This window comes from Sorex araneus, chromosome 1, assembly GCF_027595985.1.
Source record: "Sorex araneus isolate mSorAra2 chromosome 1, mSorAra2.pri, whole genome shotgun sequence".
Lineage (NCBI taxonomy): Eukaryota > Metazoa > Chordata > Mammalia > Eulipotyphla > Soricidae > Sorex > Sorex araneus.
The window spans coordinates 299,789,616-299,859,905 of NC_073302.1; the positions used below are offsets into that span (position 1 = coordinate 299,789,616).

Here is a 70,290-nt window from a genome sequence, read left to right on the forward strand (position 1 = left end):
TCACCTGCCCCAACCCGCTCCGGACCCAGAGGAGTGGAAGGAGGAGTGTCTTCATGTCTATCCAGAACCTCCCGAAACAATCATGCACAGGGTAGGGCATGTCCCCAGTGGGGGAATTTGTTGTGCAACGCCGAGGCCTCTGCCTGCTTCTCTCTGCGGGTAAACATGCAGAAAACTCGGCCACAGCACAGCATGAGGCTGGATGGGAGCTGGGAGGACTCAGATACGTGGTCTAACTGTCAAAATATGTGTGACTGTCCATCTGTGTCAGAAAACAGGGCCAGCCCCACTGGAAGGACGAGCGTAACCTGGGGGACAGCACTGACCAAATACCAGTGACCAACAAATCACGAAAAAGTGGTTACTAAGAAATATCTCACATCTTTCCAGTTGGATTGGTTCCAGCTTCCAATCTGGCCACACTCAGGCCAGTGTTCTGTTCCCCTTGGTCCTTGTGACTCATGACCGATTCATCTCCACACAGACCTGGCAGTGGAAACTCGAAGCTCCTGGGTCTAGTTTTTTGGTAGGGCCTAAATAGCCCTCTGTCACAGGTGGAGAGAGAGAAAGCCCCGGCCACCTCTGTCATGGAACGAGGGGAATGTGAAGGGCAAAGAGCAGCAGGACACACAGGCAAGCAGAGGCCTCACACCTTCAGGAAACCAAGGAATGGCCTCACAGTGAGCCCAGAAAGGGCGGCCTTGGGGGAAGGGAACCCTTATGTGCACAGTCCACATTACCCGGACAGAGGGAGCCCCTGTGTGCACTGTCCACAGTGAGAACGGTCTGCTCTACAATAAAACTCGGCCCCCAGAGAGAACTCACACGGCACAGGGAGGCCCATGCTGTCACCCTCCCAGAGCCAGAGAGGTCAGGAGAGTGTCCCCCCAGCGTTCTCCTATTGTTCCCTGGGGGGCAGCCCCAGAAGGGGACACCCCGAGGGCTCTCATCTGCCAGGCTGAGAGGCAGGTCCCTTGTAGGGCCTGTGGGCACAGTGAGAGATGAAGCCCAGCCTGCAGCAAGTGTCAGGAAACCTGGGACAGTAAACAGAGTGTGGCCAGAACAAGGGAGTGAGACAGGTAGGGAGGGGCCCCAAAAGGGGGTAAGACTGATAGGGAGGGATCACAGGTAGGGATGGGCCAAGGAAGTAGCCTCAGGGGTCAGCATTCAGCTCTTCCAGAACTTTCCAGCCACTAGACCTCTGGCCAACACTTTCACTGCATCTCAGATGCATGATCGGGACCAGATCATTTCACTGACAAGAGTGAACTACTGTGCTTCACACACTTTCCACTGGGAACACTTTTATCTTTATCATGTTTAGCGAACTATTCGTAACAAGCAGTAGATTCTCAGCCTGTTCTTCAGGTGGGCTAGGATGGTGGTTGTTCAATTTGAAGTAATGGTGGTGGGAAGGGGTCATGGTGGTGGGACTGGTATTGGAATATTGAATGAAGTAAATTCTGAACAACTTCAAAATGTTAAATTAAAAAAAAATTTAAAGTGTATGACTGAAAAATGGAAGGACCTGACTCTCCAAGGACACCCTTGGGCCAGGGACACAACACCAGGGCATCCTAGTTGGACACGAAGAGGGAACTGAGAGATTCTCTCCAGCACTGGTCATGTCGAGTGTCCAGAGAGGAGGTGGTGGGGTAGGGTCAAAGGGAGGGGTCTCCTCCCCCTGGTTCCTGCATCCAGCAGAATCAGGACCGGGTAAGGCCGAGGTTTCAGGAGAAGATTCTTGATCTCCTGACCAGGACAAGTTGGGGTCTCACTCAGCTCTGCATGCAGTGGGCCCTGGAGAGGAATGTCAGGATGAGGAGGGGGTGGGGTTGGGAGTTGTTTCAGAGAAAGGCACTGAGCCCTATAGACCCTCCCCAGCCAGGCCTGTGTCACACCTGACAGGATCCCAATTTCCCTCCCTCAGCTCTGCTCTGTCTGAGTCCCACCCAACACCCACTACACACTCACACAGAGCAACTCAAGGACCTTAACAGTAGACACCAGGCCCAAGGCCAGCAAATCGCCTCTGTGGTTCCAGGATTATGGGAGTGGCTGGAGTAAGCCAGAGAATTGGCCCCTGACATGGAGGCTGAGAGGCAAATAGTGTGCCGGGTGCTGGGCAATAACTGGGCTCTACTGCTCTACGACTCCAGACATCTCTTGTTCCATGGGCATCCCTTATGCGTCCCCAGGGAGTGGGCAGTAAGAGTTCTAAAACTGAAATTCAGGTACAAGAGAAGGAATACACTGTTCAGAAATTGACAGTTATTCTCAAACCTGCCTGGCACCCTAAATGCAAAATAAAGCACAATGAGAAGGGAAACGGTAGTGCAGGCAATGACACCCGTGGCACAGCTGTCCCCACCAGCCCCGGAGAGCATGTCACACGGCATCACAGAGACACATCTGAATTCATTGTGAACACCTGATCAGACCAGACATTGATTTAAGCAACACTGTAAGGATTCAGAGACCCCCTGGAATGTCCTGGGAGAGACTCTGAGAGGGGCATGTGACTACGGCAGTTGGAATCTCCAGCTCGTCTGACCCAGCAGCTCGTCCCCATTGTTTACCTACTGGAAGCTGAGCCAGAGGGAAGCAACAGGCAAAGGCAAGAAGCAAGTACATCCCACTGGGCCTGGAGGGAGGGAGGGAGGAACCTCCAGCACTGAGTCAGCATCCAGGAGGCAGAGAGGGAGGATCCACACGCAGACTGGTCAGTTGAGGGGATGATCCAAGTCAAATATTCAGGCCACACGTCTCGGTCCGTGAAGTGAATCGACTGAAGTGTTCCCAGGCCCCATTGCCAGGATCGGGCACTGCTGTGACTGGAGGGAACCTCGGCCTCCAGAAGTCGGAATTGGCTTCTCACAAGAGTTTTCACTGACTGTGATCACTCTTGGCCTCTTGGCCCTGCCCCGTAAGAGGGCTTGCACCTGCTTCAGGGCTCTCCTGTGCTCACATATCTGTGAAGGGACCCTGAGTACCGAGGCTCAGCCGTGGGCTCAAATCTAGTCACCCCGGCTCAGTTACTCCAATACCAAATAAATGACAATTTGCATACCGACAAATCGGCCACAGCCAATGTGCATTTGCGTTCTGAGGATCTGTCTTGCATTTCCTACGAATTAGCCCCCAGGAACTATTCGTCACTAAGAAACCAGCCCGTCTTTAGCAAACACTATGTCCCCTCAGCTGCACCTGCTCCTTTCCTCCAGCCAAATCCTTTAGGCCACGTGAGGTCCCACTCCATGACTCCTCTTGTCCTTGGAAGGTAGGTGACCTCCTGACCCATGTCCAGATGTGCCCCTGTCCTCCACAAACTCGAATGGGCAGGCCAGTACAGACCCGAACACCAGAACCGATTACCTTTCCTTGTCCAACCCAAAATTCAGAAAGTCTCACACCCTATCCACAGGAGTCACCGACCCAATGCACCTCCAGGAGTTGGCAAGGGCCCTCTCTCATGTGGGCACAGCAGCCTCCTTGGGGCTACTGGGGCCTTTTGCACCTTCACACCAGCTCCTGGACATCGGGCTCTGCATTGCACCTGCCCACACGTACACAGGGCCCCTCACTCTGCTGGGGGCGACCACAAGTGAGTTTACAGTGACATTGGATTGAACAACCACCCCAAGCCTGCCCGAAGAACAGGCCCTATATTTTTTTATTTTCTATTGCTTATTATGAATGATTCGCTAAATATGACCATAAAAGGGTTCCCGGAGACAGTGTGTGAAGAACAGTAGTTCACTCTTGTGAGTGAAATGAGCTGGGTCTGGCAGTGCAGCTGAGAGGCAGAGAAAGTGTCTGCCAGGGGTTTAGTGGCCAGAAAGTTTTGGAAGAGCTGCGTGTTGACCCCTGAGGCTAATTCCTTGGGCCGTACCTACCTGTGGCACCTCTCTACCTGTCTCACCCCAATGAGTGGCCTCTCCCTACCTGTCTCGCTTCTGACCTGTAGCCACTCCATGTTTACTGTCCAAGGTCACCTGACACCTCCTGCAGGTGGCCCTCACCTCTCACTGGGCACAAAGGCCCTAGCAGGGACCTGCCCTCTCAGACCTGCAGGCTCAGGCCCTTGGGGCATCGCCTCTCATGGGGCTTTTCCTGCTGCTGCCCCACTGGGCAGAGCAAAAGGACTTTGGAGGATCACTCTCCTTACCCGCCCAGGCTCTGGGAGGGTAATGCCACAAGCTTCCCTGGGTGGTGGTGAGTTTTCTCTGGGGGCCGGGTTCAGCCATAGAGCTGACTGTTCTCACTGTGGTCGGGAAACGTGGACAGTGCACTCAGGGGCTCCCCTCCCCACGGAGATGTCCTTTCTGGGCTCGCTGACCGAGGAAAGCTCTTCCATCAGAGGTCACGCCAAGGTTTCCAAGCGGGGTGAGGCTTCTGCTTGCCCCTGTGTACTGTTGCTCTTTGCCCTTCACATTCCCATTGTCCCACGACAGAGCAAACTCTGGGTTCTCTCTCTCCGCCTGCGGGCAGAGGGGGCTTGAGGCCTATGAGAAGACTAGACCCAGGAGCTTTGAGTTTCCACTGCGAGACCTGGATGGAGACGAATCGGCCGTGACTCACAAAGGACCGAGGAGACGAGAGTGCTGGCCTTTGAGTGTAGCCAAAATGGAATCTGGCACCACCCCACCTGAAATGATGCAAGTCTTTTCTAGTGACAACTTTTTTTGTGACTTGTTGGTCCCTGGTATTTGGTCTCTGCTATCCTCAGAGCACCCTCATTCTTCCAATGGGGCTGGCCCTGTTTCTTGTGCTGACTGAGATGGACACGTATTGCGATGCCAACACCACCCACCACCGCTCTGAATCCTCCCAGCCGCTGTCCATGCTGATGCTGTGCTGAACCCGATTTTTGCGTGTTTCCCTGCAGAGAGAAGCAGGCAGAGGCCTCGGGACTGCAGAAAACTCCCCGCACTCTGGACATGGCCCCGCCCCTGTTCGGGATCATTCCAGGATGTTCCGAGAGACACGGAGAGACTCGGTCCTTCCTCTCCTCAGGTTTGGGTTGCCCTTGGGGCAGGTAGCTCTGTGGATTCATCGGGACATTCTCCTGAAAACTCTTGTTCGCTTGAATCTGCGGAAATGTAGAGCTCATCCCAGCTCTGGCATCCCCTGGGAGGCCTCTGAAGTAGATCTCCTGAGGAGGCCAGAGCCAGGACATGCTCCCAGGGCCCTGACCCACAGGCACAGTGATCTCTAGAAGCCTGGAGCCCACGTAGCTTGGGACCGCGTAGGCCATGGCTTTCCGTGGTATCTGACTCTCAGGGGCAGAGGCCGATTTTCGTCACACGAGGTAGGAGGCCGTGCGTGATTCGGGGCTGAGGGTGTGACTGTCCTCGGTCAGAACAGGAAGCAGTGACCTATTTCTCTCCACCCAAACCTGGCAGTGGAAATTCGAAGCTCCTGGGTCTAGGTTTCTGATAGGGCTTAAAGCCCCCTCTGTCCACAGGTGGAGAGAGAGAAAGCCGCGACCGGCTCTGTTGTGAGACAATGGGACTGGAAAGGGCAAAGAGCAGCAGGACACAGGGGCAAGAGAGGCCTCACACTGCTGGGAAATCTTGGCATGGCCTCAGATGGAAGAGCTACCCGTGGTCAGCAAGCCAGAGGGACATCTCTGGGAGAGGGGAGACGCTATGTGCACCGTGCAAGTTGTCTCAAACAGAGGGAGCCACGGGCGCCATCAAAGGGAGAATGGCCAGCTCTACAGCTGAACCCAGCATCCAACAAGAACTCACATGGTAAAGGGAAGCCTGCGGTGTCACCCTCCCAGAGACCAGGATGGTCAGGAAAGTTCACCCTGACCTCTTGCCGATCTCCTCTGAGGTAGAAGCCAGAAAACCCTCCTGGAAGTGGATGCCCTGAGGGCCTGAGCCTGCAAGCCTGAGAGGGCAGGTCTCTGGCTAGGGCCTGTGAGCACAGTGAGAGGTCAGGGCCATCCGGCAGCAGGTGTCAGGGGACCCTGGACGGTAAACAGAAAGTGGCCACAGGAAGAGAGCGAGTCAGGGAGGGAGGGGCCACAGGAAGGGGGGGAGACAGGTAGGGAGGGGCCGCAGACAGGGAGGGGCCGAAGGTAGGAAGGAAGGGGCCAAGTAGGTAGCCTCAAGTGTCAGCATTCAGCACTTCCAGAACATTCCGGCCACTAAACCTCCGGCAGACACTTTCTCTGCCTCAGCTGCACTATCAGGCCCAGATCATTTCACCGTAAGGGTGAACTACTGTTCTTCACACACTTTCTGCTGGGAACCCTTTTTTTAAAATCAAGTTTAGAGAATTATTTGTCACAAGGAGTACACCAAAAAATTCTTTAGGGACTGTTATTCAGGCAGGCTCCGGTGGTGGTGGGTGTTCAATTTGAAGTCATGTTGGTGGAAAGGGGTAATGCCGGTGGGTTGGTGTTGGAATGTTAAAGGTAATAAATTATTTTGAGCAACTTCATGAAAATAAAATTATAAAGAAAAGTTTTAGAATGATTGACAAATGGAAGGACTGAAATCCCCACGAAGCCCTCTGGACCCAGGACACAGCACCGGGGCATCCTACCCGAAAACGGACAGGGAGCCGAGAGATTCTCTCCAGCACTGGCCGAGTCAAGTGTCCAGAGACCAGGAGTTTGGGGCCACCTGCAAAGTTTGGGTCTCCCCCACCAGCACTTGATGGACACGGCGGGCCCCACCCACTCGGTCCTGGAGCCTATCTAAAGGGGAACTTCCAGGAAGTGGATCCTTTCCGGCCTTCACCTGCCACGGGGATGCAGCATCTCTGAGCCTTGTCCACACTCCCCGATTTAGCAACGTCGAAGGCCACAGCAGAGGACCGCCACAGAGTTCAGGTGAGTGGACTCTCCATCCACTCTCAGACAGGATGTAGGTCCGGGGGCTCTTGGAAACAGGAGGTTTGGCTGGGGTCTAGATTAGGGAGAGGAGGATGTGCCAAGGCAGGGTAGGAGGGGGCATTCCTGGGTGCGTGTGCATGGCGTGTGGGATTCCTTATAAAGTGCACGGCAGGGCTCTGTGGGATAATGTGTGCATGTGTGTGTTTTCCTGTGTGCGCGCGCGTGTCTGTGTGCATGTGTGTTTATGTGTACGTGTGTGTGTCTCTGTGGGCATGTGTGTGAATGTCCTTCTGCGTGTGTGTGAATGTGTATGTGGGTGTCTGTGCGTACACGGGCGTATGTATGTGCGCATGCATGTGTGTGTGTGTCTTTGGGCATGTATGTTTGCCTGTGTGTGAGTTGCAGTGAGTGGCCGTGTGTAACTCTGTGAGTGAATCAAGCTTGTTTCTCCTTTCTTTAGGAGGCCGACTGTGCCGCCAATACCCAGAGATGAGTTCTGTGTGGGGACGACCCGCTCGGCCCAGAGGCCCTGCAGCCCAGAGAGCCCAGGCCTGGAAGGTGTCCCCGGGAGGAGCCCCGGAGCACGAGGACCCCAAGGTAAGTGTTGGGCTGGTGCAGGGAGGAAGTGGGAGGGTGGACAGGCCCAGAGTCAGGCCGGGAGGGGAAATGAGCGTGCCCACCTCTGCCCTGTCCCGTCTCTCGGAGCTGGTCTTGGAGCTCATCACGGGTCAAGTGGGCAGGCCTTTCCATCGGGCATCCGTGGGCCATGGGCAGGGCCCCCTGTGCTCTGGCCTCAGACCCTGCCAGGCCCCAGCTGCCCTTTGCCGCTAGTGCCAGGGGGTGTTGGCCCGTGTGGGATGGGCTGCCCATGCCGAGACGAGTCCTCCAGGCCCCACGGGTCCCAGCCCTCTGGGGCCACAGGGGCTCTGGGCTGGAATCTCCCAGGGGACCCCTGGGGGGATGGGGTCCTCGTCCTCCTGGCTCCAACTGGCCAGTCCCTCTCTGACCCTGCACCGGCTGGCAGAGCCCCTGCCTCACTCTGGCCCTTCTCTCCGCAGGTCAAGTGCAAGGACTGCGGCGCCTTTGGGCACCGGGCACGGAACCTCAGGTGCCCCATCAGACGCTGGCAGGGGGCCCTGGTTCTCCAGCCCCTGGGACGCCCAAAGGAAAAGGAGAACGTGCCGCCCCGTTGTGCACCAGCGCCCTCCAGGGGCGTCCCTAAGGCCTGCGGATCCAGGTGAGTACTGGCACGTTGCCGGCAGCTCGGGGCTCCGTCCCAGATTTGGTGTCTCCCAACTCCCATAGGATGATTGGCCGGGCATCCCAGAGAGTAGGGGAAGGAGGGAGCCCACCTCCTCCCTCCCAGAGAGCGCCTCTCTCCTGGGGCCCCAAATGCCAGGGTCGAGGCACCCAGAGAGAGGCCCTGGGGGGGTGGAGGACGGAAGGCAGTGGGACGGGCCAGCAGAGAGGACGCTGGTGCAGAGGCCCCGCAGCTCTCCCTCCTCTCTCCCACAGGGCTGGGCGACGGGTCAGGGATGAACGATCGAGGATGGGCTGGGCTGACTGACTCTCTGATGTGCTGTTTGCAGGCTCATTCCCGGGAGGGGATCTCTGCCGAAGGGATGCCCCGCGACACAGGACCAGAAGCCCCAGGCCTTAGCGAAGGACGGCAAGGAGTCCTGGGACTCCGTGAGGGTAAGTACGGAGGGGCCAAGCTCGCCCATTCCTTCATGATCCTGGGCGCTCCCCCCCCACCCCCCGCCACCGTGTCTCCTCTCTGGTGTCCCTCTCACTGTTCAGGGTCCCCTGACCTGTCCCTCCTCTGTCCACCCCAGTGTTCTAATGTTTGTGGTACCTTCGTCAGGGTCCCTGGTTTGGGTGTGAGCCGGGGACGCAAATGTCACTGTGTCTAATTGGTGCTTTTCTCTGTCTTTCCTTGCAGCGGCCATGCACAACCCGGCCTGCGCAGGTCCTTGAAGTACCCGTCCAGTCTGAGGAGGTGCCTCGCGGACAACCCCAGAGCAGTCCTGAGTTGAGCCCCGTTGCCGGGAAAACACCGGGCCTTTCGCCGAGCTGTGTGCCCGCTTCTAGGAGCCCCGCATGGGCAGCTGCCCGTACACCTGTCCTGGCTCCCAGCCGCAAGCCCCGGGCACTCATCCAGTTGGGATGCCACAGTGGCAGCGATGGAGCAGCAGGCGAGAGAGCAGCAGGCAAGAGAGCGGCCAGCGCACTCACAGACGCCACCCACAGTTCCCCGAAGAAACGGAGGCTCGGTCCCTCCCCCTCCCCCCAGGGAAGCAGCCCGGGCACAAGATTGGGCAGCGGCCACCGACAGGACACTCTGGTCCCTGGAAATGAATGCCCTGTCCACACCCCAGTTCCTGCCCAAGCCCACGAGAGTGGCCAACGTGATGAACAGGGGCTTGAAAGAGGCTCCCAGCCCCAGGCTCCTAGTAGCCACGGACAGGAGGTTGCGGCCTGCCCTGGGAGCCCTTTGCCTCACCTGGGGAACCCTGTGGGGGTCCGGCCTCTCACCATGGTGTTCCGGAGGCTGCAGGGGGACCGCTGGAGCTGTGGGTTCCTGCCTGTCAGCTCAGACTCCTCTGTAGCGGCCCCTGAGCCCCCTGCTTGCAGCCCACCCGCCGTAGGCCCGACCCCGCGCCCCTTCAGTGTGCTCTATGAGGACCTCCTGGTGTCCTCGTCCTCCTCCGACGAGAGCGAGCCCCCTGCTTGCAGCCCACCAGCCGCAGGCCCGACCCCGATCTCCTTCAGTGTGCTCTATGAGGACCTCCTGGTGTCCTCCTCCTGCGACGAGAGTGAGCCCCCTGCTTGCAGCCGACCTGCCGCAGGCCCGACCCTGCGCCCCTTCAGTGTGCTCTATGAGGACCTCCTGGTGTCCTCGTCCTCCGACGAGAGTGAGCCCCCTGCTTGCAGCCCACCCGCCGCAGGCCCGACCCTGCGCCCCTTCAGTGTGCTCTATGAGGACCTCCTGGTGTCCTCGTCCTCCGACGAGAGCGAGCAAGACTGAGGCCAATGCCCACCAGCCTGTGCCCCCGGCTGCATGTGACCCGGACTCTCCTGTTACTGTGGAGGATACCTACGGGCCCAGACTGTCTCTGGGGGACCCCTAGTACCTAGCCCAGAGCAAGGGGGACTGTTGGCAGTTGGGGGCCAAGATGGGACTCGCACTCAGGTGCCCGAGAAGCATTGTTCCAAGTTAGGACTCTCAGGAGAATTCCAGATCCTGCGTCTGAGGCTGTTTGAATTCTGTCCCCACAGACTTTGCAGAAGAAGACGGTGGGATGAACAGCAGCAGAATCCTGGCCTTTCGTTCTGCTGTGGCCGGGGCTAGGACCATAGCAGGTACCATGTCGTGTGCGCACGCCAGCGGTGCCTTGACTTGCTGGGGTCTTGGGTCGTTAGGTGGGCTCTGCATGTGCCCATGTCCCATGTAGGGGCAGAGCAGGATGGGCGTGTTATTGGGACTGTGCCCTGGGATGTCATCGGGACTCCCCATGTCAGTGACTTTCCTCCAATAAAGTGTCTGAATTGCACCTATGTCTGGTCTCTCCCTGGGAGGCATCGCCCGTCACGCACATCCGGGTCCCCTCCCCCTGCTTTCTCATCCAGCAGAACCAGGATGGTCAGAGCCAAGAGCTCGGGAGAGGTGTCTTGTCCTCCTGACTGGGCCGGGTGGAGGTATCTCTCAGCTCAGTCTCAAGTTGGCCCTCGACATGAATTTGGGATTTGGAAGGGGTACGTGTGGGATTCAGTGCCAGAGAAAGGCACCAAGCCTTCCAGGCCCCTCCTCATCTGGGTCTGGGTCCCATCCATCAGGATCCCCTTTTCCCTCCCTCAGCTTTGCTTGGTCTGTTTCTCACCCATCACCCGCTACACGCTCACACAGAGCAACTCAAGGACGGGTCGGGCACATTAATGTCACTAGGGCGCCCCAGCGCTAGAAGACTCCCGTGAGAGGGTTAGGGGGTCACAGCCATGAATCCCAGGTAAATTCTCATTCCATGCAGAAGAAAAACTATGCATCAAGTAGGCACTCGTTACCAAGCATTCCACTGGTCACTCCTTTTTAAGAAATTATTGGCGATCTTTTCTCTGTCTATCCGTTCTTGATTTTGATGGTGGGACAGTCATTGAGTAAACGTATATATGTTTCTCCGGGGCTTAAGGAGTCCCTTAGGACACGGGGCACTAGGGTTAAGAAAAAAGACCTGCAGGAATTCCTGACCCTTACTTACATTGGTGAGGTGTAAGGTCTCCCTGGTTTCCCCAGGAAGGTACTATTGAAGAAGAACGTTGGGGGAGAGTAGGAGATTGCTTAAAAGATTACTATGAAACCTTTGGGCCTGAGAAAGTTCCAGTCCAAGCCCTTTCCTATTGGAAACTCATTCATGATATTCTTAAAATTGATCATCACTCCCCTGAAGTAAGGAAGATTGTCCAACATGGGAGAGATTTCTTAAGAACATTGTCATTGCCCCCCTCAACCTGCTCTTGGGTTGTGATTCCTGTGCCCAACAGTGACAGCCCTCCCGCTGATAAGACACAATCCAGAGATTCCCATCAGACCAAGGCCCTTTATACACCCCTCCCTAAAGAGTCCTCCTGATAAATTATCCCCCACTGATGTTCCAACCCTGGAGAATGAGACCGCCCATTATCATGATAATGAGTCTCTTCCCCCTCTTGGAGCCTTTCCTACCTTACCCCCACCCTATCCTAACTTGAGCCTATTTCGGCCTCTACACTCCCTTGCGTGCCTAAAGACCCTCCTCTTGGTGCTCTGGTTCTCGATTGGATTTCGTTTCCAGTGCCCTGGATAGGGCCCAAAACCACTGCTGGCTGGCCCCTAATGACTGATATCTTTTATCAATCCTGCCTGGCACCCTAAATGCAAAACAAAGCACAGTGTGAAGGGAAACTGCTGTGCGGGAATGACACCCGTGCCACAGCTGTCCCCGCCCAGCCCCGGAGAGCACGTCCACACAGCGTCTCAGGCACGCCACTGGATTCGCAGCCAGCGCTCCGTCAGGTCAGACGTTTCTTTCAGGGAACCCAAGAGGAGCAGAGACCCGCGGGAACTTCCCGAGAGAGACCCTACAAGCATGTGTGGCTTCGGCAGGCGGAATCTCCAGCTCGACTGCCCCAGCAGCTCGTGCCCATTGTTAACCTGCTGGACGCTGAGCCACAAGGAAGCAACAGGCAAAGGCACGAAGCAGCTTCATCCCGCTGGGCCCCGAGGGAGGCGGGACTCTCCAGCACAGAGTCAGCATCCAGGAGGCAGAGAGGGGAGGATCCACACGCAGACTGCCCAGGTGAGGGGCTGAGCCAACTCCAATACGCCCGGGTCTCACTCCTCGGTCTGTGCAGTGAATCGACTGAAGCGTTCCCAGGACCCATTGCCAGGATCAGGCACTGCTGTGACTGGAGGGAAACTCGGCCAGTGAAATCCGGGATTGGCTTCTCGCCAGACTCTGCACTGTGCTCACTCTTGGCCTCTTGACCCTGCCCCGTATGAGCACCTCCATCCCCTGAGCACTGGGGCTTAATGGCTCACTCGTGGGCTCCAACCCAGCTGCCCCCGGCTCAGCTACTCGGATACCACATTGCTTTCAGCCCCTGCCATCAAGCACTTCTGCTCTGAGGATCTGTCCTGCATTTCCCACGAATTAGCCCCCGGGAAGTATTCGTCACTCAGAACCCAGCCTGTCACTAGCAACCACTCTGAGCTCCGCCTGCTCCCCTCCTCCTGCCACATCCTTTAGGTCTCTCAAGGTCCCACTCCTTGACTCCTCTCGTCCTTGTAAGGGACGTGGCCTTGTGCCTCATCTCCAGACATTCCCCTGTCCTCGACAACCTTGCACGAGCAGTCCGGTACTGCCCTGAGCCCCTGAGCCCCTGCCCTTTCCTTGTCCAACCCCCAAATTCAGAAACTCTCACACCCTGTCCACAGGAGTCACCGACCCAATGCACCTCCAGGAGGTGGCAAGAGCCCCTCTCTCGTGTGGGCACAGCAGCCTCCTGGGGGCTACTCGGGGCCTTTTGCACCTTCACACCAGCTCCTGGACTGCGGTGTCTGCATCGTACCCGCCCCCAAGTCCCACAGGGCCCCTCACTCTGCTGGGGGTGAGCAGAAGTGAGGCGACTTCACGATGACATTAGATTGAACAACCACCCCCAAGCCTGCCCGAAGAACAGGCCCTAGTTTTTTTTTTTTTTCTATTGCTTCTAACGAATGATTCGCTAAATATGAGCATAAGAGTGTTCCCAGAAGACAGTGTGTGAAGGACAGTAGTTCACTCTTGAAGGCGACATGAGCTGGGCGTGGTAGTGCAGCAGAGAGGTAGAGAAAAGTGTCTGCCAGGGGTTTAGTGTCCAGAAAGTTCTGGAAGAGCTACGTGTTGACCCCTGAGGCTAATTCCTTGGGCCGTACCTACCTGTGGCCCCTCTCTACCTGTCTCACCCCAATGAGTGGCCTCTCCCTACCTGTCTCGCTTCTGACCTGTAGCCACTCCATGTTTACTGTCCAAGGTCACCTGACACCTCCTGCAGGTGGCCCTCACCTCTCACTGGGCACAAAGGCCCTAGCAGGGACCTGCCCTCTCAGACCTGCGGGCTCAGGCCCTTGGGGCATCGCCTCTCGTGGGGCTTTTCCTGCTGCTGCCCCACTGGGCAGAGCAAAAGGACTTTGGAGGATCACTCTCCTTACCGGCCCACGCTCTGGGAGGTTAATGCCACACAAGCTTCCCTGGGTGGTGGTGAGTTTTCTCTGGGGGCCGGGTCCAGCCGTAGAGCTGACTGTTCTCACTGTGGTCGGGAAACGTGGACAGTGCTCCACTCAGGGGCTCCCCTCCCCTCGGAGATGTCCTTTCTGGGCTCGCTGACCGAGGAAAGCTCTTCCATCGGACGTCATGCCAAGGTTTCCCAGCGGGGTGAGGCTTCTGCTTGCCCCTGTGTACTGTTGCTCTTTGCCCTTCACATTCCCATTGTCCCACGACAGAGCAAACTCTGGGCTCTCTCTCTCTCCGCCTGCGGGCAGAGGGGGCTTGAGGCCTATGAGAAGACTAGACCCAGGAGCTTTGAGTTTCCACTGCGAGACCTGGATGGAGACGAATCGGCCGTGACTCACAAAGGACCGAGGAGACGAGAGTGCTGGCCTTTGAGTGTAGCCAAAATGGAATCTGGCACCACCCCACCTGAAATGATGCAAGACTTTTCTAGTGACAACTTTTTTTGTGACTTGTTGGTCCCTGGTATTTGGTCTCTGCTATCCTCAGTGCACCCTCATTCTCCCAATGGGGCTGGCCCTGTTTCTTGTGCTGACTGAGATGGACACGTATTGCGATGCCAACACCACCCACCACCGCTCTGAATCCTCCCAGCCGCTGTCCGTGCTGATGCTGTGCTGAACCCGAGTTTTTGCGTGTTTCCCTGCAGAGAGAAGCAGGCAGAGGCCTCGGGACTGCAGAAAACTCCCCGCACTCTGGACATGGCCCTGTCCCTGTTCGGGATCATTCCAGGATGTTCCGAGAGACACGGAGAGACTCGGTCCTTCCTCTCCTCAGGTTTGGGTTGCCCTTGGGGCAGGTAGCTCTGTGGATTCATCGGGACATTCTCCTGAAAACTCTTGTTCGCTTGAATCTGCGGAAATGTAGAGCTCATCCCAGCTCTGGCATCCCCTGGGAGGCCTCTGAAGTAGATATCCTGAGGAGGCCAGAGCCAGGACATGCTCCCAGGGCCCTGACCCACAGGCACAGTGATCTCTAGAAGCCTGAAGCCCACGTAGCTTGGGACCGCGTAGGCCATGGCTTTCCGTGGTATCTGACTCTCTTGGGGCAGAGGCCGATTTTCGTCACACGAGGTAGGAGGCCGTGAGTGATTCGGGGCTGAGGGTGTGACTGTCCTCGGTCAGAACAGGAAGCAGTGACCTATTTCTCTCCACCCAAACCTGGCAGTGGAAATTCGAAGCTCCTGGGTCTAGGTTTCTGATAGGGCTTAAAGCCCCCTCTGTCCACAGGTGGAGAGAGAGAAAGCCGCGACCGGCTCTGTTGTGAGACAATGGGACTGGAAAGGGCAAAGAGCAGCAGGACACAGGGGCAAGAGAGGCCTCACACTGCTGGGAAATCTTGGCATGGCCTCAGATGGAAGAGCTACCCGTGGTCAGCAAGCCAGAGGGACATCTCTGGGAGAGGGGAGACGCTACGTGCACCGTGCAAGTTGTCTGAAACAGAGGGAGCCACTGGCGCCATCAAAGGGAGAATGGCCAGCTCTACAGCTGAACCCAGCATCCAACAAGAACTCACATGGTAAAGGGAAGCCTGCGGTGTCACCCTCCCAGAGACCAGGATGGTCAGGAAAGTTCACCCTGACCTCTTCCCGATCTCCTCTGAGGTAGAAGCCAGAAAACCCTCCTGGAAGTGGATGCCCTGAGGGCCTGAGCCTGCAAGCCTGAGAGGGCAGGTCTCTGGCTAGGGCCTGTGAGCACAGTGAGAGGTCAGGGCCATCCGGCAGCAGGTGTCAGGGGACCCTGGACGGTAAACAGAAAGTGGCCACAGGAAGAGAGCGAGACAGGGAGGGAGGGGCCACAGGAAGGGGGGGAGACAGGTAGGGAGGGGCCGCAGACAGGGAGGGGCCGAAGGTAGGAAGGAAGGGGTCAAGTAGGTAGCCTCAAGGGTCAGCATTCAGCACTTCCAGAACATTCCGGCCACTAAACCTCCGGCAGACACTTTCTCTGCCTCAGCTGCACTATCAGGCCCAGATCATTTCACCGTAAGGGTGAACTACTGTTCTTCACACACTTTCTGCTGGGAACCCTTTTTTTAAAATCAAGTTTAGAGAATTATTTGTCACAAGGAGTACACCAAAAAATTCTTTAGGGACTGTTATTCAGGCAGGCTCCGGTGGTGGTGGGTGTTCAATTTGAAGTCATGTTGGTGGAAAGGGGTAATGCCGGTGGGTTGGTGTTGGAATGTTAAAGGTAATAAATTATTTTGAGCAACTTCATGAAAATAAAATTATAAAGGAAAGTTTTAGAATGATTGACAAATGGAAGGACTGAAATCCCCACGAAGCCCTCTGGACCCAGGACACAGCACCGGGGCATCCTACCCGAAAACGGACAGGGAGCCGAGAGATTCTCTCCAGCACTGGCCGAGTCAAGTGTCCAGAGACCAGGAGTTTGGGGCCACCTGCAAAGTTTGGGTCTCCCCCACCAGCACTTGATGGACACGGCGGGCCCCACCCACTCGGTCCTGGAGCCTATCTAAAGGGGAACTTCCAGGAAGTGGATCCTTTCCGGCCTTCACCTGCCACGGGGATGCAGCATCTCTGAGCCTTGTCCACACTCCCCGATTTAGCAACGTCGAAGGCCACAGCAGAGGACCGCCACAGAGTTCAGGTGAGTGGACTCTCCATCCACTCTCAGACAGGATGTAGGTCCGGGGGCTCTTGGAAACAGGAGGTTTGGCTGGGGTCTAGATTAGGGAGAGGAGGATGTGCCAAGGCAGGGTAGGAGGGGGCATTCCTGGGTGCGTGTGCATGGCGTGTGGGATTCCTTATAAAGTGCACGGCAGGGCTCTGTGGGATAATGTGTGCATGTGTGTGTTTTCCTGTGTGCGCGCGCGTGTCTGTGTGCATGTGTGTTTATGTGTACGTGTGTGTGTCTCTGTGGGCATGTGTGTGAATGTACTTCTGCGTGTGTGTGAATGTGTATGTGGGTGTCTGTGTGTACACGGGCGTATGTATGTGCGCATGCATGTGTGTGTGTGTCTTTGGGCATGTATGTTTGCATGTGTGTGAGTTGCAGTGAGTGGCCGTGTGTAACTCTGTGAGGGAATCAAGCTTGTTTCTCCTTTCTTTAGGAGGCCGACTGTGCCGCCAATACCCAGAGATGAGTTCTGTGTGGGGACGACCCGCTCGGCCCAGAGGCCCTGCAGCCCAGAGAGCCCAGGCCTGGAAGGTGTCCCCGGGAGGAGCCCCGGAGCACGAGGACCCCAAGGTAAGTGTTGGGCTGGTGCAGGGAGGAAGTGGGAGGGTGGACAGGCCCAGAGTCAGGCCGGGAGGGGAAATGAGCGTGCCCACCTCTGCCCTGTCCCGTCTCTCGGAGCTGGTCTTGGAGCTCATCACGGGTCAGGTGGGCAGGCCTTTCCATCGGGCATCCGTGGGCCATGGGCAGGGCCCCCTGTGCTCTGGCCTCAGACCCTGCCAGGCCCCAGCTGCCCTTTGCCGCTAGTGCCAGGGGGTGTTGGCCCGTGTGGAACCAACGGCTGCCCATGCCGAGACGAGTCCTCCAGGCCCCACGTGTCCCAGCCCTCTGGGGCCACAGGGGCTCTGGGCTGGAATCTCCCAGGGGACCCCTGGGGGGATGGGGTCCTCGTCCTCCTGGCTCCAACTGGCCAGTCCCTCTCTGACCCTGCACAGGCTCGCAGAGCCCCTGCCTCACTCTGGCCCTTCTCTCCGCAGGTCAAGTGCAAGGACTGCGGCGCCTTTGGGCACCGGGCACGGAACCTCAGGTGCCCCATCAGACGCTGGCAGGGGGCCCTGGTTCTCCAGCCCCTGGGACGCCCAAAGGAAAAGGAGAACGTGCCGCCCCGTTGTGCACCAGCGCCCTCCAGGGGCGTCCCTAAGACCTGCGGATCCAGGTGAGTACTGGCACGTTTCCGGCAGCTCGGGGCTCCGTCCCAGATTTGGTGTCTCCCAACTCCCACAGGATGATTGGCCGGGCATCCCAGAGAGTAGGAGAAGGAGGGAGCCCACCTCCTCCCTCCCAGAGAGAGCCTCTCTCCTGGGGCCCCAAATGCCAGGGTCGAGGCACCCAGAGAGAGGCCCTGGGGGGGTGGAGGACGGAAGGCAGTGGGACGGGCCGGCAGAGAGGACGCTGGTGCAGAGGCCCCGCAGCTCTCCCTCCTCTCTCCCACAGGGCTGGGCGACGGGTCAGGGATGAACGATCGAGGATGGGCTGGGCTGACTGACTCTCTGATGTGCTGTTTGCAGGCTCATTCCCGGGAGGGGATCTCTGCCGAAGGGATGCCCCGCGACACAGGACCAGAAGCCCCAGGCCTTAGCGAAGGACGGCAAGGAGTCCTGGGACTCCGTGAGGGTAAGTACAGAGGGGCCAAGCTCGCCCATTCCTTCATGATCCTGGGCGCTCCCCGCCCCACCCCCCGCCACCGTGTCTCCTCTCTGGTGTCCCTCTCACTGTTCAGGGTCCCCTGACCTGTCCCTCCTCTGTCCACCCCAGTGTTCTAATGTTTGTGGTACCTTCGTCAGGGTCCCTGGTTTGGGTGTGAGCCGGGGACGCAAATGTCACTGTGTCTAATTGGTGCTTTTCTCTGTCTTTCCTTGCAGCGGCCATGCACAACCCGGCCTGCGCAGGTCCTTGAAGTACCCGTCCAGTCTGAGGAGGTGCCTCGCGGACAACCCCAGAGCAGTCCTGAGTTGAGCCCCGTTGCCGGGAAAACACCGGGCCTTTCGCCGAGCTGTGTGCCCGCTTCTAGGAGCCCCGCATGGGCAGCTGCCCGTACACCTGTCCTGGCTCCCAGCCGCAAGCCCCGGGCACTCATCCAGTTGGGATGCCACAGTGGCAGCGATGGAGCAGCAGGCGAGAGAGCAGCAGGCAAGAGAGCGGCCAGCGCACTCACAGACGCCACCCACAGTTCCCCGAAGAAACGGAGGCTCGGTCCCTCCCCCTCCCCCCAGGGAAGCAGCCCGGGCACAAGATTGGGCAGCGGCCACCGACAGGACACTCTGGTCCCTGGAAATGAATGCCCTGTCCACACCCCAGTTCCTGCCCAAGCCCACGAGAGTGGCCAACGTGATGAACAGGGGCTTGAAAGAGGCTCCCAGCCCCAGGCTCCTAGTAGCCACGGACAGGAGGTTGCGGCCTGCCCTGGGAGCCCTTTGCCTCACCTGGGGAACCCTGTGGGGGTCCGGCCTCTCACCATGGTGTTCCGGAGGCTGCAGGGGGACAGCTGGAGCTGTGGGTTCCTGCCTGTCAGCTCAGACTCCTCTGTAGCGGCCCCTGAGCCCCCTGCTTGCAGCCCACCCGCCGTAGGCCCGACCCCGCGCCCCTTCAGTGTGCTCTATGAGGACCTCCTGGTGTCCTCGTCCTCCTCCGACGAGAGCGAGCCCCCTGCTTGCAGCCCACCAGCCGCAGGCCCGACCCCAAGCTCCTTCAGTGTGCTCTATGAGGACCTCCTGGTGTCCTCCTCCTGCGACGAGAGTGAGCCCTCTGCTTGCAGCCGACCTGCCGCAGGCCCGACCCCGATCTCCTTCAGTGTGCTCTATGAGGACCTCCTGGTGTCCTCGTCCTCCGACGAGAGTGAGCCGCCTGCTTGCAGCCGACCTGCCGCAGGCCCGACCCTGCGCCCCTTCAGTGTGCTCTATGAGGACCTCCTGGTGTCCTCGTCCTCCGACGAGAGCGAGCAAGACTGAGGCCAATGCCCACCAGCCTGTGCCCCCGGCTGCATGTGACCCGGACTCTCCTGTTACTGTGGAGGATACCTACGGGCCCAGACTGTCTCTGGGGGACCCCTAGTACCTAGCCCAGAGCAAGGGGGACTGTTGGCAGTTGGGGGCCAAGATGGGACTCGCACTCAGGTGCCCGAGAAGCATTGTTCCAAGTTAGGACTCTCAGGAGAATTCCAGATCCTGCGTCTGAGGCTGTTTGAATTCTGTCCCCACAGACTTTGCAGAAGAAGACGGTGGGATGAACAGCAGCAGAATCCTGGCCTTTCGTTCTGCTGTGGCCGGGGCTAGGACCATAGCAGGTACCATGTCGTGTGCGCACGCCAGCGGTGCCTTGACTTGCTGGGGTCTTGGGTCATTAGGTGGGCTCTGCATGTGCCCATGTCCCATGTATGGGCAGAGCAGGATGGGCGTGTTATTGGGACTGTGCCCTGGGATGTCATCGGGACTCCCCATGTCAGTGACTTTCCTCCAATAAAGTGTCTGAATTGCACCTATGTCTGGTCTCTCCCTGGGAGGCATCGCCCGTCATGCACATCCGGGTCCCCTCCCCCTGGTTTCTCATCCAGCAGAACCAGGAAGGTCAGAGCCAAGAGCTCGGGAGAGGTGTCTTGTCCTCCTGACTGGGCCGGGTGGAGGTATCTCTCAGCTCAGTCTCAAGTTGGCCCTCGACATGAATTTGGGATTTGGAAGGGGTACGTGTGGGATTCAGTGCCAGAGAAAGGCACCAAGCCTTCCAGGCCCCTCCTCATCTGGGTCTGGGTCCCATCCATCAGGATCCCCTTTACCCTCCCTCAGCTTTGCTTGGTCTGTTTCTCACCCATCACCCGCTACACGCTCACACAGAGCAACTCAAGGACGGGTCGGGCACATTAATGTCACTAGGGCGCCCCAGCGCTAGAAGACTCCCGTGAGAGGGTTAGGGGGTCACAGCCATGAATCCCAGGTAAATTCTCATTCCATGCAGAAGAAAAACTATGCATCAAGTAGGCACTCGTTACCAAGCATTCCACTGGTCACTCCTTTTTAAGAAATTATTGGCGATCTTTTCTCTGTCTATCCGTTCTTGATTTTGATGGTGGGACAGTCATTGAGTAAACGTATATATGTTTCTCCGGGGCTTAAGGAGTCCCTTAGGACACGGGGCACTAGGGTTAAGAAAAAAGACCTGCAGGAATTCCTGACCCTTACTTACATTGGTGAGGTGTAAGGTCTCCCTGGTTTCCCCAGGAAGGTACTATTGAAGAAGAACGTTGGGGGAGAGTAGGAGATTGCTTAAAAGATTACTATGAAACCTTTGGGCCTGAGAAAGTTCCAGTCCAAGCCCTTTCCTATTGGAAACTCATTCATGATATTCTTAAAATTGATCATCACTCCCCTGAAGTAAGGAAGATTGTCCAACATGGGAGAGATTTCTTAAGAACATTGTCATTGCCCCCCTCAACCTGCTCTTGGGTTGTGATTCCTGTGCCCAACAGTGACAGCCCTCCCGCTGATAAGACACAATCCAGAGATTCCCATCAGACCAAGGCCCTTTATAAACCCCTCCCTAAAGAGTCCTCCTGACAAATTATCCCCCACTGATGTTCCAACCCTGGAGAATGAGGCCGCCCATTATCATGATAATGAGTCTCTTCCCCCTCTTGGAGCCTTTCCTACCTTACCCCCACCCTATCCTAACTTGAGCCTATTTCGGCCTCTACACTCCCTTGCATGCCTAAAGACCCTCCTCTTGGTGCTCTGGTTCTCGATTGGATTTCGTTTCCAGTGCCCTGGATAGGGCCCAAAACCACTGCTGGCTGGCCCCTAATGACTGATATCTTTTATCAATCCTGCCTGGCACCCTAAATGCAAAACAAAGCACAGTGTAAAGGGAAACTGCTGTGCGGGAATGACACCCCTGCCACAGCTGTCCCTGCCCAGCCCCGGAGAGCACGTCCACACAGCGTCTCAGGCACGCCACTGGATTCGCAGCCAGCGCTCCGTCAGGTCAGACGTTTCTTTAAGGGAACCCAAGAGGAGCAGAGACCCGCGGGAACTTCCCGAGAGAGACCCTACAAGCATGTGTGGCTTCGGCAGGCGGAATCTCCAGCTCGACTGCCCCAGCAGCTCGTCCCCATTGTTAACGTGCTGAACGCTGAGCCACAAGGAAGCAACAGGCAAAGGCACGAAGCAGCTTCATCCCGCTGGGCCCCGAGGGAGGCGGGACTCTCCAGCACAGAGTCAGCATCCAGGAGGCAGAGAGGGGAGGATCCACACGCAGACTGCCCAGGTGAGGGGCTGAGCCAACTCCAATACTCCCGGGTCTCACTCCTCGGTCTGTGAAGTGAATCGACTGAAGCGTTCCCAGGACCCATTGCCAGGATCAGGCACTGCTGTGACTGGAGGGAAACTCGGCCAGTGAAATCCGGGATTGGCTTCTCGCCAGACTCTGCACTGTGCTCACTCTGGGCCTCTCGACCCTGCCCCGTATGAGCACCTCCATCCCCTGAGCACTGGGGCTTAATGGCTCACTCGTGGGCTCCAACCCAGCTGCCCCCGGCTCAGCTACTCGGGTACCACAATTCTTTCAGCCCCTGCCAACAAGCATTTCTGCTCTGAGGATCTGTCCTGCATTTCCCACGAATTAGCCTCCGGGAAGAATTCGTCACTAAGAACCCAGCCTGTCACTAGCAAACACTCTGAGCTCCGCCTGCTCCCCTCCTCCTGCCACATCCTTTAGGTCTCTCAAGGTCCCACTTGTTCCTCTCGTCCTTGTAAGGGACGTGGCCATGTGCTTCATCTCCAGACATTCCCCTGTCCTCGACAACCTCGCACGAGCAGTCCAGTGCTGCCCTGAGCCCCTGAGCCCCTGAGCCCCTGCCCTTTCCTTGTCCAACCCCCAAATTCAGAAACTCTCACACCCTGTCCACAGGAGTCACCGACCCAATGCACCTCCAGGAGGTGGCAAGAGCCCCTCTCTCGTGTGGTTACAGCAGCCTCCTGGGGGCTGCTGGGGGCCTTCTGCACCTTCACACCAGCTCCTGGACAGCGGTGTCTGCATCGCACCCACCCCCAAGTCCCACAGGGCCCCTCACTCTGCTGGGGGTGTGCAGAAGTGAGGCAACTTCACGATGACATTAGATTGAACAACCACCCCCAAGCCTGCCCGAAGAACAGGCCCTAGTTTTTTATTTTCTATTGCTTCTAACGAATGATTCGCTAAATATGAGCATAAGAGTGTTCCCAGAAGACAGTGTGTGAAGGACAGTAGTTCACTCTTGACGGCGAAATGAGCTGGGCCTGGTAGTGCAGCAGAGAGGTAGAGAAAGTGTCTGCCAAGGGTTTACTGGCCAGAAAGTTCTGGAAGAGCTACGTGTTGACCCCTGAGGCTAATTCCTTGGGTCTTCCCTACCTGTGGCCCCTCTCTACCTGTCTCACCCCAATGAGTGGCCTCTCCCTACCTGTCTCACTTCCTACCTGTAGCCACTCCCTGTTTACTGTCCAAGGTCACCTGACACCTAGTGCACGCGCCCCTCACCTCTCATTGTGCCCACAGGCCAAAGCCAGGTACCTGCCTTCTCAGCCCTGCAGGCTCAGGGGCGTCACCTCCCAGGGTTGTTTTCCTGCTGCTCCCCCTACAGGGCATACTGGGAGGACGCTGGCAGGACACTCTCCTGATCCGCCCAGGCTCTGGGAGGGTGACGCCAACGGGCTTCCCTGTGAGGTGTGAGTTCTCTCTGGGAGCCCGGTTCAGCTGTAGAGCTGACTCTTCTCACTGCACAGGACCGGAAACATGGACGGTGCGCACAGGTTCTCCCCTCCCCCCGGGGAAGTCCTTTCTGAACTCGCTGACCAAGGATGGCCCTTCCATCTGAGGTCATGCCAAGGTTTCCCAGCGGTGTGAGGCCCCTGCTTGCCCCTGTGTCCTGCTGCTCTTTGTCCTTCACATTCCCATTGTCCGACGACAGAGCTGACTCAGGGTTCTCTCTCTCCACCGGCAGACAGAGGGGGCTTAAGGTCTATGAGAAGACTAGACCCAGGAGCTTTGAGTTTCCACTGCCAGGCCTGGATGGAGACGAATCAGTCGTGACTCACAAAGGACCAAGGAGAACAGAAAGCTGGCCTTTGAGTGTGGCCGAAATGGAAGCTGGCACTAATCCACCTGGAAAGATGCAAGATTTTTCTCGTGACAAGTTTTTTGTGATTTTTTGGTCACTGGTATTTGGTCTCTGCTCAGATCACCCTCATCCTCCCCATGGGGTTGGCCCTGTTTCCTGTGCTGACTGAGATGGACAGTCACACATATTGTGATGCCAACACCACCTCTTGGAGTCCTCCCAGCTCCCGTCCAGGCTGAGTTTTCTACATGTATCCCCGAAGAGAGAAGCAGGCAGAGGCCTCAGCAATGCAGGACAACTCCCTCCATTCTGCACGTGGCCCTGACCCTCTTAGGGATTATTCCGGGATGTTCCGGAGAGACATGGAGATACTAGGTCTTTCCTCTCCTCAGGTTCATGTTGCAGTTGGGGCAGGTGGCTCTGTGGATTCACTGGAACATTCTCCTAAAATCTCCTGTTTGCTTGAATCTGTGACAATATAGAGCTCATCCCAGCTCTGGCTTCCCCTGGGAGGCCTCTGAAGTAGGTATCCTGAGGAGGCCATAGGCAGGAGATGCCCAGGGGCCCTGACCCACAGGCACAGCTAATCTGTGGAAGCCTGAAGCCGCGTAGCCTGGGACCACACAGGCCATGGCTTTCTGGGGTCTCTGACTATCAGGGGTACAGGCTGATGTCTGTCACATGAGGTAGGAGGTCATGAAGTGATTAGGAGCTGAGGGTGTGACTGTCCTCCGTCCGCCCAGGAAACAGTGACCTATTTCTCTCCACCCAGACCTGGCAGTGGAAATTCGAAGCTCCTGGGTCTAGTTTTCTGATAGGGCCTAAAGCCCCCTCTGTCCACAGGTGGAGAGAGAGAAAGTCGTGGCCAGCTCTGTCGTGAGACAATGGGATTGTGAAGGGCAAAGAGCAGCAGGACACAGAAGCAAGCAGAGGCCTCACACTGCTGGGAAACCTTGGCATGGCCTTAGATGGAAGAGCTATCAGTGGTCAGAGAGCCAGAAGGACATCCCCGGGAGAGAGGAGCCACTATGTGCACAGCCCAAGTTGTCCCAACAGAGGGAGCCTCTTGGCGCCATCCACAGTGAGAATGGTCAGCTCTACAGCTGAACCCGGCACCCAACAAGAAGTCCCACCATAAAGGGAAGACCGCAGTGTCACCCTCCCAGAGACCAGGATGGTCAGGAGAGTTTACCTCGACCTCTTCCCGCTCTCCAGTGTGGGGCAACAGCAGGAAAACCCTCCTGGAAGGTGACGCCCAGAGGGCCTGAGCCTTCAAGACTGAGAGGGCAGGTCTCTGGCTAGGGACTGTGGGCACAGTGAGAGGTGAGGGCCAGCCTGCAGCAGGTGTCAGGGGGACCTTGGACAATAATCAGAAAGTGGCCACAGGAAGCCCGTGAGACAGGTAGGGAGGGGCTGCAGTTAGGGAGGGGCCAAGGAAGTAGCCTCAGGGGTCAGTATTCAGCTCTCCCAGAACTTTCCAGCCACTAAACCCCTAGTAGACACTTTCTCTGCCTCTCGGCTTCACTATCAGGCCCAGATCATTTCAATGAAAACACTGAACTACTATTCTTCACACACTTTCCTCTGGGAAAACTTTTTTAAAATCAAGTTTAGAGAATTATTTGTAACAAGCAATACACAAAAAAATCTTTAGGGAGTGTTATTCAGGCAGGCAGGGGTGGTGGGTGTTCAATTTGAAGTCATGTTGGTGGAAATGGGTAATTGTGGTGGGATCGGTGTCGGAATATTGAAGGTAATAAATTATTATGAGCAACTTCATGAAAATAAAATTATAGAAAAATATTTTAGAATGATTGACAAATCGAAGCACTGGAATCTCCATCAAGCCCTCTGGGCCCAGGACACAGGTCCGGGGCATCCTACCCGAAACGGACAGGGAGCTGAGAGATTCTCTCCAGCACTGGCCAAGTCGTGTGTCCAGAGACCAGGTGGTGGGGCCACCTGCAAACTTTGGGTCTCCCCACCAGCACTTGATGGACACGGCCCGCCCACCCATTCCCACCTGGAGACTATATAAACAGGAACTTCCAGGAAGTGGATCCTTTCCAGCCTTCACCTGCCACGGGAATGCAGCATCTCCGAGCCTTGTCCAGACTCCCCGATTTAGCAACGTCGAAGGCCACAGCAGAGGACCGCCACAAAGTTCAGGTGAGTGGACTCTCCATCCACTCTCAGACAGGATGTAGGTCCGGGGGCTCTTGGAAACAGGAGATTTGGCTGGGGTCTAGATTAGGGAGAGGAGGATGTGCCAAGGCAGGGCAGGAGGGGGCATTCCTGGGTGCATGTGAATGGCGTGTGGGATTCTCTATAAAGTGCAAGTAGGGCTCTGTGTGTTAATGTGTGTGCGTGTGTGTTTTTGTGTGTGCATGTGTGTCTGTGTGCACATGTGTGTTTATGTGTACATGTGTGTGTTTCTGTGTTCACGTGTGTGTGAATGTGCTTGTGCACATGTGTGAATGTGCGTATGGGTGTCTATACATGTGTGTATGTGTGTATGCTTGCATGTGTGTATGTCTGTGTGCATGTGTGTGTTCGTGTGTGGGGTTGCAGTGTGTGGCCGTGTGTGGTCTGTGAGTCACCCAATCTTCCTTCTCATTTCTTTAGGAGGCCGACTCTGCTGCCAATCCACAGAGATGAGTTCCATGTGGGAACGACACACTCGGCCCGGGTGCCCCAGAGCCCAGAGTCCACACCTGGAAGGCGCCCCTGGGAGGACCCTCGGGGCGTGAGAACCCAAGGTAAGTGGTGGGCTGGTGCGGGGAGGAAGCGGGCGGGTGGGTGGCCCAGGGTCAGGCCTGGAGGGGAAATGAGTGTGCCTGTCTCTGCCTTGTCCTGGCTCTCGGAGCTGGTCTTGGAGCCCATCCCGGGTCAGTTGGGTAGGGCTTTCCTTCGGGCATCAGTGGAACGTGGGCAGGGCTGCCTGTGCTCTGGCCTCAGACCCTGCCAGGTTCCAGCTTCTGTTTGCTGCTAGTGCCAGGGAGAGTTGGCCCATGTGGAATGGGGCTGCCCCTGCCGAGATGAGTCCTCCAGGCCTCCCCTTTCCAGGCCCACTGTGGCCGCAGGGGCTCTGGGCCGCCATCTCTCAGGGGTCACCTGGGGGGACAGGGTCCTTGTCCTCCCTATCTCCCACTTCCCAGCCCCTCTTTGACCCTGCACAGGCTCTCAGAGCCCCTGCCTCACTCTGGCCCTTCTCTCTGCAGGTCAAGTGCAAGGACTGCGGCAGCTTTGGGCACCGGGCACGGAACCTCAGGTGCCCCATCAGGCGCTGGCAGGGAGCCTTGGTTCTCCAGCCCTGGGACGCCCAAAGGAAAAGGAGAACGTTCTGCCCCGCTGTTCGCTAGCACCCTCCAGCGGGCCTGACGTCCTGAAGGCCTGTGGATCCAGGTGAGTACTGGGCCGGTTCCAGCAGCTTGGGTCTGCATCCAGGATTCTGTGTCTCCCAACTCCTGTGGGACGCTTGGCCGGGCATCCCGGAGAGTGGGGGAAGATGGGAGCCCACATCCTCCCTCTCAGAGAGCGCCTCTCTCCCAGGGCCCAGAGGGCAGGGTCATGGCAACCGGAGCGAGGCCCTGGGGGTGGAGGAGGGAGGGCAGTGGGATGGTCCAGCAGAGAGGACGCTGGTGCAGAGACCCCGCAGCTCTCCCTCTGCTCTCCCACTGGGCTGGGGGACGGGTCGGGGGTGGAAGATCGAGGAATGGGCTGGGGTGACTGACTCTCTGATATGCTGCTTTCAGGCTCATTCCCAGGAGGGGGTCTCTGCCGCAGAGATGCCCCACGACACAGGACCAAAAGGCCCAGGCCTTAGCGAAGGACGGGAAGGAGTCCTGGGACTACGTGAGGGTAAGTACAGAGGGGCCAAGCCTCACTCATTCCTCCCTGATTCTGGGCCCTCTCCTCCACCGAGTCCCCTTTCCAGTGTCCCTCTCACTGTCCAGGGTCCCCTGACCTGTCCTTCTCTCTGTACACCCCAGTGTTCTAAGTTTGGAGGACCTTTGTCATGGGCAATGGTTTGGGTCTGAGCTGGGGATGCAAATGTCAGTGTGTCTGATTTGTGCTTTTCTCTTTCTTTCCTTGCAGCAGCCAACCCGGCCTGGGCTCGTCCTTGGAGGACCGGTCCAGGCTGAGGAGGTGCCTCGCGGACCACCCCAGAGCCGTCTTGAGCTGAGCACCTCGGGTGGGAGAGTGCCAGGCTCTTCGCCGACTGCATGTCCGCTTCCAGGATCCCCTCATGGGCAGCCGCCAGCACGCCTGGCCTGGCCCCCAGCTCCAAGCCCCGGGCACTCATCCAGTTTGGAGCCCACAGTTGCAGCGATGGAGCATCGGGCAAGAGAGCAGCCAGCACAACAACACACCACACCCACCGTTCCCCAAAGAAACGGAGGCTCAGCTCCTGCCCCCTGCCACAGGGAAGCAGTCTTGGCACAAGGCTGGGCAGCAGCCACCGACAGGACACTCTGACCCCTGGAACTGACCGCCCTGACCACACCCCAGTTCCTCCCCAAGCCCAGGGGAGTGGCCACCAAGATGAACAGGTCCCTGAAAGAGGCTCCAGGCCCCAGGCCTTCAGTACCCATGGAGAGGCGGATGTGGCCTGCCCTGGGAGCCCCCTACTTCCTCTGGGGACCCCTGTGGGGGGTCCAGCCTCTCACCATGGTGTTCCGGAGGCTGCAGGGGGACCGCTGGAGCTGTGGGTTCTTGGATGCCAGTTTGGTCCCATGCATGGACACACGTGAGCCCCCTGCCTGCAGCCCACCCGCCATAGGCCCGACCCTGCGCCCCTTCAGTGTGCTCTATGAGGACCTCCTGGTGTCCTCGTCCTCTGATGAGAGCGAGCAGGACTGAGCTGACCCACCAATGCTCACCAATCTAGGCCCCCTGCCACGTGTGACCCGGACCATCTTGCTGCTGTGGAGGAGACACCCGTGCCCAGACTGTCTCTGGGGGACCCCTAGTACCTAGCCCAGAGCAGGGGGGACTGTTGGCAGTGGCGGCTGAAATGGGACTCGCACTCAGGGAAGCATCATCTGGAGTTTGGGCTCTCAGTAGAATTCCAGCTCCTGTGTCTCAGGCGGTTTCAATCCTGTGCCCACAGACTCAGTAACAGCGGTCAGTGGGAGGCACAGCTGCAGCAGCAGGATTGTGACCCTTCTTTCTGCCGTGGCCAGGGCCAGGGCCATGGCAGGTACCATGTTATGTGTGCTCACACAGCAGTGCCCTCACTCTACTGGGGTCGTGAGTGCGTTGGGTGGGCTCTGCATGTGCCCATGTCCTGTGTGTGTGCAGAGCATGATGGGGGCGTGTCATTGGGACTGTGCCCCGGGGTGTCACTGGGACTCCCTATGTCAGTGACTTTCCTCCAATAAAGTGTTTAAACTGCACCCGTGTCTGGTCTCTCCCAGGCAGGCATCTCCAATCTCGCACACGCTGTGTCCCCTCCCCCTGGTTTCTGCGTTCAGCAGAATCAGGATAGGGCAAAGCTGAGGGTTCAGGAGAGAATTCTTTTTTTTTTTTAATTTTTTATTGAGTCAACATGTGGAAAGTTACAAAGTTTTCAGGTTTAAATCTCAGTTATACAATGTTCGAATACCCATCCCTTCACCAGTGCTCATATTCCACCACCAAGAATCCCAGTATAGCTCCACCCCGCCCCCCCACACCCCTAACCCCCCCACGCCCCTAGCCCCCCACCCTTAGCCACCCCCCGCCTGTGTAACTAATAAATTTCACTTTACTTTCACTTTGATTGCATACAATATTTCAACAAAACTCACTATTATTGTTTGGAGAGTCTCTACAGGAGAGAATTCTTGACCTCCTGACTGTGCCTTGTTGGGGTCTCTCTCAGCTGAGCCTGCAGTGAGCCTGGACAGGAACTTCAGGTTGAGCAGGGGGTGGGGGTGGGGATGGGAGTCAGTTCCGGAGAAAAGCACTGAGCCCTCCAAGCCCCTTTCCAGCCACAAGTCCCCCAAGCCCCTCCTGGGTCCACCACACAGGATCCCCATTTCCCTCCCTCAGTCCTGCTCAGTCTGGGTCCCGCCCATCACCCTCTACATGCTCACACAGAGCAACTCAAGGACCTTAACGGTGGACACCAGGTCCAGGGCCATGAATCATCTCTGTGGTTCCAGGATTATGGGAGTGGCCAGAATAAGCTAGAGAAGGGGCTCCTGAGGCCTGTCGGGACCCTGCAGAGGACGGTGACCCACTGACCTGCACGTTCCAAATCCCAGATAGCTCCAGGCCTGGAGGGTGCAGGGAAGTATGTTTCCAAGTGGACAAGCAGCCTGACATCAGACACCATTTCTGATCCAGAGATGTCTGACACCCACCCTGGGGTCAAACTCACACACAGGTCGAGACTGTAAGAGGAAACTCCCCTTCACGGCACCCTGAGGGGCCTTCAGAGCTGGGAGCTGGAGGAACCTCAAGAATACTGGGGAGGGTGCCTGGCTCTCCCCAGGATGACGCAGTGTGCTAAGTGGACCAGGTCAGACAGAGAAAAAGTCCTGTGGGATCTCTCTGAGATTGGAATCTAAGAAGATCCACAGTGTAACGAGGCAGAGGAGTATTGCCATCCCCGGGGAACATGGACGTGAGCCCAGGAGGTCAGAGGAAGCCACTGGGGAGGCTCAAGCAGAGGCAGAGGCAGTGACGGAGACGAGATGGCAGGGGAAGCCATCGGATCCTGGGTGGTTCCCGAGCTACACAAGTAGGTTATCTGACGTGGAGGGCGCCAAGTAGCGCTCCAGGAGCAATCATATGACAACACGTAAGTGTATGGAATAATGTGCTGAAGTCCTCCCTCTGACGCACTGTTCTGGGCCCAATACAGTCAGAGACGCTATGAGAACGCTCCAGAGCCTAGAACTGAGGGAATGCAGAGTATTGTGTATCTCCACTCACAACACTGTGGCTGGCACTGTTGCTGCCACTGAACGGATCAATATCAATACAGAACGGGATAGGGACAACTTTTTTGTTCCCATTATGCCCAGAAGGAAGGAAATGGCGACAGGAGACTGGCCTGGCTTAAGGGAACCTCATCTGGCAAGAGAAGAAGTTGAGCTTGCAATTCCCCATGGCAATCTCATCCGCAAGGCACTCCCTTCTGCATTTGCCCCGGCCCAGCCTGCAGTCCTCACACAGAGCAAAATGACCTGTGAGAGACACAGAGACAGAGAGACACAGAGACAGAGAGAGTGAGACAAAGAGAGCTGCTGACACACATTCCTGAGGCTCTGCAAGCAACGGCGCCCAGCCCACAGAAAGGGTGGGTTTGTATCTAACGTTACAAAGGTTTGTATCTAAGAGACCAATAGATAGAAACTGTGAAAGACCAATAGCACAGCGAGTAGGGCGCTGGCCTTACACGTGGCCAACCCGGATTCGATTTCTCTGCCCCTCTCAGAGAGCCCGGCAAGCTACCGAGAGTATCTCACTCGCACGGCAGAGCTTGGCAAGCTACCGGTGACATATTCAATATGCCAAAAACAGTATCAACAAGTCTCACAATGGAGACGTTACTGGTGCCCGCTCGAGCAAATAAATGAGCAACAGGATGGCAATGACAGTGACACTGACAGTTGTACCTAAGAGTCAAAGTGTTTGTATCTAAGAGTCAAAGGGGTTTGTATCAAATATTATAAAGGATTTGTATCTAATAGACTAAAGGGTTTCTATCTAAGAGTCTAAAGAGTTTTCAGGAACTCGCCCAGGGCTTTATAGACGTCTGCATTTCAGAATTCAGTGGGTGTCTCCATTCTTAGGCAGCACGTAGGCACAAACCCTGTAACAGTGTTTATAACCTTGTGAGGACGCAAGTAAGGAGAGGACACCACAAACCATGAGCCACCAGGAAGACCCCAATTGAGCTGCGGACTCTGCCCTGCAGGAGGGAGCACCGTGGGGTTCTTCTAGACTGAGAGTCGAGTCCCAGCAGGAGGACTGCTCATGTCAGCCTGGTGAGGCAGCTGGGCTCAGGTAAAGGCCGAGCTGTGCTCTCCGTCTGTCAACTGACATTCCAGATTCCTTCATGATTTTTTGAAACTTTTGCTGATGCTGCCCCTCAATGGCAAGAGAACATTTATTTCATTGTGCCTGTGTTTGGGCCACACTGGCAGTGCTCAGGCTGCCCATGCTGTGTCCTCAGGATCACTGTTGTTGGGTTTTGCCTGACCTTTAGGAAGGCGTGGTTGAGCCCAGGTTTGCCGCAAACAGGACAGGAGCTGTGGAGACCATCCACTGGACCGAACCTCACAGATGGCGCCTGTTTCCTGTTCTTGCATCTGGGCTTCATAAACAACTCCTAATAAGGAAACAGGATCTCGTGCCACGCCCACGGGGTGTAACTAGGCTATCAGCTGCAGACACTCGGGCATAACCAGCAGCAAGAGGGATAAAAAGGGGGGAAGCTGCCTAGCTAGAGGTTCCTCTTCTTCCCCATCCTTGGGAAGGTTCCTGAATAAATCGCTGTAAGAAGAATCTCCGGGTTGCGTGTTTCTTTGCTGGTGGAAGCGGCACTCAACAAGGAGCCAAACACACACAGATCTTATAGGGGGTCTCGGCTTCACAGGTAGATCCAATCACATAAAGTTTAGCATTATTGGCCTACCACTTTTTCTACTCTGCTTCGCCTCAATCCATTCCAAATTAAGGCAGGATGCTGTGCCTAGGATGATTTACTAAGCATTCAGTGTCTGAATCTATGGCTCATGTGACTTGGTGGTCGGATGAGGCTGAAGGCTGGACACCTGGTGCTGACACCCTGTTCTTACCAACTTTGCCCAATTCCCCCCTCTGTGGAGCTTCCCTTCTGGGCCGCTTTGCAAAGTCCAGTTTATCTGCTCCAGTGCCCATCGAATGATCTTCAGGGAGAGACTCTAAAACGGGAGACACCCTTCAGGACCTGCCTCTCTCTCCAGCCCGCTGCTCTCCATATGGGCAGTGACACCTCTGAAACTGTTTCTGTTCAGGGAACAGAACCAGGGTGAGACGTAGAGCCAGCCCAGTGTCAGAACCTGAACTCACAGGAGACCACAAAGACAGGCCCACATTCTAAAGGCCGAAGGAAAGGCAGCAGCAGCGAATTCTCTGTGGATGGAAACCACAGGTGTCGCCAAGATGGAGGCTGAGAGGCAAATAGTATGCCGGATGCTGGGCAATTCCTGGACACTGCCACTTTATGACTCCCAGCACCTCTGAGACCCGTGGGAAGGTGGTCTCAAGCGTTCCCAGGGATGGGGTTGTCAGAGTTCTAATAGTGAAAATCATACACCAGAGAAGAAACTCAAGTGTCAGAAACTGACGGTTATTCTCAAATCCTGCCTGACACCTGAATGCAAAACAAAGCACATTTGTAAGGAAACCGGCCATTGGGAATGATACCTGTGCCACACCTGTCCCCAACCAGCCCCAGAGAGCATGTCCACACTGTCTCACAGAGACACAGCTGGATTCGCAGCGAGCACTCAGTCAGGTCAGACATTAATTGAGGTAACCCTGGAGGGAGCAGAGACCTTGGGAAGGTCCCGAGAGAGACCCAGAGCTGGGGTGAGCTCTGCTTGGTGTGGACTCAAGCCAATTGCAGTTTGGAGGATGCCCCAAGAATCCACAGAATCACCTGCCCCAACCGCTCCAGAACCAGAGGAGAGGAAGGAGAGAGTGTCTTCATGTCTATCCAGAACCTCCCGGAACGATCCCGCACAGGGTCAGGGCCAGGCCCCCAGTGGGGAAATTTGTTGCGCATCGCCAAGGCCTCTGCCTGCTTCTCTCTGCAGGTAAACATGCAGAAAACTCGGCCATAGCACAGCATGAGGCTGGATGGGAGCTGGGAGGACTCAGATACGTGGTCTAAGTGTCAAAATATGTGTGACTGTTCATCTCTGTCAGGAAACAGGGCCAGCGCCACTGGAAGGACACGCGAACCCTGGGGGGCAGCACTGACCAAATACCAGTGACCAACAAATCACGAAAAAGTGGTCACTGAGAAAAATCTCGCATCTTTCCATGTGGATCGGGTCCAGCTTCCGTTCTGGCCACACTCAAAGGCCAGTGCTCTGTTCTCCTTGGTCCTTGTGACTCACGACTGATTCATCTTCATCCAGACGTGGCAGTGGAAACTCGAAACTCCTGGGTCCAGTTTTCTGGTAGGGCCGAATTCCCCCTCTGTCACAAGTGCAGAGAGAGAAAGCCCCAGCCAGCTCTGTCGTGGGACGATGGAAATGTGAAGGGCAAAGGGCAGCAGGACACACAGGCAAGCAGAGGCCTCACACTGCCAAGAAACTTAGGAATGGCCTCACAGTGAGCCCGTGAAAGGTTGGCCTTGGGGGGAGGGGAACCCTTATGTGCACAGTCCACATTATCCGGACAGAAGGAGCCCCTGTGTGCACGGACCACAGTGAGAACGGTCTGCTCTACAATTAAACTCGGCCCCCAGAGAGAACTCACACGGCACAGGGAAGCCCATAGTGTCACCCTCCCAGAGCCTGGGAGGCCAGAAGAGTGTCCCCCACAGTGTTCTCCTATTGTTCCCTGGGGAGCAGCAGCAGGAAACCGCCCAGACAGCGACACTCCAACAGCCCTCGTCTGCCGGGCTGAGAGGCAGGTTTCTACTAGGGCCTGTGGGCACAGTGAGAGATGAAGCCCAGCCTACAGCAGGTAGCAGGTGACCTTGGACAGCAAACAGGGTGTGGCCAGAGGAAGGGAGTGAGACAGTTAGGGAGGGGCCACAGAAGGGGGCAAGACTGGTAGGGAGGGATCATAGGTAGGGAGGGGCCAAGTAAGTAGTCTCAGGCGTCAGCATTCAGCTCTTCCAGAACTTTCCAGCCACTAGACCTCTGGCCGACACTTTCACTGCCTCTCAGATGCATAATTGGGACCAGATCATTTCACTGACAAGAGTGAACTACTGTGCTTCACACACTTTCCTCTGAGAACACTTTTATCTTTACCATGTTTAACAAACTATTCATAACAAGCAATAGATCCTGAGCTTGTTCTTCAGGTGGCCTAGGATGGTGGTTGTTCAATTTGACGTAATGGTGGTGGGAAGGGGTCATGGTGGTGGGACTGGTGTTGGAATATTGAATGAAATAAATTGTGAACAACTTCAAAATGTTAAATTGTAGAAAAAAATTTATAGTGAATGATTGAAAAATGGAAGGACCTGACTCTCCAAGGACGGCCTCTGGGCCCAGGGACACAATACCAGGGCATCCTACATGGACATGAACAGGGAACTGAGAGATTCTCTCCAGCACTGGCCGTGTCGTGTGTTCAGAGTGTAGGTGGTGGGGTAGGGTCAAAGGGAGGGGTCTCCTCCCCCTGGTTCCTGCGTCCAGCAGAATCAAGACGTGGCAAGGCCGAGGTCTCAGGAGAGGATGCTTGATCTCCTGACCAAGCCAAGTTGGCGTCGTCCTCAGCTCTGCATGCAATGGGCCCTGGATAGGAATTTCAGGTTGATCAGGGGTGGAGTTGGGATTCAGTTTCAGAGAAAGACACCGAGCCCTCCAGGCCCCTCCCCAGCCAGGCCTGTGTCCCACCTGACAGGATCCCAATTTCCGTCCCTCAGCCCTGCTCAGTCTGGGTCCTGCCTGTCATCTGCCACACACTCACAGAGAGCAACTCAAGGACATGCACAGGGAACTGAGTAGACACCAGGCCCAAGGCCAGCAGACCGCCTCTGTGGTTCCAGGATGATGGGAGTGGTCGGAGTAAGCCAGAGAAGGGGCTCCTGAGGCCTGTCAAGAACCTGCAGAGGGTGGTTGCTGGGGACTGCTCAGGAACCTGAACAAAAAAGGGCCCCGAAACGTTCACCCTGGACAAACCGGGAAATTCCATTACCAGCTTTGCTTGACCTGAGGCAAAGGTTCCCTTTTGACAAAGGAAATAGCCAAACTCAAGAGGTAAAATTAGCCCAGGGCAGTTAACTAAGAGACGCCATAAAGCCCTAAAGTAGAATACCTTCTCTACACTAAATACCTTGTGCATTCCTCCTGCCAGATGCTCCTGCCAGATAGACCCTTGCCTTCCCCTCCCCACTATTTCTCAATCTACTCTTGAAGAATGTTGTAAGCCACCTAATACACCCCGAACCTTTCCTTATTTGGTCTGAGAAGACACTTCCCTGATGATTGACAACTTATGTACCAACCCCCTGCTAAGAAAAGTATAAAACCAGCGTGGCAGTTAATAAAGTTGCCCTTGATCGGCATGTGTCGTCTTGGGCTCCCTGTTTACTAACCTCACTAGTCTTATTTCAGATCGGGACCCTCACAGAATCCACCTAATTAGGAGCGCTTTCCACTGTTGTCTCTCCGTGGGCCGGAGAGATCTCCAGGGGAACGCGCAGGTGGTGACCCACTGACCTGCATGTTCCAAATCCCAGATAGCTCCGGGCCTGGAGGGGCGGGGAGTTATGTTTCTAGGTGGACAAACAGCCTGACAATGGACACCGTTTCTGATCTGGAGATGTCTGAAACCAACCCTGGGGTCAACTCACACCCAGGTCTGAGACCATAAGAGGAAACTCCTTGTCACAGCGCCCTGAGGTGCCTTCAAGCTGGGAGCTGGGAGGGACCCCGGGAATACAGGGGATAGTGCCCGGCTCTGCCCTCAGGCAGGGCCCTGGTGGTACTCAGTGTCATGCCCACACTTCTCTAGCAGCCTGGGTGGGTCCAAGGAACATCACCTTCAGATCCTGGCAGGTACTTCCTCAGGTGTGCAGGCCTAGCATTGCCCTGTCCTGTGCTGGGGTCAGTATCTGCCTGGCCGTGGGTGCACTTTAAGGGGGACTCTACATGTGCCCTTCCCGACCCTCTCTCCTACAAATTGGGCACCCAGTGTTGAGGAACACTCTCACCCTTGTTCATTCAATCTGCTGCTTTTCAGTCGCCGTAGCCAGGCCTTTACTCTGTGGCACCTGTTGTGTTGAATCAGCGAACATCACAACACTCATGGATTACCTTCTGTTTCCCACAAACCTCCAGCACTGGACTCCTGGTCAGGGGAGCAATGCCCACTCAGTGCCATGGCCTTGAGGCCAGTCCAGAGGGTATCTAGTCCCCAAGTCTCACCCGGCACCTGCTTTCTCTTGTCCGGGTTACCTGTGCCAACAGGTGTTCACTCACCTGTGTTGATGTAGAGTCTCCGATTTGGAGGTGCTGGGCATCTTTCCATGTGCTGGACTCTTGCAGGCCATTTGCGACCATGAGGATGGACCATGAACACACTGTGCTAAGTGGACCTGGTCAGACAGAGTGAACATCCTGTGGATCTCTCTGAGATCACAGTGAAAGAATATCCACAGGGTTTATATCTAAGAGTATAAAGGGTTTGTATGTAGAATTGTAAATGGTTTGTACATAGGAGTTTAAAGGGTTTGTAACTAGGGGCACGCGTGTGCGGCTCCTCCAGAGCTGCACCCTCGTGAATCCAGACCCAGCTGAACCAACTACAACATGGACTGCTCCTAGCAGATTGTTTTCTGCCAGAGAGCTAAGCTGCGACCCCATGCCCGCCCGGGAGGGGAAAGGTATTTCTCTCTCTCGCCTGTCCCTTCCCGGGGATGAAGGGCGTGGGGACCGCCATATTATGACGACCACAGATGGGGTTTACAAGCTTGCAATGATCAAATATCTGGAAGAAATCTCCCTGGACTTAGTTGTTAAAGTACAGAAATACAAGACCTCATTTCTCTTCACAACAGGTCTGACTCTAGTAGGGTGCTCCTAATAATAATGGTGAGGTTTGTGTTGAAATATTGAATGTAACCAAAGTAAATAGAAAGTAAAGTGAAATTTATCAGTTACAAGGCGGGGGGGTGCGGGGGTGGGCGAGATGGGAGGTGTACTGTGTTTTTTGTGTGTGTGTCTTCAGTGTGGGATATGGGCACTGGTGAAGGGATGGTTTTTTCAGCACTGTATGACTAAGACTTAAGCCTGAAAGCATTGTAATTTTCCACATGGTGATTCAATAAAATAAAATTTAAAAAATAAAAAATAAATAAATAAATAAAATAAAGGGTTTGTATCTAGGAAAATAAATGATTTGTATCTAAGAGTTTAAAGGGTGTGTATCTAAGATTATGAAGGGTTAGTATCAAAGAGTTTAAAGAGTTTGTGTCTAGAGTCTAAAGTGTTTGTGTCTCAGAGTCTAAAGGGTGTGTGTCTAAGAGTCTAAAGGGTTTTCAGGAAGTGGCCCAGAGCTTTCAGAGACGCCTGCGTTTCTGAATGCACTGGGGGTCTCCGTCTTAAGTAGTATGTAGGCACACCCTATTAATGTGTTTATAACCCTGCTAGGGTGGAAGTAATGGAGGGGACATCATAACCTATGAGCCACCAGGAAGATCTGGAGGGAGCTCAGGACTCTCCCTGCAGGAGTTATGCCAGACTGTGAGTCACAGCACGAGGACCCCTCATGTCAGCCCAGTGAGGCCACCAATCTCAGGCAAAGCCCAAGCTGAGCGCTCTCTCTCTATCCAATTGACATTCCAGAATCCTTCGTGTTTATGGAAATTCTTCAGCTGATGCTGCCTCTCAATGGCAAGAGACCATTTCTTCCATTCTGCTTGTGTTTGGACCACGCTGGCAGTGTTCAGGGCTGCACAAGCTGTGACCTCAGGATCACTGTTGTTGGGGTTTGCATGACCCTTTGGTGAGCTAAGGGTGAACCTATGTTGGTTGTATGCAGGACAGGAGATGGACAAGCCGTACTGTCCCTGTCTCCTGAGAGGGTCCCCACGGCCCCATGGGTAGTCGTGTGCATCAGGGTCTTGAGAGCTGCTCTGAGGGCATCAAGTGGTTGGGTTCATCCCCATACAAAGGGTCAAAGTCAGTGACCCACCAGGCCAGCACCAGAAGCCAGTCACGCACTGACCCTACTGCACTCCCCAGCACTGTACATCTCAGCCCGGCTGCCCCGAGGCTTGAGGTCGGGGACAGTCTGACGTGGCCCCTGGGGGAGCGTGTGGGTGAAACAGCAGTGCCGGCAGTGCAGAGGGCTCGAGTGCATTGCGGCATAGGCAGCAGCCTGGCTGCTCCCAGGTGCTCAGGGATGCTGCTGCCCGGGGTGCCAGTCACATCCCTCAGGGCGTTGAGCCGTGTGCTGAGAGATGTTGCGGAACAGTTTTCCCAACAGTGCCCTATCATGTTGCCAGCAGGTTCGGGCAGACATGAACCAAGCATGATAGGCTAGTGGAGAAACACCTCAGGAGCAGCCAGTGACTGTTCACTTCATTGCCAAATACACACATATTTAATAGAGGGTTTGACTTCACAGGAAGATCCAATCACATAAAGTTTAGCATTATTGGCCTGTCACCTTTCTTACTCTGCTTTATCCAGGTCCATTCCACATTCAGTCTTGATGCTGTGGTTAGGATGATTTTCTAAGCATTTGTGATAGTGTCTGTATTTGGGCTCATGTGACTTGGAGGTGCTGACTGGTGCTGACACCCTGCTCTTTCCAACTTTGCCCAGATCCTCCCTTGTGCGGAGCCTCCATTCTGTGCCACTTTGAAAGGTCAGGTCTAACCTGCCCCAGTGCCCATCGAACAACCTCAGGGAGAGATACTCTAAAACAGAACACACCCTCAGGACCCCCCCTCTCTGCCCGATGCTCCACACAGGGTAGTGACACCTCTGTTTCTCTTCAGGGAATAGAACCAGCGTGAGACAGACAGCCGAGCCCCGTGTCAGAACCTGAGCTTACAGGAGATCACACAAACAGGCCCACAATCTACCATCTGAAGGAAAGGCAGCACCGAAATCCCATGGATGGAAACCACGGGTGTCACCTACACGGAGGCTGAGAGGCAAATAGTGTGCCGGGTGCTGGGTATTTACTGGGCACTGCAACTCTACAAATCCAGGCATCTCTGTGACCCATGGGCAGTGCACTTAAGCATCCCCAGGGAGTGGGCTGTCAGAGTTTAAGACTGAAAATCAGATACAAGAGAAGGAAGTCACTATTCAGAAATTGACAGTTATTCTCAAACCTTACTGGCACCCTAAGTGCAAACCAAAGCACAGTGAGAAGGGAAACGGTAGTGCAGGCAATGACACCCGTGCCACAGCTGTCCCCACCTAGCCCTGGAAAGTGTGTCCACACAGCGTCACAGAGACACATCTGGATTCACTGTGAACACTCGGTCAGACCAGACATTAATTTAAGCAACCTCGGGAGGGATCAGAGACCCCCTGGAAGGTCCTGGGAGAGACCCTGAGAGGGGTATGTGGCTGAGGCAGGAGGAATCTCCAGCTCATCTGCCCCAGCAGCTCGTCCCCATCATTTACCTGCTGGAAGCTGAGCCAGAAGGAAGCAACAGGCAAAGGCAAGAAGCAGCTTCATCCCGCTGGGCCCGGAGGGAGGGAGGGAGGACTCTCCAGCACAGAGTTAGCATCTGGAAGGTTGAAAGGGGTGGATCAGCACGCAGTTTGCCCAGGTCAGGTGCTGAGCCAACTCCAATACTCCCGGGCCCCACTTCTCGGTCAGTGAAGTGAATCGACTGAAGCGTTCCCAGGCCCCACTGCCAGGATCGTGCACTGCTGTGACTGGAGGGAATCTCGGCCTCCAGAAGTCGGAATTGGCTTCTTGATGGACTCTGCACTGTGGTCACCCTTGGTCTCTTGACCTCATGTGCGCGTCACCACATGTTTCAGGGCTCTCCTGCACCCACACGTCTGTGTAGGGTCCCTGAGCACTGAAGCTTATTGGCTTATTCGTGGGCTCAAACCCAGTCGCCCCCGGCTCAGTTACTTGGATACCATATTGATTTTAGCCACAGTCAAGGAGCATTTGTGCTCTGAGGATCTGTTCTGCATTTCCCACGAATTAGCCCCCAGGAACTATTCGCCACTAAGAACCCAGCCTGTCACTAGCAAACATTCTGTGCGCTCTGCAGTGCCTGCTCCCCTCCTCCTGCCGCATACTTTAAGCCCCTTGAGGTCCCATTCCTTGATTCCTCTGGTCCTTGGAAGGTAGGTGACCTCATGCCACATCTCCAGACTGCCGCTGTCCTCCACAAACTTGCAGAGGCAGCCCAGTACTGCCCTGGGCCCCTGAGTCCCTGCCCTTTCTTTGTCCAACCCCCAAATTCAGAAACTCTCACACCCTGTCTACAGGAGTCACCAACCCAAAGCTCCTCCAGGAAGTGGCAAGGGCCCTCTCTCATGTGGGCACAGCAGCATCCTGTGGACTACCGGGGCCTTTGCACCTTCACACCAGCTCCTGGACAACGGGGTCTGCATCCACCCTCCCCCAAGTCCCACAGGGCCTCTCACTCTGCTGGGGGCGAGCAGAGGTGAGGTGAGTTCACGGTGACATTGGATTGAACAACCACCCCAAGCCTGCCCGAATAACAGGCCCTAATTTTTTATTTTCTATTGCTTCTTATGAAAGATTTGCGAAATATGAGCATAAGAAGGGTGCCCAGAAGTCAATGTGTGAAGAACTTTTGTCAGTGAAATGATCTGGGCCTGGCAGTCAGCTGAGAGGCAGAGAAAGTGTCTGCCAGGGGTTTTGTGGCCAGAAAATTCTGGGAGAGTTGAATGATGACCCCTGACGCTACTTCCTTGGGCCATCCTTACCTGTGGCCCCTCTCTACCTGTCTCACCCCCTACCAGTGGCCTCTCCCTACCTATCTCACTTCTTACCTGTAGCCACTCCCTGTTTACTGTCCAAGGTCACCTGACACCTACTGCAGGCGTCCCTCACCTCTCACTGTGCACAAAGGCCCTAGCAGGGACCTGCCCTCTCAGCCCTGCAGGCTCAGGCCCTTGGGGAGTCGCCTTCCAGGGGACTTTTCCTGCTACTGCCCCGCAGGATAGAGTGAGAGGACGTCGGAGGGACACTCTCCTGACCCACCCACGCTCTGGGAGGGTGATGCCAAGGGCTACACTGTTTTGTGTGAGTTCTCTCTGGGGGCCGAGTTCAGCCGTAGAGCTGACCATTCTAACTGTGGTAGGGAAATGTGGACGGTGCACAAAGGGGATCACCTCCCCACAAGGATGTCCTTTCTGGGCTCGCTGACCAAGGAAAGCTCTTCCATCTGAGGTCATGCTGTGGTTTCCCAGCGGTGTGAGGTCTCTGCTTGACCCTGTGACCTTCTGCTCTTTGCCCTTCACATTCCCATTGTCCCACGACAGAACTAACTCAGGATTCTCTCTCTCCGCTTGTGGGCAGAGTGGGCTTGAGGCCTATGAGAAGACTAGACCCACGAGCTTTGTGTTTCCGCTGCCAGGACTGGATGGAGGCAAATCGGCTGTGACTCACAGAGGACCAAGGAGAACAGTGCTGGCCTTTGAGTGTGGGCAAAATGGAAGCTGGCACCAACCCACCTAAAAAGATGCAAGATTTTTCTTGTGACAACTTTTTCGTGATTTGTTGGTCACTAGTATTTGTTCTTTGCTATCCTCAGAGCACCCTCATCCTCCCAATGGGGCTGGCCCTGTTTCCTGTACTGACTGAGATGGACAGTCATACATATTGCAATGCCAACACCACCTCTCAGAGTCCTCCCAGCTCCCGTCCAGGCTGATGCTCTGCTGAGCCCGAGTTTTCTGTATGTTTCCCTGCAGAGAGAAGCAGTCAGAAGCCTTGGCAATGCATTACAACTCCCCCCACTCTGTAAATGGCCCTGACCCTGTTCAAGATCATTCTGGGATGTTCCAGAAGACATGGAGAGACTAGGTCCTTGCTCTCCTCAGGTTACAGTGCAGGTTGGGGCAAGTGGCTCTGTGGATTCACCGAAAAATCCTCCTGCAAACTTGTGTTGGCTTAATTCGTGGCAATGTAGAGCATCCCAGCTCTGGTTTCCCCTGGGAGGCCTCTGAAGTAGGTATCCAGAGGGGCCTTATCCAGGAGATGCCCCAGAGACCCTGACCCACAGTTACAGCTGATCTCTGAAATCCTGAAGCCCACATAGTCTTGTACCACGGAGGCCATGGCTTTCTGGGGTCACTAACTATCATGGGTAGAGGTTGATTTCTGTCACACGTGGTAGGTGGTCATAAAGTGATTAGGATCTGATGGTGTGACTGTCCTCTGTCAGCCCAGGAAACAGTGACCTACTTCTCTCCACCTGGACCTGTCAGTGGAAATTTGAAACTCCTGGGTCTAGTTTTCTGATAGGGCCTAAAGCCCCCTCTGTCCACAGGTAGAGAGAGAGAAAGCCGCGGCCAGCTCTGTCATGAGACAATGGAATTCAAAAGGGAAAAGAGCAGCAGGACACAGGAGCAAGCAGAGGCCTCACACTGCTGGGAGACCTTGGCATGGCCTCAGATGGAAGAGCTGTCAGTGGTCAGTTAGCCAAAAGGCCATCCCCGGGAGAGGGGAGCCTCTATGTGTGTGTAAAACACAAAAATAAAAAGAAAGGGCGCGCAGGCGGCGAGGCAGGCGAAGGAAGGAAGAAGGCCAAACTGGTTGCTCGATCGGTTTATTTCATGTCCATCTCCATTCTCCTCTGATTCTCCTCCTGCTTCTTTCTCCCCCATCCTACTTCATTCTCTCTCTCTCTGCCTCTCTCCCGGCTCTCGGTCTCTCTCGATCAGTGGATCTGGCCCCCGTGGATCTGGCCCCCGTGGATCTGGCTCCCATGGATCTGGGCCCTGTGGATCTGGATCTGGCCCCCAACCCACTCTTCCAGCCTAGTTAAATCTCCACCGCATGAGGGGGTTGGGGCATACACATAGGTGTGGTCAGCAATAGGGTAAGGTTCTTTTCCCTCAGGGGATGCTTCTCCTAGGACTTAATTCTCTTTCAGCAGGAGGATCCACCCAAGGGCAGAGTCCCATGAATGTGTTTCTCTTCTCCTCAGCCAGCAAACATATAAGAATTCATAATATTAATTATTTTGTATGGACACAATAAGAGATGCATTAAAGCTTATAGAATTGCTCTCCTGGGGCCATCTCAATCTCAGACTACAGTGCTCAGTCCAGATCAGTCTTTCCTATCCCTGGCAGGGTCCCAGTCTCATAATTACTATTGGATCATGACAGCATTTGTCTATGATCAAGCTCTTAACTTATAGTTAAGAATTAGGCACTTTGGCCAGGCCCATCTCGATGCCAGGGTAGCACATAACTCACCGCTTGCCCTGGATCCTTCCCGTCCCACGTCGGGGACCCTACTTTGGGGTGCTAGGAACTGAGGGTAACTGAGGCTTAAGTGGAGAAAGCAGATGCCCAGGAGGGAATATCGAGGCCAATTAAGTCTTAAGTTATAAAAACATAATATTGTCTTCTTGTGTCTATACAAAAAAAGACATAGCTTTAAAGTAAATTATTCAAAAGGCATAAAGAGGAGAGAAAGGCAATGTTATAATATTCAGTGTCCTAGGAAGTTCTGACCTTACCAATTAACAGAGTTTGATTAAGGGAAGAGCAGATAAACTGATAGAAATGGTTACAGATGAACAAAGGAATGGGAGTGACTAGGAGCACTTTGATGGGTGTGACTGATAAACCTAAGCTCCTAGTGGCAAGGGGGAAAGGACAAACCAATGATATCCAACACTTCATGGAGATTCAAGTGCTTTCATTTGTCAATCATTCTAAAATATTTTTCTATAATTTTATTTTCATGACGTTGCACACAATAATTTATTACCTTCAATATTTCGACACCAATCCAACCAAAATTCCCCCTTTCCACCAACATGATTTCAAATTGAACACCCACCACCCCTGCCTGCCTGAATAACACTCCCTAAAGATTTTTTTGTGTATTGCTTGTTCAAAATAATTCACTAAACTTGATTTTTAAAAAAAGGATTCCAGAGGAAAGTGTGTGAAGGAAAGTGTGTTCAGTGTTTTCATTGAAATGATCTGGGCCTGATAGTGAAGCCGAGAGGCAGAGAAAGTGTCTACTAAGGGTTTAGTGGCTGGAAAATTCTGGGAGAGCTGAATACTGACCCCTGAGGCTACTTCCTTGGCCCCTCCCTACCTGCGGCCCCTCCCTACCTGTCTCACGGGCTTCCTGTGTCCACTCCCTGTTTATTGTCCAAGGTCACCTGACACCTGCTAGAGACTGGCCCTCACCACTCACTGTGCCCACAGTCCCTAGCCAAAGACCTGCCCTCTCAGTCTTGCAGGCTCAGGCCCTCTGGGCGTCACCTTCCAGGAGGGTTTTCCTGCTGTTGCCCCACAGGGGAGAGCGGGAAGAGGTCGAGGTAAACTCTCCTGACCATCCTGGTCTCTGGGAGGATGACACCGCGGTCTTCCCTTAATGGTGTAAGTTCTTGTTGGGTGCCGGGTTCAGCTGTAGAGCTAACCATTCTCACTGTGGATGGCGCCAAGAGGCTCCCTCTCTTGGGAGATCTTGGACAATCTGGACTGTGCACATAGAGGCTCCCCTCTCCCAGGGATGTCTTTCAGGCTCGCTGACCACTGATAGCTCTTCCATCTAAGGCCATGCCAAGGTTTCCCGGTATTGTGAGGCCTCTGCTTGCTCCTGTGTCCTGCTGGTCTTTGCCTTTCACAATCCCATTGTCTCACGACAGAGCTGGTAGCAGCTTTCTCTCTCTCCAACTGTGGACAGAGCGGGCTTTAGACCCTATTGGAAAACTAGACCCAGGAGCTTTGAATTTCCACTGCCAGGTCTGGGTGGAGAGAAATAGGGCACTGCTTCCTGTTCTGACAGAGGACAGTCACACCCTCAGCCCCAAATCACTTCATGGCCTCCTACCTCGTGTGACAAAAATCAGCCTCTACCCATGATAATCGGATACCACGGAATGCCATGGCCTGCGTGGTCGGTGCACCGTCCAGAGGGTGTAACTGTCCTCACTGTTCTCACTGTGGTCGGGAAACGTGGACAGTGCACTCAGGGGCTCCCCTCCCCACGGAGATGTCCTTTCTGGGCTCGCTGACCGAGGAAAGCTCTTCCATCGGACGTCATGCCAAGGTTTCCCAGCGGTGTGAGGCTTCTGCTTGCCCCTGTGTACTGTTGCTCTTTGCCCTTCACATTCCCATTGTCCCACGACAGAGCAAACTCTGGGTTCTCTCTCTCCGCCTGCGGGCAGAGGGGGCTTGAGGCCTATGAGAAGACTAGACCCAGGAGCTTTGAGTTTCCACTGCGAGACCTGGATGGAGACGAATCAGCCGTGACTCACAAAGGACCGAGGAGACGAGAGTGCTGGCCTTTGAGTGTAGCCAAAATGGAATCTGGCACCACCCCACCGGAAATGATGCAAGACTTTTGTAGTGACAACTTTTTTTGTGACTTGTTGGTCCCTGGTATTTGGTCTCTGCTATCCTCAGTGCACCCTCATTCTCCCCATGGGGCTGGCCCTGTTTCTTGTGCTGACTGAGATGGACACGTATTGCGATGCCAACACCACCCACCACCGCTCTGAATCCTCCCAGCTGCTGTCTGTGCTTATGCTGTGCTGAACCCGAGTTTTTGCGTGTTTCCCTGCAGAGAGAAGCAGGCAGAGGCCTCGGGACTGCAGAAAACTCCCCGCACTCTGGACATGGCCCCGCCCCTGTTCGGGATCATTCCAGGATGTTCCGAGAGACACGGAGAGACTCGGTCCTTCCTCTCCTCAGGTTTGGGTTGCCCTTGGGGCAGGTAGCTCTGTGGATTCATCGGGACATTCTCCTGAAGACTCTTGTTCGCTTGAATCTGCGGAAATGTAGAGCTCATCCCAGCTCTGGCATCCCCTGGGAGGCCTCTGAAGTAGATATCCTGAGGAGGCCAGAGCCAGGAGATGCTCCCAGGGCCCTGACCCACAGGCACAGTGATCTCTAGAAGCCTGAAGCCCACGTAGCTTGGGACCGAGTAGGCCATGGCTTTCCGTGGTATCTGACTCTCTTGGGGCAGAGGCTGATTTTCGTCACACGAGGTAGGAGGCCGTGAGTGATTCGGTGTAGTGGGATTGTGTGGAGCACATAGACTAGAGACTAGAGACCAGCGTGGGACAATGAACTTTGTATGACCTGCACTGGGGGCTTGGGAGAGTCCTGTGCAGAGGGCCTCTTGAAAGAGGGGCCTTGAAGGTAAAACCTACCAGCAAGATAAGCAGGACACATCCTGCACGTACATACTCCTCGTGCTCTAAGTAACCTTGGGAATAATTTGACTGGGTATTTTTAATGAGAACATCTTGAGACAAACACAAAATATGTCTAACTCATGAGAGCATCCTTTGACTTGGCTACGTGCCTGGGCCAAGGTATGTAAATAATATAAAACTGCTTGAGAATAAACGGGGCCTTCAGCCTCGATAGCTGCTGGTCAATGCATCATCTCTGAGTCGGTGGTCTTCATGCCGGAGCTGGACTCCGGCAGCTGGCCCCCCGAACAGGGACTCCCCGAGACCCCCGGGGAATATTTGAAGAAAAAAGAAGTGAGCGCGCAGTAAGTGAGCTCGCGGGGGAAAAAAAAAAAGTGAGCGTTCGGAAAAGTGGGCGCGGAGAAAAAAAAAAAGAAGTAAGCGCTTGGTAAAGTGGGCGCGGAGAAAAAAAAAGTGAGCGCTCGGTAAAGTGGGAGCGGAGAAAAAAAAAGTGAGCGCTCGGTAAAGTGGGCGTGGAGAAAAAAAAAAGAAGTAAGCGCTCGGTAAAATGGGCGCGGAGAAAAAAAAAGTGCTCGGTAAATTGGGCGCGGAAAAAAAAAAAGAAGTAAGCGCTCGGTAAGTGGGCGGGGGGGGGGGAGGAAAGAATGGGGCAAGCTTCAAGCAGCAGTCTTTTTATTCAAGTACTGAGAGCGTCCATGGAGGCGCGGGGAGTTACTGTCGGGCAGGGACAGTTAACCAGATTTATAAAATTTGTAAGAGAAATATGCCCTTGGTTCCCAGAAGACGGGACTATTAATATTGAGACCTGGAAAAAGGTTGGAGATCGGATTAGAGATCATTACAGGGCTAATGGCCCAGAGAAAACGCCAGTGGATGCGTTCAGTCTTTGGATTTTAGTAAGAGATTGTTTAGTGACTGATAGTGAAGCAGAAAAGTGGAGGCTATTATGCCGTGACGGATCTCGTAGTGGCCTTCGGAGAATAAAATCTGACCCTCAGATTGATAAAAACTTGGAGCAGAATGCTACTGCAGAACTTCATATTTATGACACCTCTGAGCAAGGATGTGAGGAGAATAATAAACCTGCAATCCAGAAACTTTACCCTGCTTTACCTGATGAATTAAGTGAGGAAGATTGGCAACAGATCAGTGAACAAGCTGAAATTTATAATAGAGAAATTATAGGGGCAGCTCAGACTATTCCACTGCTGACGCAGCTTAGAAGTGAAATTCAGAACATTGCTGATGCAGTAAGAAAAATGCAAGAGCCCCTGCAAGGGAATTCTGATTTTGAGAGAGCTTTTTTGCTCTCTAGATTACCAGCAACCCCATTGTCAGGGGGATAAGACCAAAGATAATGTGGACATCTGTAGGGCAGGTTCAGGAATTTCAGTGTGAATGTGGTGAGTGGATGCGCACCCGTGTGAAAGAAGGACCGGTCCGAGCGAGTGCAGGAGTGTGCTTTGTACGTGTGCCTTTAGTGTGTGTGTATTTGTCTCATTATCTTTCTCTTAGTTCTGCTTATTATCAGCAGAGAAGGCAGGAAAATGCAAGATCATGTGGTTAAGTGTTTAATAATATCAGGAAATAAAAGTATATCACTAAGGTAGCCTATCCCCAAATCTGATAAGATACTAGTTCCCTGCCTCAAAACTAGTCTTGACCAAGAAAGAAAAATGCTAGCATCTGACCACCTTAGGTTTCAACAATTTTGGAAAGGTTTTGCCGGCTTATATAAACAAAAGCGCTTTCTAGACCCATTTTTAACAGACAGGGAACTGGCTGGTCAGGTAGGGAAACGGGGAGCAATGTTCCCAATCGGCCGACAGGGCTTAACTTTGCCCTGGGGACTGCTCCTTCCTTTCTCCGTCTGTCTGTTTTCTCCCTGCCATTTCTGAAAGGTCAGATCGAAAGATCAACTGCAGACGTGTGCACATGTACGTGTGGTGTTTTTAGTGAACTAATTGTCTGTCTGTCTGTCTGTCTGTCTGTCTGTCTGTCTGTCTGTCTGTCTGTGGAACACTCGAGTGTTAGAGCTAGTTTGAAGTCAGTAATTCTTAGACCTGGGCAGACAAAAATCAAGAGAGATCAGAGTGATATGAAGCCCAGCAATTTAAAAGATCTAGGTATTTTTGGAACTTGTTAGATCAGGTTAAACAAAGATTTCTAATTAGAATGTGGCGCCTACAACAAAATTGAAATTTTTAGTCTAAATTTCTTATTGGAAGAACATTAATAGTTATTAACAGTTGAAATTCTTTTGAATTCCAGTATCTGTACTATCTAGAAAATGCTACAGAACTAGAGCCAGAAAACTAAAAAGTGGAATAAGAATTCAGAGAGTGCAAGGCTTTATCTTACAAGCCTCAGTCAATTTTAATGAGGAATTTAGCTGTTTTTCAAGCAACAGAGGTACAGAAACCCTCAAAATAAATAAAGTTTTCTTATGTTTCCATAAACATTGACAGTCCAAATGTTTTTTTTCTATGCTATTATCAAAGTTTGGTTAAAAAAAATATATATATGTATATATATGTATATATATGTATATACCCATAGGGCTCTTTCTGTGTTTGAAAGCATGTTTGTATTGTAGAATTGTTAAAATTAGAAAGCTCATGATTTGAACTAAAGTACAAAAACTATCAAAATTAAGTCAAAGAAGTTTTTACCGTGTTTCACAAAAATTGATGGTCCAAAAGTCTTATGCTATTATACCAATGTATATATTTATATCTGCACTGGGTTAGAATTATTTGACCTAGAGAATCTTGTGAGTTGAAATAATTGTGATCTATGAAAACAGGTTCAAAGAATAATGCTTCAGTTTAAAATATTATTTTCTAGAGTTGCAAAATTGGTTGAAAAACTTATTGTACCTGTGTTTTATTTGATCTCTGAGACTTCTGGTAACTAAAATTTTTAAAGCTACTTAGCTCAGGATTATAAGGGGTTAATCTCAGTTGTCACTTTGGGAGTTTTTAAAGATTTTCCCTGGATCCACCCATCCCCCTGCATTCCCAGCTCAGCAAGCTCTGCCTCAGTCAGACTGGATATGCAGACCCTCCCTAACCTCAACAGTGAATTCTAATCACACTTTTGCTCAGCAGATAAGACTTGCTAATTTAGTTTGTTAACTCTTCTAGGTATCTGGCTCTTGCAACTTTGTAAATGAGAAAGGGCTTGGGAAATAACTGATCCTTATATTTGCATTAAAATCTGATGAACACACACAAAAAGAAATGGTGGGAAACCTCCTTGTAGGAGGAAAGGTCTCTGCTTATATTTTAACAGATGACAGACCTACTAATCCATTCTGGATCCTGCTACGGCCTCATCTGGAGTAAAATCCATCCTCCTGGCTCAGTCTCCAGACTACCTGAGACTCCAAAACTCCAAACTTCAGCCTAGAGCAGATCTCAGCTGGAAGTCACAAGAAAATCTAAAGAAGACTCTGCAAAACAGAACCCAAATGGGGAAGCACAGGCAGAATTGGCCTGAGGACTTAGTCTGGGATTTACGGTACCAACCTAATCCTGAACTTCAGAGAATTTTGTACACCAGTGTAGAATCCTTACTGTTTCATGGTAATCTATGAGTGTTTTAATCTTAAAAATTGTTCCTAGAAATCAGAATTCTAAAGATGTCTCCAGGTTAATATATGTTGTAAGAACTTTAGTTGTGAGTATCTTTAAAACTTTTTGAAAATCTATAAGAACCGGTATAATGTTAGTGACTGCAGAGTAGTTTTGCCATGTTAAATAAGATGATTGTCAACTTGTGTCCAAACTTGTGAGATCATGTTGTACCAATTTCAGTGAGTTTAAACTTGTGGGATGACTATAGATGTATGTTTTAAGTTAGAAAGATAATGTATGGAGATATCATCAGTGAAAAGTAGAAAAGCAAAGTGTAATTGTTTTTGAAATGGAAAAATTACAGGATGTAATGGATGTCACACATGAGCCTTCCTTTGGCCGTTTAAAATATGTTCATGTTGCAGTTGACACCTTTTCAGGCTATGTCTGGGCAGCACCCCTGCCTGGGGAAAATGTAACACAAGTCCAGAAATTTTTATTTCAATGTTTTTCTGTTATGGGGTATCCTAAACATTTAAAAACTGATAATGCTCCTGCTTATACATCTACAGCCATGAAAAAATTCTGTGCTACTTTTTCTATCCAACATAGTTTTGGAATTCCATATAATCCTCAAGGACAAGGCATAGTAGAACGTGCTAACCGTACTATTAAACAGTATCTTTATAAAATAAAAAAGGGGGGAATAGGAATACTGAATAAATCCCCTCAAACTATTATATCTCATATACTCTTTATAATTAACTTCTTAATTTTTTCGGATGATCAATCCACTGCCGCTCAACGCCTATGGCAAGTACATAAAACAAAACAAACACATCCTTTAGTTTTATGGAAGGATGTAATCACTGGAACTTGGAAGGGCCCCGATCCTGTTCTTATGTGGGGAAGAGGGTATGCTTGTGTTTTTCCAACAGATGCTGACTCTCCTATCTGGATCCCAGAACGACTCATTCGACATGCCGAGGGAATTTCTCCGTTTGCAACACCGCTTGGGAAGTTTGTGACTGGGCACCATTTGATGACAGGTGTGAACCTGTAAACCTGGTTGGAGGAATATGGACTGGAAATAATAAGACTTTTCAAACATCCCTCTGGAAGCTTGTTGCATGTATGTCTCCTGTGACATTAGGACGTGCTGGTATCACCTCAGATGTAGAAGGACAGTATGACAGTACCAATGTAACTGTTCAAGCTTGTGTGCCCGAGCCGTATGCCTTGATTATAGGAAATCTTACTGTTAGTATTTTAGATTCAGTATACAACGTATCCTGTTTTAACTGTACCTTGACTAACTGTATTAGAGAAATTTCTCCTCACTCTACTATGTTGATTGTTAAGCAACCCTCCTTTGTGTTACTACCTGTTAATCTGTCTGTTCCCTGGTATTCTGAGAAAGGAGCTATGCTTTTTGCATCTACTTTACAAGAATTAACTCGATCTAAACGCTTTTTAGGTATGGTGATTGCAGGAGTAGTGGCTTTGGTTACTATGATAGCTAGCACCACAGCGGCTTCCGTGGCTTTAGTGTCAGGCGTGCAAACTGCTGAATATGTGAATAATTTAGCTAGAAATGTTTCACTTGCTTTTACCACCCAAGAAGATTGGGATTCTAAAGTGGAGCAACGTCTGAATGCTCTTTATGACACTGTCAATATACTAGGTGATGAACTTTTGCAACTAGAGACTCATACAAAATTAAGATGCCATTATCAGTTTCCTTCAATTTGTATTACTTCTACAATTTATAATGACACTCTTTTTCCATGGCACAAGATAAAAAATCATCTATATGGTATTTGGCATGATACTAATACTTCCTTAGATCTACTTTCCTTGCATCAAATGATAAAAAGTATTCAAGATGCCCCATCCTTAGATGAAACATTTATCCAAGAAGCTCAGGCGTTTGTACAAGCGCTTAAACAACGATTTCCCCCATTTTCTCATTGGCTGTATTCTCTTATCGGTATTGCTTCTGCTGTTTTGATCTTGATTGTATTAATCGCTGTTAGTTGTGTTTGTCTCCGGGTGCTTCTAACTATGTCCAAAACTTCAGCAAAAAGAATTCGGAAACTGCAATTAGAAAATGAGGCGCGTTCCTTATAAAAAAAAAAGGGGGGACTGTTGTGGGATTGCTTGGAGCACATAGACTAGAGACTAGAGACCAGCGTGGGACAATGAACTTTGTATAACCTGCACTGGGGGCTTGGGAGAGTCCTGTGCAGAGGGCCTCTTGAAAGAGGGGCCTTGAAGGTAAAACCTACCAGCAAGATAAGCAGGACACATCCTGCACGTACATACTTCTCGTGCTCTAAGTAACCTTGGGAATAATTTGACTGGGTATTTTTAATGAGAACATCTTGAGACAAACACAAAATATGTCTAACTCATGAGAGCATCTTTGACTTGGCTACATGCCTGGGCCAAGGTATGTAAATAATATAAAACTGCTTGAGAATTAACGGGGCCTTCAGCCTCAATAGCTGCTGGTCAATGCATCATCTCTGAGTCGGTGGTCTTCATGCCAGAGCTGGACTCCGGCAATTCGGGGCTGAGGGTGTGACTGTCCTCGGTCAGAACAGGAAGCAGTGACCTATTTCTCTCCACCCAAACCTGGCAGTGGAAATTCGAAGCTCCTGGGTCTAGTTTTCTGATAGGGCTTAAAGCCCCCTCTGTCCACAGGTGGAGAGAGAGAAAGCCGCGACCAGCTCTGTTCTGAGACAATGGGACTGGAAAGGGCAAAGAGCAGCAGGACACAGGGGCAAGAGAGGCCTCACACTGTTGGGAAATCTTGGCATGGCCTCAGATGGAAGAGCTATCCGTGGTCAGCAAGCCAGAGGGACATCTTTGGGAGAGGGGAGACACTATGTGCACTGTCCAAGTGGTCTCAAACAGAGGGAAACACTGGCGCCATCAAAGGGAGAATGGTCAGCTCTACAGCTGAACCCAGCATCCAACAAGAACTCACATGGTAAAGGGAAGCCTGCGGTGCCACCCTCCCAGAGACCAGGATGGTCAGGAAAGTTCACCCTGACCTCTTGCCGATCTCCTCTGAGGTAGAAGCCAGAAAACCCTCCTGGAAGTGGATGCCCTGAGGGCCTGAGCCCTCAAGCCTGAGAGGGCAGGTCTCTGGCTAGGGCCTGTGAGCACAGTGAGAGGTCAGGGCCATCCGGCAGCAGGTGTCAGGGGACCCTGGACAGTAAACAGAAAGTGGCCACAGGAAGAGAGCGAGACAGGGAGGGAGGGGCCACAGGAAGGGGGTGAGACAGGTAGGGAGGGGCCGCAGACAGGGAGGGGCCGAAGGTAGGAAGGGGCCAAGTAGGTAGCCTCAAGGGTCAGCATTCAGCACTTCCAGAACATTCCAGCCACTAAACCTCTGGCAGACACTTTCTCTGCCTCAGCTGCACTACCCGGCCCAGATCATTTCACCGTAAGGGTGAACTACTGTTCTTCACACACTTTCTTCTGGGAACCCTTTTTATTTAAAATCAAGTTTAGAGAATTATTTGTAAAAAGGAATACACCAAAAAATTCTTTAGGGACTGTTATTCAGGCAGGCTCCGGTGGTGGGTGTTCAATTTGAAGTCATGTTGGTGGAAAGGGGTAATGCCGGTGGGTTGGTGTCGGAATATTAAAGGTAATAAATTATTTTGAGCAACTTCATGAAAATAAAATTATAAAGAAAAGTTTGAGAACGATTGACAAATGGAAGGACTGAAATCCCCACGAAGCCCTCTGGACCCAGGACACAGCACCGGGGCATCCTACCCGAAACGGACAGGGAGCCGAGAGATTCTCTCCAGCACTGGCCGAGTCAAGTGTCCAGAGACCAGGAGTTTGGGGCCAGCTGCAAAGTTTGGGTCTCCCCCACCAGCACTTGATGGACACGGCGGGCCCCACCCACTCGGTCCTGGAGCCTATCTAAAGGGGAACTTCCAGGAAGTGGATCCTTTCCGGCCTTCACCTGCCACGGGGATGCAGCATCTCTGAGCCTTGTCCAGACTCCCCGATTTAGCAACGTCGAAGGCCACAGCAGAGGACCGCCACAGAGTTCAGGTGAGTGGACTCTCCATCCACTCTCAGACAGGATGTAGGTCCGGGGGCTCTTGGAAACAGGAGATTTGGCTGGGGTCTAGATTAGGGAGAGGAGGATGTGCCAAGGCAGGGTAGGAGGGGGCATTCCTGGGTGCGTGTGTATGGCGTGTGGGATTCCTTATAAAGTGCACTGCAGGGCTCTGTGGGATAATGTGTGCATGTGTGTGTTTTCCTGTGTGTACGCGTGTGTCTATGTGCATGTGTGTTTATGTGTACGTGTGTGTGTCTCTGTGGGCATGTGTGTGAATGTACTTCTGCGTGTGTGTGCATGTGTATGTGGGTGTCTGTGCGTACACGGGCGTATGGATGTGCGCATGCATGTGTGTGTGTGTGTGTCTTTGTGCATGTATGTTTGCATGTGTGTGAGTTGCAGTGAGTGGCCGTGTGTAACTCTGTGAGGGAATCAAGCTTGTTTCTCCTTTCTTTAGGAGGCCGACTGTGCCGCCAATACCCAGAGATGAGTTCTGTGTGGGGACGACCCGCTCGGCCCAGAGGCCCTGCAGCCCAGAGAGCCCAGGCCTGGAAGGTGTCCCCGGGAGGAGCCCCGGAGCACGAGGACCCCAAGGTAAGTGTTGGGCTGGTGCAGGGAGGAAGTGGGAGGGTGGAGGTGGACAGGCCCAGAGTCAGGCCGGGAGGGGAAATGAGCGTGCCCACCTCTGCCCTGTCCCGTCCCGTCCCGTCTCTCGGAGCTGGTCTTGGAGCTCATCACGGGTCAAGTGGGCAGGGCTTTCCATCGGGCATCAGTGGGCCATGGGCAGGGCCCCCTGTGCTCTGGCCTCAGACCCTGCCAGGCCCCAGCTGCCCTTTGCCGCTAGTGCCAGGGGGTGTTGGCCCGTGTGGAACCAACGGCTGCCCATGCCGAGACGAGTCCTCCAGGCCCCACGTGTCCCAGCCCTCTGGGGCCACAGGGGCTCTGGGCTGGAATCTCCCAGGGGATCCCTGGGGGGATGGGGTCCTCGTCCTCCTGGCTCCAACTGGCCAGTCCCTTTCTGAACCTGCACCGGCTCGCAGAGCCCCTGCCTCACTCTGGCCCTTCTCTCCGCAGGTTAAGTGCAAGGACTGCGGCGCCTTTGGGCACCGGGCACGGAACCTCAGGTGCCCCATCAGACGCTGGCAGGGGGCCCTGGTTCTCCAGCCCCTGGGACGCCCAAAGGAAAAGGAGAACGTGCCGCCCCGTTGTGCACCAGCGCCCTCCAGGGGCGTCCCTAAGGCCTGCGGATCCAGGTGAGTACTGGCACGTTTCCGGCAGCTCAGGGCTCCGTCCCAGATTTGGTGTCTCCCAACTCCCATAGGATGATTGGCCGGGCATCCCAGAGAGGAGGGGAAGGAGGGAGCCCACCTCCTCCCTCCCAGAGAGCGCCTCTCTCCTGGGGCCCCAAATGCCAGGGTCGAGGCACCCAGAGAGAGGCCCTGGGGGGTGGAGGACGGAAGGCAGTGGGACGGGCCGGCAGAGAGGACGCTGGTGCAGAGGCCCCGCAGCTCTCCCTCCTCTCTCCCACAGGGCTGGGGGACGGGTCAGGGATGAACGATCGAGGATGGGCTGGGCTGACTGACTCTCTGATGTGCTGTTTGCAGGCTCATTCCCGGGAGGGGATCTCTGCCGAAGGGATGCCCCATGACACAGGACCAGAAGCCCCAGGCCTCAGCGAAGGACGGGAAGGAGTCCTGGGACTACGTGAGGGTAAGTACAGAGGGGCCAAGCTAGCCCATTCCTTCATGATCCTGGGCGCCGACCCCCCCAACCCCCGCCACCGTGTCTCCTGTCTGGTGTCCCTCTCACTGTTCAGGGTCCCCTGACCTGTCCCTCCTCTGTCCACCCCAGTGTTCTAATGTTTGTGGTACCTTCGTCATGGTCACTGGTTTGGGTGTGAGCTGGGGACGCAAATGTCACTGTGTCGAATTTGTGCTTTTCTCTGTCTTTCCTTGCAGCAGCCATGCAGAACCCGGCCTGCGCTGGTCCTTGAAGTACCCGTCCAGCCTGAGGAGGTGCCTCGCGGACAACCCCAGAGCAGTCCTGAGTTGGTTCCCGTTGCCGGGAAAACACCGGGCCTTTCGCCGAGCTGTGTGCCCGCTTCTAGGAGCCCCGCATGGGCAGCTGCCCGTACACCTGCCCTGGCTCCCAGCCGCAAGCCCCGGGCACTCATCCAGTTTGGATGCCACAGTGGCAGCGATGGAGCAGCAGGCGAGAGAGCAGCAGGCAAGAGAGCGGCCAGCGCACTCACAGACGCCACCCACAGTTCCCCGAAGAAACGGAGGCTCGGTCCCTCCCCCTGCCCCCAGGGATGCAGCCCGGGCACAAGATTGGGCAGCGGCCACCGACAGGACACTCTGGTCCCTGGAAATGAATGCCCTGTCCACACCCCAGTTCCTGCCCAAGCCCACGAGAGTGGCCAACGTGATGAACAGGGGCTTGAAAGAGGTTCCCAGCCCCAGGCTCCTAGTAGCCACGGACAGGAGGTTGCGGCCTGCCCTGCGAGCCCTTTGCCTCACCTGGGGAACCCTGTGGAGGTCCGGCCTCTCACCATGGTGTTCCGGAGGCTGCAGGGGGACCACTGGAGCTGTGGGTTCCTGCCTGTCAGCTCAGACTCATCTGTAGCGGCCCCTGAGCCCCCTGCTTGCAGCCCACCCGCCGTAGGCCCGACCCCGCGCCCCTTCAGTGTGCTCTATGAGGACCTCCTGGTGTCCTCGTCCTCCGACGAGAGCGAGAGCCCTGCTTGCAGCCCACCCGCCGCAGGCCCGACCCCGCGCCCCTTCAGTGTGCTCTATGAGGACCTCCTGGTGTCCTCGTCCTCCGACGAGAGCGAGCCCCCTGCTTGCAGCCCACCCGCCGCAGGCCCGACCCCAAGCTCCTTCAGTGTGCTCTATGAGGACCTCCTGGTGTCCTCGTCCTCCGACGAGAGCGAGAGCCCTGCTTGCAGCCCACCCGCCGCAGGCCCGACCCCGCGCCCCTTCAGTGTGCTCTATGAGGACCTCCTGGTGTCCTCGTCCTCCGACGAGAGCGAGCCCCCTGCTTGCAGCCCACCCGCCGCAGGCCCGACCCCAAGCTCCTTCAGTGTGCTCTATGAGGACCTCCTGGTGTCCTCGTCCTCCGACGAGAGCGAGCCCCCTGCTTGCAGCCCACCCGCCGCAGGCCCGACCCCGAGCCCCTTCAGTGTGCTCTATGAGGACCTCCTGGTGTCCTCGTCCTCCGACGAGAGCGAGCAAGACTGAGGCCAATGCCCACCAGCCTGTGCCCCCGGCTGCATGTGACCCGGACTATCCTGTTACTGTGGAGGATACCTGTGGGCCCAGACTGTCTCTGGGGGACCCCTAGTACCTAGCCCAGAGCAGGGGGGACTGTTGGCAGTTGGGGGCCAAGATGGGACTTGCACTCAGGTGCCCGAGAAGCATCGTTCCAAGTTAGGACTCTCAGGAGAATTCCAGATCCTGCGTCTGAGGCTGTTGGAATTCTGTCCCCACAGACTTTGCAGAAGAAGACGGTGGGATGAACAGCAGCAGAATCCTGGCCTTTCGTTCTGCTATGGCCGGGGCTAGGACCATAGCAGGTACCATGTCGTGTGCGCACGCCAGCGGTGCCTTGACTTGCTGGGGACTTTGGTCGTTAGGTGGGCTCTGCATGTGCCCATGTCCCATGTAGGGGCAGAGCAGGATGGGCGTGTTTTGGGGACTGTGCCCTGGGATGTCATCGGGACTCCCCATGGCAGTGACTTTCCTCCAATAAAGTGTCTGAATTGCACCTATGTCTGGTCTCTCCCTGGGAGGCATCGCCAGTCACGCACATCCGGGTCCCCTCCCCCTGGTTTCTCATCCAGCAGAAACCATCCAGGATGGTCAGAGCCAAGAGCTCAGGAGAGGTGTCTTGTCCTCCTGACTGGGCCGGGTGGAGGTATCTCTCAGCTCAGTCTCAAGTTGGCCCTCGACATGAATTTGGGATTTGGAAGGGTTACGTGTGGGATTCAGTGCCAGAGAAAGGCACCAAGCCTTCCAGGCCCCTCCTCATCTGGGCCTGGGTCCCATCCATCAGGATCCCCGTTTCCCTCCCTCAGCTTTGCTTTGGTCTGTTTCTCACCCATCACCCGCTACACCCTCACACAGAGCAACTCAAGGACGGGTCGGGCACATAAATGTCACTAGGGCGCCCCAGCGCTAGAAGACTCCCGTGAGAGGGTTAGGGGCTCACAGCCATGAATCCCAGGTAAATTCTCCTTCCATGCAGAAGAAAAACTATGCATCAAGTAGGCACTCCTTCCCAAGCATTCCACTGGTCACTCCTTTTGAAGAAATGATTGGCGATCTTTTCTCTGTCTATCCGCTCTTGATTTTGATTGTGGGACAGTCATTGAGTTAAACGTATAAGTTTCTCTGGGGCTTAAGGAGTCCCTTAGGACACGGGGCACTAGGGTTAAGAAAAAAGACCTGCAGGAATTCCTTACTTACATCATCATCGGTGAGGTGTCTCCCTGGTTTCCCCAGGAAGGTACTATTGAAGAGAAACGTTGGGGGAGAGGAGGAGATTGCTTAAAAGATTATTATGAAACCTTTGGGCCTGAGAAAGTTCCAGTCCAAGCCCTTTCCTATTGGAAACTCATTCGTGATATTCTCAAAATTTATCATCACTCCCCTGAAGTAAGGAAGATTGTCCAACGTGGGAGAGATTTCTTGAGAACATTGTCATTACCCCCCTCAACCTGCTCTTGGGTTGTGATTCCTGTGCCCAACAGTGACAGCCCTCCCGCTGATAAGACACAATCCAGAGATTCCCATCAGACCAAGGCCCTTTAGAAACCCCTCCCTAAAGAGTCCTCCTGACAAATTATCCCCCACTGATGTTCCAACCCTGGAGAATGGGGCCGCCCATTATCATGATCATGAGTCTCTTCCCCCTCTTGGAGCCTTTCCTACCTTACCCCCACCCTATCCTAACTTGAGCCTATTTCGGCCTCTACACTCCCTTGCGTGCCTAAAGACCCTCCTCTTTGTGCTCTGGTTCTTGATTGGATTTCCTTTCCAGTGCCCTGGATAGGGCTAAAAACCACTGCTGGCTGACCCCTAATGATCGATATTTTTTATCAATCCTGCCTGGCACCCGAAATGCAAAACAAAGCACAGTGTGAAGGGAAACTGCTGTGCGGGAATGACACCCGTGCCACAGCTGTCCCCGCCCTGCCCCGGAGAGCACGTCCACACAGCGTGTCAGGGACACAACTGGATTCGCAGCCAGCGCTCCGTCAGGTCAGACGTTTCTTTAAGGGAACCCAAGAGGAGCAGAGACCCGCGGGAACATCCCGAGAGAGACCCTACAAGCATGTGTGGCTTCGGCAGGCGGAATCCCCAGCTCGACTGCCCCAGCAGCTCGTGCCCATTGTTAACGTGCTGGACGCTGAGCCACAAGGAAGCAACAGGCAAAGGCACGAAGCAGCTTCATCCCGCTGGGCCCCGAGGGAGGCGGGACTCTCCAGCACAGAGTCAGCATCCAGGAGGCAGAGAGGGGAGGATCCACACGCACACTGCCCAGGTGAGGGGCTGAGCCAACTCCAATACGCCCGGGTCTCACTCCTCGGTCTGTGAAGTGAATCGACGGAAGCGTTCCCAGGACCCATTGCCAGGATCAGGCACTGCTGTGACTGGAGGGAATCTCGGCCAGTGAAATCCGGGATTGGCTTCTCGCCAGACCCTGCACTGTGCTCACTCTGGGCCTCTTGACCCTGCCCCGTATGAGCACCTCCATCCCCTGAGCACTGGGGCTTAATGGCTCAGTCGTGGGCTCCAACCCAGCTGCCCCCGGCTCAGCTACTCGGATACCACATTGCTTCCAGCCCCTGCCAACAAGCATTTCTGCTCTGAGGATCTGTCCTGCATTTCCCACGAATTAGCCCCCGGGAACTCTTCGTCACTAAGAACCCAGCCCGTCACTAGCAACCACTCTGAGCTCCGCCTGCTCCCCTCCTCCTGCCACATCCTTTAGGTCTCTCAAGGTCCCACTCCTTGACTCCTCTCGTCCTTGTAAGGGACGGGGCCTTGTGCCTCATCTCCAGACATTCCCCTGTCCTCGACAACCTTGCACGAGCAGTCCAGTGCTGCCCTGAGCCCCTGAGCCCCTGAGCCCCTGCCCTTTCCTTGTCCAACCCCCAAATTCAGAAACTCTCACACCCTGTCCACAGGAGTCACCGACCCAATGCACCTCCAGGAGGTGGCAAGAGCCCCTCTCTCGTGTGGGCACAGCAGCCTCCTGGGGGCTACTCGGGGCCTTTTGCACCTTCACACCAGCTCCTGGACTGCGGTGTCTGCATCGTACCCGCCCCCAAGTCCCACAGGGCCCCTCACTCTGCTGGGGGTGAGCAGAAGTGAGGCGACTTCACGATGACATTCGATTGAACAACCACCCCCAAGCCTGCCCGAAGAACAGGCCCTAGTTTTTTTTTTTAATTTTCTCTTGTCTCTAAGGAATGATTCGCTAAATATGAGCATAAGAGTGTTCCCAGAAGACAGTGTGTGAAGAACAGGAGTTCACTCTTGACGGCGAAATGAGCTGGGCGTGGTAGTGCAGCAGAGAGGTAGAGAAAAGTGTCTGCCAAGGGTTTAGTGGCCAGAAAGTTCTGGAAGAGCTACGTGTTGACCCCTGAGGCTAATTCCTTGGGCCGTACCTACCTGTGGCCCCTCTCTACCTGTCTCACCCCAATGAGTGGCCTCTCCCTACCTGTCTCGCTTCTGACCTGTAGCCACTCCATGTTGAGTGTCCAAGGTCACCTGACACCTACGGCAGGTGGCCCTCACCTCTCACTGGGCACAAAGGCCCTAGCAGGGACCTGCCCTCTCAGACCTGCAGGCTCAGGCCCTTGGGGCATCGCCTCTCATGGGGCTTTTCCTGCTGCTGCCCCACTGGGCAGAGCAAAAGGACTTTGGAGGATCACTCTCCTTACCCTGCCCAGGCTCTGGGAGGGTAATGCCACAAGCTTCCCTGGGTGGTGTGAGTTTTCTCTGGGGGCCGGGTTCAGCCATAGAGCTGACTGTTCTCCTCACTGTGGTCGGGAAACGTGGACAGTGCACTCAGGGGCTCCCCTCCCCACGGAGATGTCCTTTCTGGGCTCGCTGGCCGAGGAAAGCTCTTCCATCGGACGTCATGCCAAGGTTTCCCAGCGGTGTGAGGCTTCTGCTTGCCCCTGTGTACTGTTGCTCTTTGCCCTTCACATTCCCATTGTCCCACGACAGAGCAAACTCTGGGTTCTCTCTCTCCGCCTGCGGGCAGAGGGGGCTTGAGGCCTATGAGAAGACTAGACCCAGGAGCTTTGAGTTTCCACTGCGAGACCTGGATGGAGACGAATCGGCCATGACTCACAAAGGACCGAGGAGACGAGAGTGCTGGCCTTTGAGTGTAGCCAAAATGGAATCTGGCACCACCCCACCTGAAATGATGCAAGACTTTTCTAGTGACAACTTTTTTTGTGACTTGTTGGTCCCTGGAATTTGGTCTCTGCTATCCTCAGAGCACCCTCATTCTCCCCATGGGGCTGGCCCTGTTTCTTGTGCTGACTGAGATGGACACGTATTGCGATGCCAACACCACCCACCACCGCTCTGAATCCTCCCAGCTGCTGTCCGTGCTGATGCTGTGCTGAACCCGAGTTTTGGCGTGTTTCCCTGCAGAGAGAAGCAGGCAGAGGCCTCGGGACTGCAGAAAACTCCCCGCACTCTGGACATGGCCCCGCCCCTGTTCGGGATCATTCCAGGATGTGCCGAGAGACACGGAGAGACTCGGTCCTTCCTCTCCTCGGGTTTGGGTTGCCCTTGGGGCAGGTAGCTCTGTGGATTCATCGGGACATTCTCCTGAAGACTCTTGTTCGCTTGAATCTGCGGAAATGTAGAGCTCATCCCAGCTCTGGCATCCCCTGGGAGGCCTCTGAAGTAGATATCCTGAGGAGGCCAGAGCCAGGAGATGCTCCCAGGGCCCTGACCCACAGGCACAGCGATCTCTAGAAGCCTGAAGCCCACGTAGCTTGGGACCGCGTAGGCCATGGCTTTCCGTGGTATCTGACTTTCTTGGGGCAGAGGCTGATTTTCGTCACACGAGGTAGGAGGCCGTGAGTGATTCGGGGCTGAGGGTGTGACTGTCCTCGGTCAGAACAGGAAGTAGTGACCTATTTCTCTCCCCCCAAACCTGGCAGAGGAAATTCGAAGCTCCTGGGTCTAGTTTTCTGATAGGGCTTAAAGCCCCCTCTGTCCACAGGTGGAGAGCGAGAAAGCCGCGACCAGCTCTGTTCTGAGACAATGGGACTGGAAAGGGCAAAGAGCAGCAGGACACAGGGGCAAGAGAGGCCTCACACTGCTGGGAAATCTTGGCATGGCCTCAGATGGAAGAGCTATCCGTGGTCAGCAAGCCAGAGGGACATCTCTGGGAGAGGGGAGACACTATGTGCACTGTCCAAGTGGTCTCAAACAAAGGGAAACACTGGCGCCATCAAAGGGAGAATGGTCAGCTCTACAGCTGAACCCAGCATCCAACAAGAACTCACATGGTAAAGGGAAGCCTGCGGTGCCACCCTCCCAGAGACCAGGATGGTCAGGAAAGTTCACCCTGACCTCTTGCCGATCTCCTCTGAGAAGAGGTAGAAGCCAGAAAACCCTCCTGGAAGTGGATGCCCCGAGGGCCTGAGCCTGCAAGCCTGAGAGGGCAGGTCTCTGGCTAGGGCCTGTGAGCACAGTGAGAGGTCAGGGCCATCCTGCAGCAGGTGTCAGGGGACCCTGGACAGTAAATAGAAAGTGGCCACAGGAAGAGAGCGAGACAGGGAGGGAGGGGCCACAGGAAGGGGGCGAGACAGGTAGGGAGGGGCCGCAGATAGGGACGGGCCGAAGGTAGGAAGGGGCCAAGTAGGTAGCCTCAAGGGTCAGCATTCAGCACTTCCAGAACATTCCGACCACTAAACCTCCGGCAGACACTCTCTCTGCCTCAGCTGCACTACCCGGCCCAGATCATTTCACCGTCAGGGTGAACTACTGTTCTTCACACAGTTTCTTCTGGGAACCCTTTTTTTTTTTAAATCAAGTTTAGAGAATTATTTGTAACAAAGAATACACCAAAAAATTCTTTAGGGACTGTTATTCAGGCAGGCTCCGGTGGTGGGTGTTCAATTTGAAGTCATGTTGGTGGAAAGGGGTAATGCCGGTGGGTTGGTGTCGGAATATTAAAGGTAATAAATTATTTTGAGCAACTTCATGAAAATAAAATTATAAAGAAAAGTTTGAGAACGATTGACAAATGGAAGGACTGAAATCCCCACGAAGCCCGTCACTAGCAACCACTCTGAGCTCCGCCTGCTCCCCTCCTCCTGCCACATCCTTTAGGTCTCTCAAGGTCCCACTCCTTGACTCCTCTCGTCCTTGTAAGGGACGTGGCCTTGTGCTTCATCTCCAGACATTCCCCTGTCCTCGACAACCTCGCACGAGCAGTCCAGTGCTGCCCTGAGCCCCTGAGCCCCTGAGCCCCTGCCCTTTCCTTATCCAACCCCCAAATTCAGAAACTCTCACACCCTGTCCACAGGAGTCACCGACCCAATGCACCTCCAGGAGGTGGCAAGAGCCCCTCTCTCGTGTGGGCACAGCAGCCTCCTGGGGGCTGTTCGGGGCCTTTTGCACCTTCACACCATCTCCTGGACAGCGGTGTCTGCATCGCACCCGCCCCCAAGTCCCACAGGGCCCCTCACTCTGCTGGGGGTGAGCAGAAGTGAGGCGACTTCAAGATGACATTCGATTGAACAACCACCCCCAAGCCTGCCCGAAGAACAGGCCCTAGTTTTTTTTTTCAATTAACTCTTGCTTCGAACGAATGATTCGCTAAATATGAGCATAAGAGTGTTCCCAGAAGACAGTGTGTGAAGAACAGGAGTTCACTCTTGACGGCGAAATGAGCTGGGCGTGGTAGTGCAGCAGAGAGGTAGAGAAAGTGTCTGCCAAGGGTTTAGTGGCCAGAAAGTTCTGGAAGAGCTACGTGTTGACCCCTGAGGCTAATACCTTGGGTCTTCCCTACCTGTGGCCCCTCTCTACCTGTCTCACCCCAATGAGTGGCCTCTCCCTACCTGTCTCACTTCCTACCTGTAGCCACTCCCTGTTTACTGTCCAAGGTCACCTGACACCTAGTGCAGGCGCCCCTCACCTCTCATTCTGCCCACAGGCCAAAGCCAGGGACCTGCCTTCTCAGCCCTGCAGGCTCAGGGGCGTCACCTCCCAGGGTTGTTTTCCTGCTGCTCCCCCTACAGGGCATACTGGGAGGACGCTGGCAGGACACTCTCCTGATCCGCCCAGGCTCTGGGAGGGTGACGCCACGGGCTTCCCTGTGCGGTGTGAGTTCTCTCTGGGGGCCCGGTTCAGCTGTAGAGCTGACTCTTCTCACTGCACAGGACCGGAAACATGGACGGTGCGCACAGGTTCTCCCCTCCCCCCGGGGAAGTCCTTTCTGAACTCGCTGACCAAGGATGGCCCTTCCATCTGAGGTCATGCCAAGGTTTCCCAGCGGTGTGAGGCCCCTGCTTGCCCCTGTGTCCTGCTGCTCTTTGTCCTTCACATTCCCATTGTCCGACGACAGAGCTGACTCAGGGTTCTCTCTCTCCACCGGCAGACAGAGGGGGCTTAAGGTCTATGAGAAGACTAGACCCAGGAGCTTTGAGTTTCCACTGCCAGGCCTGGATGGAGACGAATCAGTCGTGACTCACAAAGGACCAAGGAGAACAGAAAGCTGGCCTTTGAGTATGGCCGAAATGGAAGCTGGCACTAATCCACCTGGAAAGATGCAAGATTTTTCTCGTGACAAGTTTTTTGTGATTTTTTGGTCACTGGTATTTGGTCTCTGCTCAGATCACCCTCATCCTCCCCATGGGGTTGGCCCTGTTTCCTGTGCTGACTGAGATGGACAGTCACACATATTGTGATGCCAACACCACCTCTTGGAGTCCTCCCAGCTCCCGTCCAGGCTGAGTTTTCTACATGTATCCCCGAAGAGAGAAGCAGGCAGAGGCCTCAGCAATGCAGGACAACTCCCTCCATTCTGCACGTGGCCCTGACCCTCTTAGGGATTATTCCGGGATGTTCCGGAGAGACATGGAGATACTAGGTCTTTCCTCTCCTCAGGTTCGTGTTGCAGTTGGGGCGGGTGGCTCTGTGGATTCACTGGAACATTCTCCTAAAATCTCCTGTTTGCTTGAATCTGTGACAATATAGAGCTCATCCCAGCTCTGGCTTCCCCTGGGAGGCCTCTGAAGTAGGTATCCTGAGGAGGCCATAGGCAGGAGATGCCCAGGGGCCCTGACCCACAGGCACAGCTAATCTGTGGAAGCCTGAAGCCGCGTAGCCTGGGACCACACAGGCCATGGCTTTCTGGGGTCTCTGACTATCAGGGGTACAGGCTGATGTCTGTCACATGAGGTAGGAGGTCATGAAGTGATTAGGAGCTGAGGGTGTGACTGTCCTCCGTCCGCCCAGGAAACAGTGTCCTATTTCTCTCCACCCAGACCTGGCAGTGGAAATTCAAAGCTCCTGGGTCTAGTTTTCTGATAGGGCCTAAAGCCCCCTCTGTCCACAGGTGGAGAGAGAGAAAGCCGCGGCCAGCTCTGTCGTGAGACAATGGGATTGTGAAGGGCAAAGAGCAGCAGGACACAGGAGTAAGCAGAGGCCTCACACTGCTGGGAAACCTTGGCATGGCCTTAGATGGAAGAGCTATCAGTGGTCAGAGAGCCAGAAGGACATCCCCGGGAGAGGGGAGCCACTATGTGCACAGCCCAAGTTGTCCCAACAGAGGGAGCCTCTTGGCGCCATCCACAGTGAGAATGGTCAGCTCTACAGCTGAACCCGGCACCCAACAAGAAGTCCCACCATAAAGGGAAGACCACAGTGTCACCCTCCCAGAGACCAGGATGGTCAGGAGAGTTTACCTCGACCTCTTCCCGCTCTCCCCTGTGGGGCAACAGCTGGAAAACCCTCCTGGAAGGTGACACCCAGAGGGCCTGAGCCTTCAAGACTGAGAGGGCAGGTCTCTGGCTAGGGACTGTGGGCACAGTGAGAGGTGAGGGCCAGCCTGCAGCAGGTGTCAGGGGGACCTTGGACAATAATCAGAAAGTGGCCACAGGAAGCCCGTGAGACAGGTAGGGAGGGGCCGCAGTTAGGGAGGGGCCAAGGAAGTAGCCTCAGGGGTCAGTATTCAGCTCTCCCAGAACTTTCCAGCCACTAAACCCCTAGTAGACACTTTCTCTGCCTCTCGGCTTCACTATCAGGCCCAGATCATTTCAATGAAAACACTGAACTACTATTCTTCACACACTTTCCTCTGGGAACCCTTTTTTAAAATCAAGTTTAGAGAATTATTTGTAACAAGCAATACACAAAAAAATCTTTAGGGAGTGTTATTCAGGCAGGCAGGGGTGGTGGGTGTTCAATTTGAAGTCATGTTGGTGGAAATGGGTAATTGTGGTGGGATCGGTGTCGGAATATTGAAGGTAATAAATTATTATGAGCAACTTCATGAAAATAAAATTATAGAAAAATATTTTAGAATGATTGACAAATCGAAGCACTGGAATCTCCATCAAGCCCTCTGGGCCCAGGACACAGGTCCGGGGCATCCTACCCGAAACGGACAGGGAGCTGAGAGATTCTCTCCAGCACTGGCCAAGTCGTGTGTCCAGAGACCAGGTGGTGGGGCCACCTGCAAACTTTGGGTCTCCCCACCAGCACTTGATGGACACGGCCCGCCCACCCATTCCCACCTGGAGACTATATAAACAGGAACTTCCAGGAAGTGGATCCTTTCCAGCCTTCACCTGCCACGGGAATGCAGCATCTCCGAGCCTTGTCCAGACTCCCCGATTTAGCAACGTCGAAGGCCACAGCAGTGGACCGCCACAAAGTTCAGGTAAGTGGACTCTCCATCCACTCTCAGACAGGATGTAGGTCCGGGGGCTATTGGAAACAGGAGATTTGGCTGGGCTTTGGATTAGGGAGAGGAGGATGTGCCAAGGCAGGGCAGGAGGGGGCATTCCTGGGTGCATGTGAATGGCCTGTGGGATTCTCTATAAAGTGCAAGTAGGGCTCTGTGTGTTAATGTGTGTGCGTGTGTGTTTTTGTGTGTGCATGTGTGTCTGTGTGCACATGTGTGTTTATGTGTACATGTGTGTGTTTCTGTGTTCACGTGTGTGAATGTGCTTGTGCACGTGTGTGAATGTGCGTATGGGTGTCTATACATGTGTGTATGTGTGTATGCTTGCATGTGTGTATGTCTGTGTGCATGTGTGTGTTCGTGTGTGGGGTTGCAGTGTGTGGCCGTGTGTGGTCTGTGAGTCACCCAATCTTCTTTCTCATCTCTTTAGGAGGCCGACTCTGCTGCCAATCCACAGAGATGAGTTCCATGTGGGAACGACACACTCGGCCTGGGTGCCCCAGAGCCCAGAGTCCACACCTGGAAGGCGCCTCTGGGAGGACCCTCGGGGCGTGAGAACCCAAGGTAAGTGGTGGGCTGGTGCGGGGAGGAAGCGGGCGGGTGGATGGCCCAGGGTCAGGCCTGGAGGGGAAATGAGTGTGCCTGTCTCTGCCTTGTCCTGGCTCTCGGAGCTGGTCTTGGAGCCCATCCCGGGTCAGTTGGGTAGGGCTTTCCTTCGGGCATCAGTGGAACGTGGGCAGGGCTGCCTGTGCTCTGGCCTCAGACCCTGCCAGGTTCCAGCTTCTGTTTGCTGCTAGTGCCAGGGAGAGTTGGCCCATGTGGAATGGGGCTGCCCCTGCCGAGATGAGTCCTCCAGGCCTCCCCTTTCCAGGCCCACTGTGGCCGCAGGGGCTCTGGGCCGCCATCTCTCAGGGGTCACCTGGGGGGACAGGGTCCTTGTCCTCCCTATCTCCCACTTCCCAGCCCCTCTTTGACCCTGCACAGGCTCTCAGAGCCCCTGCCTCACTCTGGCCCTTCTCTCCGCAGGTCAAGTGCAAGGACTGCGGCGCCTTTGGGCACCGGGCACGGAACCTCAGGTGCCCCATCAGGCGCTGGCAGGGAGCCTTGGTTCTCCAGCCCTGGGACGCCCAAAGGAAAAGGAGAACGTTCTATCCCGCTGTTCGCTAGCACCCTCCAGCGGGCCTGACGTCCTGAAGGCCTGTGGATCCAGGTGAGTACTGGGCCGGTTCCAGCAGCTTGGGTCTGCATCCAGGATTCTGTGTCTCCCAACTCCTGTGGGACGCTTGGCCGGGCATCCCGGAGAGTGGGGGAAGATGGGAGCCCACCTCCTCCCTCTCAGAGAGCGCCTCTCTCCCAGGGCCCAGAGGGCAGGGTCATGGCAACCGGAGCGAGGCCCTGGGGGTGGAGGAGGGAGGGCAGTGGGATGGTCCAGCAGAGAGGACGCTGGTGCAGAGGCCCCGCAGCTCTCCCTCTGCTCTCCCACTGGGCTGGGGGACGGGTCGGGGGTGGAAGATCGAGGAATGGGCTGGGGTGACTGACTCTCTGATATGCTGCTTTCAGGCTCATTCCCAGGAGGGGGTCTCTGCCGCAGAGATGCCCCACGACACAGGACCAAAAGGCCCAGGCCTTAGCGAAGGACGGGAAGGAGTCCTGGGACTACGTGAGGGTAAGTACAGAGGGGCCAAGCCTCACCCATCCCTCCCTGATTCTGGGCCCTCTCCTCCACCGAGTCCCCTTTCCAGTGTCCCTCTCACTGTCCAGGGTCCCCTGACCTGTCCTTCTCTCTGTACACCCCAGTGTTCTAGGTTTGGAGGACGTTTGTCATGGGCAATGGTTTGGGTCTGAGCTGGGGATGCAAATGTCAGTGTTTCTAATTTGTGCTTTTCTCTTTCTTTCCTTGCAGCAGCCAACCCGGCCTGGGCTCGTCCTTGGAGGACCGGTCCAGGCTGAGGAGGTGCCTCTCGGACCACCCCAGAGCCGTCTTGAGCTGAGCACCGCGGGTGGGGGAGTGCCAGGCTCTTCGCCGACTGCATGTCCGCTTCCAGGATCCCCTCATGGGCAGCCGCCAGCACGCCTGGCCTGGCCCCCAGCTCCAAGCCCCGGGCACTCATCCAGTTTGGAGCCCACAGTTGCAGCGATGGAGCATCGGGCAAGAGAGCAGCCAGCACACCAACAGACCACACCCACTGTTCCCCAAAGAAACGGAGGCTCAGCTCCTGCCCCCTGCCACAGGGAAGCAGTCTTGGCACAAGGCTGGGCAGCAGCCACCGACAGGACACTCTGACCCCTGGAACTGACCGCCCTGACCACACCCCAGTTCCTCCCCAAGCCCAGGGGAGTGGCCACCAAAATGAACAGGTCCCTGAAAGAGGCTCCAGGCCCCAGGCCTTCAGTACCCATAGAGAGGCGGATGTGGCCTGCCCTGGGAGCCCCCTACTTCCTCTGGGGACCCCTGTGGGGGGTCCAGCCTCTCACCATGGTGTTCCGGAGGCTGCAGGGGGACCGCTGGAGCTGTGGGTTCTTGGATGCCAGTTTGGTCCCATGCATGGACACACGTGAGCCCCCTGCCTGCAGCCCACCCGCCATAGGCCCGACCCTGCGCCCCTTCAGTGTGCTCTATGAGGACCTCCTGGTGTCCTCGTCCTCTGATGAGAGCGAGCAGGACTGAGCTGACCCACCAATGCTCACCAGTCTAGGCCCCCTGCCATGTGTGACCCGGACCATCTTGCTACTGTGGAGGAAACCCCCGTGCCCAGACTGTCTCTGGGGGACCCCTAGTACCTAGCCCAGAGCAGGGGGGACTATTGGCAGTGGTGGCTGAAATGGGACTCGCACTCAGGTGCCCAAGAAGCATCATCTGGAGTTTGGGCTCTCAGTAGAATTCCAGCTCCTGTGTCTCAGGCGGTTTCAATCCTGTGCCCACAGACTCAGTAACAGCGCACAGTGGGAGGCACAGCAGCAGCAGCAGGATTGTGACCCTTCTTTCTGCCGTGGCCAGGGCCAGGGCCATGGCAGGTACCATGTCATGTGTGCTCACACAGCGGTGCCCTGACTCTGCTGGGGTCGTGAGTGCGTTGGGTGGGCTCTGCATGTGCCCATGTCTTGTGTGACAGAGAGCGTGTCATTGGGACTGTACCCCGGGGTGTCACTGGGACTCCCTATGTCAGTGACTTTCCTCCAATAAAGTGTCTAAACTGCACCCGTGT

At 54.6% G+C, this 70,290-nt stretch overlaps 1 protein-coding gene across 1 annotated transcript; it reads left to right on the plus strand.

Moving 5' to 3' along the window:
• Positions 1-7,516: 7,516 nt before the first annotated feature.
• Positions 7,517-28,296, plus strand: LOC129402211 (protein FAM90A27P-like). The gene is made up of 10 exons (XM_055127755.1): positions 7,517-7,582; positions 7,909-8,087; positions 8,440-8,545; positions 17,330-17,508; positions 17,861-17,966; positions 25,528-25,602; positions 26,655-26,704; positions 27,189-27,294; positions 27,946-28,141; positions 28,217-28,296. Exons 1-10 carry the CDS (start codon positions 7,517-7,519, stop codon positions 28,294-28,296), a joined length of 1,143 nt encoding a protein of 380 aa, XP_054983730.1.
• Positions 28,297-70,290: the final 41,994 nt, after the last annotated feature.

Excerpts from the sequence above, each read along its gene's own strand:
- LOC129402211 (XM_055127755.1), top strand. The coding sequence starts at position 7,517 with ATGAGCGTGCCCACCTCTGCCCTGTCCCGTCTCTCGGAGCTGGTCTTG. Across the intron at positions 7,583-7,908 it reads TGGAGCTCATCACGGGTCAA|GTCAAGTGCAAGGACTGCGG; the intron begins GTGGGCAGGCCT and ends TTCTCTCCGCAG. Across the intron at positions 26,705-27,188 it reads CACCGGGCACGGAACCTCAG|GCTCATTCCCAGGAGGGGGT; the intron begins GTGCCCCATCAG and ends TGCTGCTTTCAG.